The sequence below is a fragment of the Seriola dumerili genome, unplaced genomic scaffold (assembly GCF_002260705.1).
Source record: "Seriola dumerili isolate Sdu_G_001 unplaced genomic scaffold, Sdu_1.0 BDQW01000068.1, whole genome shotgun sequence".
NCBI lineage: Eukaryota > Metazoa > Chordata > Actinopteri > Carangiformes > Carangidae > Seriola > Seriola dumerili.
This window is the reverse complement of record NW_019174323.1, coordinates 10251206-10307284: the sequence shown is the minus strand read 5'-3', so window position 1 is coordinate 10307284 and position 56079 is coordinate 10251206. Positions and strand designations below refer to the sequence as shown.

Sequence of the window (56079 nt, the reverse complement as noted above, 5' to 3'; positions counted from 1 at the left end):
TATCCGACAGCACTTAAAGGCTGCATCGGCTTCTCTCAGTAGCCAACTGAGCTGTGGACAGGAGGACAATAACTGCGGCTCTGGGCTACTTTGTGGTACCGTGTGTGTGTGTGTGTGTGTGTGTGTCACTACATTGGAATGTCTGGCAACGATTTCTCACCATAGCCAGTCGTCAACTTTATGAAGCTTCCCTGTACATTATTTCCTCGAAGCCAAAGTGATTTATGTTTAACAGTAACGCACTGCAGACAACTCAGTATAAATGAGTGCAATGTTATACATACCTATTACGTTTGGTTTAACTCAAGAGTCCAATCACAGATCACAGAGATAATTGTATGACCGATACATGCCTTGGACCCATGATTTGCCAATCTTTGAGCCAGATGTGCCTCACCTCAGCCGAATGAGCTAGATTTCTGCTTGGGACACGTTCAGTCTGCAGAGTGAAAGTCTAGCTCATTCATTTGGTTGGCAAGGGGAAGTTTCGTGCGCAGCAAATGCACGCATGAAAGTAGAAGAGAAAGTAGGTTACAATTGTGCAGTTGTTCTACCCTCTGAACGCACCGCGCGCCCCGCCCCCGATACAGCGAACAGCACGTGCTTGAGAGAGATGCCCTTTTCCACTTCACAGCTTATAACAGCATTATTTCAACTTGGAAAGTGAGGGATTATTTTCCAATTCCCTCTCGCTCCACCGATGGGAAGTCTTATGCCATCCATCAGGAATGTGCAACTCTTCCATTCTTCCAGCTCTCCTCCACCCAGGAGCAAGCAAACCTTTGGGAATCCCCAGCTCGCTGATAAAAGACAGGGCGGGTGGCCCTTCCAGTTTATCTAACATTTTTATTTGCTTGCAAAATCAAACTCAAATATGGTTTAGAACTTTGTCACATTGTTACGATTGTGACATTTGATGTGATGATAGCGACCTGTTTCTAACATGTTGACACTTCTTGCTGAAATTAAACATCTGATGTAACTTTATACACTGCAAACTCACATTCAAACATGTACCACAAGTTTGAAATGCAGCCAATAAGGGCAAGAGAGCTCCATTAGTAAGCAATGTGTAACTGTGTCTCTGTAATAAAGAGGAAAAAGAGGAAGCAGATAAGGAGGAGAGAGACTTTGACTCTAGATTAAGAAGTTATCCTAACACACAGTTTTGAAGCTTGGTGGTAGTATATTTATTCTGTGTTCAGAAGCCTATGTGCACACAGAGAGAGACTATTCAAAAACACAGAATATAACTGTGAATATAAAGCTCCCACCTGACCAGCCCACCCAAGATGATAGCGTGCTATGTGCCCAGAATAAATGGAATAAAGCAGAAGGAAATGCAAATTAAATAATATTGCACATGGATTTGTTATTAATTTGCCGATAATATTAAAGGTGTTATCAGCAAACATTTGCTGCATTCCTCCCTGTGGGTTGAACCTCTGAAGCTACAGTTGCACTTCAAGTTACACTTCATTCAGTGACGGCAGATCATGTGGCTTTTACTTCCATGGAAAAATAAAGATTTACTCCTATGATAGAAAAATAAGTAACACTATCTTGTTTATTCATCTGATGACACTGAAACATTTAACTACATTTACTTGCGATACCACATCTAAAAACTGCCATGGCAAGGCAAGTTTATTTCTTTCAACGACAAGGCCATTCACTGTGTTTTACTGAGGAAATGTAAGGCTTTATGAAAAGAAACACAAGGCAATACATAACTACAGTACACCGCCGCAACTATTAAGAGTTTCAGGTGAAGTTACATTGTCCTAATTTTTGTGGATCCTGCCCTCTGCTGTCAGAAAAAGCTGATTACATGTGCAGGGAGAAATTACAATTATACTACTGTTACTTAATGACCACTGATGTTATAACTATAGTAATGATAATAGTACCTAATGATAATAGAAGTATCATTAAAAATGATAATGCCTATAATACATAGAATTAACAATGTAAATCACTCGAGTTTGTTATTTGTATATGATGACACTCGTCAATATGAGTATACTGTTGTATATTTGATTGCGCTTTAAAGAAATTGATGATTGCATTGCATGTTGCAACTGAAACAAAAGTATTGCTAAAACTGTAGGTGGCAGCTTCAAAAACTCTTTTTACACAAGACATCTTTAGCCCCAAGTTATTCTACCCTGCAACAAAGAGCTACTCTGTTCTAGTTCCGCTTTTTTACACTTCACTTAGCTCAGTGCTCCACTGAAAAATTACCCTGCAACCATGCCTTGATCCAGAGGAAGGTTTGTATTATGTATATATTCAGCCCTCTATGCAAGGTACAGGCCTTTATTTTGCAAGATATGGGTGACACAAGGCGAACACAGCCATTTGGCATGAATAGACAAGGCCTCACAACTGTGCGTTGTTTACAAATAAAAGGAAAATAAACAAAGGCATAGTAGAAAGTTGTGTAGTGCTCGCAGAGACAAATAACCTGCACGCGTATACACACACACACACACTTGCACAAACACACAAAGACTACAATCCACTCAGACAGGTATTATTCTTAGCCCTCCTGTCAACAGCTGCCTGACTCAGTGGTTTGTAAAAAAAGGTAGCCTAGTTTGTACCATTGTCATCTATTGAGTCATCAGCGGAGCTCGGGTAACGCCATAGGCTCTGGGACAATGATGTAAGAACAGACAACCCCTCTACACAGTTTGGGTCGGTTCCACAAGTTTCAGTCATGTTAGAAATATATAATGATGACCACAGACAACAAGAGTTATAAATTCATATAGAATTTATTCTTGAATAATAAGAAACTAAATATTAACCATCACTATGCAGAAATATATACATCTTATAGAATATGTCGATGTAATACATTACAGAAATCTTAAAAATACTATTAAAGCATAGTTTAAAAATCCTAAAAACATCTTTAGTAGGTTTGTAAGGCTTATAGGTCCTGAAACAAATGTTTACCTAACCATCTGCTGGCAATTCAACACATTGTGCTTACACTACCAGCATTCAAGTCAACTAAACCAAAATTCTGAGCACTAAAAGTCAATGTCAAAGCAAACCAAACAAGAACAACATAAAACTAGCCTCTGAACATCTGAAGTGATCTTAACATCCTACTGTACTACGAACAATGATAAATAAATGCCACAGTGTCTTTAAATAAATTCCTCCACACTAAAATACGACACTGGAATCACAAGTGGTAGGCTGATTTTTGTATATTTCACACTTTGACTGTTCATCACTTAAAAAATTAATTATATCCCAGGGCTTGTTTTACAATGACCCAAAGTGAACAATTTAACTACAGTTTATTCTGCTCTTTAAAACCAATGGGTAGGATTAGAATTTTATGAGCTGTTGCATTTTTTATTAATAACTGGTACTGGTAATATTGATGATAAAATATATCAGTGCTATCCTAATCAGTATAATTTGACTTCTTCTTGCATAATGTTTGTGCACAATTGAGCTAATTTCAAACCACAGCAAATTAAATGGAAATAAACATCAAATAAACTCTCAGGTCAATCTAAGAGAGTGCTTTCTCCAGCATAGAAAGGGCAGCATTGCTTTAATTGTGCTTTCACATGTGCCATGCCTTATAGGACTTCTGTAAATCTCTAGTCTCCTTAAAATATATAGTTGACTTCTTAAAGAAGAAAATTAAGGAAACAAACATACATAACTGTTAAAGAAAGTGTCACATTAGATAAAAAGAGAAGATATTCTTAGACTGTTGAGAGCACTAAATAGATGCTTTAGCTCTAAGATGACATTAAGTGCTAGCCACCATAAGACTGGCCTTTGGGGGATATAAGGGTCACATCTTATGTGCCTCATTTAAAAAATGCTGCTAGACTTTATCTTTGATTTTTGTCATACAAGCATTTAAAAATCATTACTGACTGAGATGATTTTTTTCTCTCAGAAGAACCCTACTTCAGGTCCATTTGCACAGTGACACAAGAGAACTGCTCAGTACAAGCTGCTGGTTACTGAGCAGCTCTACTGAGAAAAGCTGGAGGTTAAAGGTCCCTACTTAAGGCACAATATTGTTAAGAAATTATTAACTATGAACTGGATAATAATAGATATTTTCCATTTGCTTTTAATATATTAGTAAAGTAACAGAAGAAAAATCAAATCAGAAAATCAATATATCACAATGGAATAATGTTTGGGCAGGCTTTCCGTGTAATTCTAATTTGGCCATTATAAACAGGTGAAAAATCCCTGAGAGAATCCTACAGCATGATTGTGTATTCAAGTAAAAACTCTGAAAACCCATTTTGAGATTTTATTTTCAGCCTTTCTATTTTTCTATTTTTGACTCAAATATTTGTAATGTCTTTATGATAAAAGCTTTTTGTTTGCTAAAAAAATGGCTAATAAATGGCTGTATTTAAATGCTTATACCACTTATGTGCATTATTTTACCTTTCCTTATAGTAGTTGTAAGAGTGATCATAGTTACATTGTCAGCATCACAGATGCATTAAGTGTTTTCTTCACAAATACTCATTTCACAGTGCCTAGCACATGCCACAATAAAATAAAATACGTAGTATACTTTTTTTTAGTGTACTATTATTGTTGTTATGTGAAACAGTATGAATGGTCCCAATACAGTAAACCTATCTCTTTGGCTATTTCGTTCAGGTTGAAGCAAAAGGCAAATGGGACCCAAGGACATCTTTCATCAAACTTCTTCATTATGGTGAAATTCAGCTTTCACCCCATTTATGCTGTGCATATTTTATTAAGGAGAGAATAGGAATTCGCTCATGAATAAGCAGTTTGTTAGCTACACAGACTCCAGGGAGTGGGATACAGCTGTAAAGTGGATATAAAGGTTTTTCTTCTGCTTATTTCCCTCACAGATGTGCTCATTTACACAAAAATAAATGCATAATAGTTAATTACACAAGTTGACTCTCAGGCATCAACATGTATAGATGTACAGTATTCAAATTTGTATTAAAAACTCTCACAAGCTCATAACTGACCGCCACTTGATTATCCTTGTATGTTTTTGCTTTCAACTCTCTAAATAGCTTAAACCTCCTCCTTAGGTTTGCATGTAAATAACAAGTAAAACACTGAAGAAATCAAGAACATATGCTAGTGAAAAGAGTTTAAATAGTAATACTTAAGTATTCTATACTGCTTCTCCTGCTCAGCTCTTACGAGAGCTACTGTACCACTTCCTAACTGCTACTCCACTAGTGCTCAACACTACGCACAGCGCCCCTCCAAGGCTCCACAAGGTCGGTGCACGGTTAAAGAAAATAAACTGGAAGATGAACGCCAGCACCACATCCACAGTCCTCATCAGGGCCACAGGTCCGGCCTTCTCGATCTGCAGGGCTTTCGTCAGGAAGGACTGACCAGCAATACCCAGGACAGCGATCAACATCAGCAACCAGCGATCACGGCCACAGAACGGGATTTTCCATTCCCCAAGGACGGATACAGTGATGATGCACTCGATGAAACCGATTACAGCATAGTACCAAACAGAGAGGTAGTAATGTACGCTCTTCCCCATCTTGCGAAGGACAACAAACGTAAAAGCAGCAGCGATCGCTCCTGTGAATAAATCAAAAAATAAGAGACTGAATACACCAATCAGAAGAACAATGAAAGTTAAAAAGTATATTTAAAACTGCTGCTTCATAACCACACATTTATCACTAAATTCATTGTGAAATCATCCAAGTTAATTGACAAACGCTCTGCTGAAACTTACTGGAATGGGTTCCTTCTTGTGACCCTGATGAAAATGTTTTTTATTGGACTGTTGCTGACAGCCATAACCTAATAAAATCATCTGTGAGTCCATGTTTGATTGCCCCTGTATTTTCAGGCTCTTTACTAACATAATGTATTCTGCCACGCCATACCATGTGAACTTTTCCTGCATCCTTCTCTACAGTCAAACTGGCACCATTCGTAACCTCTGCCTCCTGTCAATGCCAAAGTATCACTTCATGGATGTCACTGTACTTAGGGGCCAGCCTTTGCGGGGAACAAAGTTCAATTTACTTGAACCTGATGGAAATCAGGCAAGCAAACGTTGCTATTGTTCAAGCAGTTGCTAAGGAGAGAAAATAATGGCTTTTATTTGCACAATGGTCACATTTGGTGTGACAGCAAGGTTATTCACAAATGTTATTAGGAAGGATTATGAGACTAACCACCACTGAGACCAATCCACAGAGATGTTGAATTGTGCTGAAGAGAGAATTTTGCCATACAGCAAAGCTCGTAATTTACCGATCGATCTTTGTTTGACAAAAAGTGAGTAAAAAGCTCTTGCCCACTTTGCCTGATGGGTGATCTATCAAGAAATGGCAGTGTTTTGCTAGTGGGAAGCCAGTGAGGGATCATGACTTTGTCGCTAAACCAGCAATTCCTGCAAGTTGGAAAATGCAAGCAGCTAAAACTAGGCTTCACAGCAGAGTGGTTACATTTTGTGATTGTGTAAGGTGCTTATAAATCTGAAAGGACCTCAAACCAATGCCCTTTTACATAAAGAGGAGCTTTTTAAGCACCATGACTGGAAGGAGACTCTCGGGAGTAAAACCACAACTAATTGAAAAGACTGTATCTCCCAGTTGAACTGTATATGCCTTGGGACATAGTTGTACTGAACTGAATTCCCCTAGTTGCCATGGTAATCCTGACCTGGTTAAGCAGTTAAAATAAATTACCAACTGACTGACTTATTATGGTCAAACAAACTCAAATGCTTTATAAATGCATATATAAACCGAGTCCATTCATTGTATTACCTGCAAATGCAGCAATAGTCCCCTTGATGTGGTTGGTGTAGTTGCCCTCAATGCCACGTAGATGACCGCCAAAGAGGAATGGTGGCCGGGCGATAAGTATGACTCCAGTGATGGTGAAGACAGTGAAGACACAGTCCCAGATTGTACATCTCTCCTTCAAGAAGATCCAAGCCAGGAGTGAGGTAAAGACTGGATTACTGAGGGGTCAATGGACAGTGAAAAAAAGGGTTAATAGACAAAGAAAGAAAAGTGATAGAGATGAGAGCATGTGAAAAAGTAAGTTAAATTAAGAGGGAAGTGTGGTGAGAAATGTTGATTATTGTCTCAACAGATTTTTGACATATGAGGTATACAGCTCTATGTGAATCCACTTTCCCATCTATTCAATGTATTAAAAAGAATGTGGGACAGATAAATAGTTAAGTAAGTAAGGAAAATGCTGGCAAGTGAGATACAGAGATGAGGGAGAGGAAAGAATAAGAATGAGAGGGAGATTAACGAAAACTGTACAATTCAACAAGGATAGAATGTAATTTTAGTGTTAGTATCATCTCTACTAATCCACTATCAATTATGTTCTAACCAGCTCTCACCTGAACATGATGACGGTGGCATCTGCTAATGGCATCTGCTGAACAGCATAGAAGAGCAGGATCATGGCATTGGAACCAATGAAACCCCGAAGTACCAGAAATATACGTTTATCTCTGGGTCCGAGGAAACCTGTCCTGGAGGAGCAGAGATATGAGGATGATGGATGAATGGATGACTGGATGGATGGATGACTAGACTGACTGATAGAGGAAGCAATTAAAAGTATTTCAGAAAAAAACAGGATGGACTGAGCAGCAAAGTGAGCTGAGTGATGGCAAATGGCTGGATGGTTCGGTAGATAGATGGATACATTTAGGTTGTGAGGAAATGACAGTGACGAATGGATGCATGGATGGGGCTGAAAGGAGAGGAGGAGGGGCAGTTTGGTTGGTGATGATTTAATGTTAAAATAAAAAAAATGCAGAGGAGGAATGGATGGATTGATGAACAGGTAGATGAATGAATAGGAGTACTGGTGGTAGTCTTTGGGAATTCAGTTTAATTTCAATTCTTAGGGTCAAAATGTGATTTTAAAGTATTATTTTCTAAAAATCTGTGATGTTCATTGTAGTCTTTAACAGTGTTGTCATGTGAAAATGGCATGAGATGTGTACAATATAACAACTTCAAGTGGGAAGACAATGAAGTAGCCTATTTTTCATCAACATTCTTAAACTTGTCTGAGCAGTGACAGTATGTTAAGTCAGGATTCTTGCCTACAAAGTGGACACAACACCAGGAATAAACTGCGGACAGGGAAAGATGCTATTTCACTGAGTTTATGCACTTAATCTTGTCACAACATATAAATTGCTGGTTTGGTTTGTTTGGGAGTGTTACTATAACCCTAATTATTTCATGTCATGTGTAAAACTTTAACCTGAAATTAATGTTTAAAAGTCTTAAATGTTTGAGTTTCTCCATTATGCTTACTTGTGGTAGATGAGTAATGGCATAACAAAGAGCATCTGGAAGAAGCAGCGTATGGCGCTGATTTCTATGGCGTGCACTCCCTGGATGGTTTTCACCAAGACGGCAATGATGGAGAAGAAAACTGTGGACAAGAAAGCATAGAACAAACCAAGACCAGGACATCCCTTTGGTTTTTCTGTAAAAAAGAGAGAAAAGGAAGAGCGAGTTAAAGAACAGGTAGTGATGGTGGCAGAGAAGATAAGTATGAAGGTGTAGCAAGAGATAAGAGGGCCTAAGAGGGGTACTACTGTTCCACACTTCATTTATAAAAATACTGCTTGTTTTGTTGTACTTATGTTGGTGCAGTAACTGCAGGATGGAGAGTATGTTACTGAACTCCATGTGGCCTGGGTAAAAATTCAGGTGCAAAAACCACAAACAAAAAGATCCGCAAAAGACAGCGGTGTAGTGTTTGCAAACCCTGCCTGTGGAACAATAAACTGATATGCTTGTGGAGATTAAATTTCAACCTGAGGTCACTCAGGCATCTTTCTTTGTGCTTGTCCACAATGTGTGGTCTATTTATCATTCCATTTATTATACAAAGCATTTGTCTTGTTAACCTTGCACCAAGCCAAACAGTTGAATGTACATCCTCTTTAACCTTAAGTTGTCATATTGGTGCACTGCTATCAGATTTGTCTGAATAGAGTGCCCAGTAGAAACATGCAGGAAGATCATTATAGTGTTACTTTACTGACTTAGTATTACAGTATTACACTTACTTTTGTTACTTGTTAATTACATTTTGATTGGAATCAGTGACTTGGATGAGATGATAAACATTAAGGCAAGAACAAAATCATATCATCACTTATAATATTTGCAGAATTTCATCATTTCAGCAAGTATGTAAATAATAATTATTAATTACTGTCAATCAAAATTTTAATATCAAAATTGAAATTGGATTAAAGAGAAAATCGGAGATAAGAAGTTGTTGGAGTGAGAATATCAGTGATTAACAAAGTGAACCCACACATTTATAAGTACTGCCTTGTTTTCCACATTGTTATTGGCATTTTACTCCGGGTACAAAATGTACATTATGCAAAACTGATAATCAGGGGCAATGAGAATGCATTTTTCACTTCCTTGTACGTTTCCAAATCAAAGCCACAGAGCCTTTCTTCCTCATACCCTGTTACACCAGTGGAAAAACCCCTTCTATACCTCTTTTGTTGATGGGCACTTACTTATTGAACCGGAGTGTTGGGCAAAAGATATTCAGATGTACACTGTAGCCATATAAAGAGGAAATGTTTAAAATTCAAAAGATCTTATTTATACAATCTGTGTGATATGCAAAGAGCCTGCAGGTATGGTTGCCCTGGTACTGTAAAAGTGCACAGTCATCCATCCTCTAAGGATGATGCAAAAGCTAAGCTGGCTTAGAGCAGACGGCAGGCTACAACAACCTAGTTGTTGAGAGGCACACTAACTTTGAACAATATGTGTCTTATTATGGTGATTATTAAGAATAAAATGTAAATAAGGAGATATAGTTAACGTTAGACTCTTGGTAAGACCAACCACTATCAATAAAAACATTACCAGTTAATAAATGACCATAAACAACATATTTCCATTTACTAGTATTTGTTTACACAGTCTAAAACATTTGGACTGTGTAACCCACTTTTATCGTGACGTAAATCTTATGAAATTACGTCATTTGTGTCAGCCTTAAAGAAAAAACAGAAAGGCGACCAAACTTCACGAAAATTGTTTAAATGACTTTAAATGTGCTTTCCTTCGACTTTAACGATGATTTTTGTGCTTTCCTTCGACTTGTAGGTTAATGATATACATGTGATATCAGCACTGTTATTACTAATACGTGACGTTACACGGTTGTATAACGTAAGGCTACGCAGGAAGTCTCTGGTTCTCTGGCTGCTTATCACTTTATTTCTGCATCTTCTGCCTGTCACAAAGTTCAATAACAGCCGACACTGATATGAGGGTGGGGGCATTTATCACTTCAGGGTTAAATCTCGTTTAACGCAGTGAGTGCGTGAACTCTTCTACCTTCACGTGCGCTTCCGTCTCGGGATGATGCGGGCTTGTTCCTGACGCAAAACGCAGGCGGACACAGCGTTTTCTTCTCGCTGCCTTCCTGTGAATCCTCGCTCCCTCGCGCTTCCCCCTTCTCCTCAGCATCTTCACCATAATGGCACAACACATGACAGTTTCTTTGCAAGTGAACCCGCTCTGCTGTCCGTTCATCGTCGCCACACTCGTCGTGGTCGTCGCCGTCGCTGTTCTTGTCATGGCTGTCAACTTTGTGAAACACCACAGTAATGTCGTCCTCTACGGATAAAGCCCGCTCGTGTGTACAGTGGTTACAGTCGCCCATGGTAAGATGTGGCGGCTGAGCAGCAGCATGCCTCGGACAGAGTACTGTCCTCCTTCGGTGCCCTGAGTAACTGAAAAGACAAGGTTAATGACTAACCTTGGTGCCAGGATAGAAACTCCCATGCGGTGGTTACTTTACCCACAGGGGGGCAGAACTGAACCCAATCCACCTCTGCTGGACAACTAAAACATTACCCAACATTTACGACTATTGCTGAGGGAGGCAGTGCATATTTTAACCAAACAGATCTCAGCTTACACATTTAGACAGACACAGGTCTTGAATTACATGTATGTAGGCTACATGATTATAAGGAGTATTAAAGCTCATCATTTTTTTTGACATAACACGTACGTCATAACCATGGCCTATACATCAAAAACATGACTTAATTCAAAATAACGAGGTCTTAGGATATTTGAAAAAATATCTGTGAGCTATGACAATGTAACAATTTCCTAAAGAATCATATATTAATTTTTAATTTTTTTGATTTTCAGCTGGAACTGGCTGGGGATCACTGTATTTGTTTTTGTTAATTCTGATGCACTTTTGACCACCTACCTTCACGCAACACTCAACACTTACTCAACACCTTTTAGTGCAGGATTGGATGTCACTGCATAAATTATTATAAAGTGTGAAAACACATTGTATCAGCTCAAGAGGAATAGGTTATAAATCTAAGAAAAAAAAACAACTGAATCCAAACTGGACTTGTAAGAGGATCTTCTACGTGATAATGAAGAGTGTCACTGATTTGAGTGAATGTAATGATTGCTGACTCCAGTTTATCTAAGGAATGGAAAACATAAGTTTACTGGCAAATCGGTAACAACAGTAAAGGAACCACATCTCTGATGTAGCATTTTAGTATTTTATTACTACTGTACATAAAATACAATGAGCAAGATGACAAAGGAATAACTAATATCCTCTACCCTTACCTAACTAGATTAGACTGACACAAGTAAGTCTATACTGTTTTGCAGATGTTGCATGTTACACAGTGTTTGAGGAGGTGATCCTTGTTTTTTTTTTCTCTTTTTTAAATATCTACACTAAATTCTATGTCTATGAAAAATAAAACATTGAGTGTGGTCCCGTCTACATACAAAAGCAATATCATATAAAGTACTTTACACAGTATTGTAAAAACGTAAACATTATATTTGGCAAGTTGTTGTCAGTGAAGTTGTTAAATTGTTATCAATATTCTGTTCCTTTTGTGTCAGAATAAGAGGACCGTGTGAAAGCACAGGTAGTAGGTGCTGCACAGTGGTTGGCTTTTAGTTGCAGAGTAAAGACAACAATGGTTTTGTCAATGAGGGAGAAAAGGGGCAAGAGTGCAGTGAAAGAGAGAGGGCTGGTTGACACAGTGGGATGCTTCTAGCGAGTCATTCATCAGGAATCAACACTATGAGTGTCTCTATCATGCATACAGTCTTGCTTTTCTGAGAGTAGACACAACTGAGATGTGATGTCGTTTTCCTAGTTTCTCACAATGTTTAGTGGATTCTTCAACTCATATATGAGGGTCAGTTCTTTAAGTGTAAAGTAATTACTGACGGAGCACAGGTTAACTAGCTGCCAAACTGTGCTAGAAGGATGAACATAATTCTCAGCAAGTAGTCCAACTTTTATCCGTATTTGGTAAACATTACTAACATTACTAACTACAGTGTTACTGTTGCGTTATCATCAAATTTAGATTAGATTACAATTTGAACATTCATGAGACTCTCCATCTTCTGCAAGGTATTTAATGACCCAGACTTTGTCACATGAGAGTCTAAACAGCTCTTGTGTGACAGAGTTCAATTAATTTTCCTGAAATGCCCTGTTTAATTAAAGAGGACTTAAAGAAAATTGTCTCTTGTGTCCATAGTTTTGGATACAACTGCACATGTGACCCTGGATGCATTTTGCCTCCTTTTCTCAAGAAATATTTCACTATGTAGCTATTGTTACATGGTCATCAGAACTACCAAATTCCTAAACCTTTACTATCAAATTCCTACAAGAAAGATAAACAATATATAGGGTTGAATAGAAAAAACATACTGTGTTTCAAGGTACTGTAGTGAGGCCTACATGGTTGAATAACAGACAAAAAGAATGAGTTGATAGTTTGTTTTTTCCTAAAAGATAGTCAGTTCGCACTCTGAGTAAAGTTTTTGACATGGAGAATAAGGCGTTCCTAAACAGTTTATCAAAATTAACTAGTTACAGCAGGTTGCCAAACATTAGGTATAAGGGACTGTGTAGAATATGTCAGAATAAACTCACTAATCATAACCAGTGTAAGAATTTCAATCACCTTATCTCAGCCCAGCCTAACCTTAATGTCCTGAATTGTATTTGAAACATCTTTTTAGCTAGTTTGAGCTTCTGCTTGAAACTTCCATTAGTTTGACTGTAGATGGGAATTGCTAGCGGATTCAAATTCAACTGGCAAGTAGTGTACGCCATTTGTCCTGATTTGACAATGGGTTTAGTTACTCAAATCAATCATGAGGTGCTCATATATCTGAGTTTTTCCCTTGAAGCTGGATGCAAGCAGGAACACCCGGTCGTCAATGGAAACCACAGAAAATGCTCGAGGCGCCTGGATATTCAGCTCCTGAGATGGGACAAACTGACCCCTCTTGGTGTCCCACTGGTAGACCTGCGTCAGTGAATAATCGCTGCCCAAGATGGCATACTGCCACTTGCCGACAGAGACAGGCTGGAACACCATAGAACCACGGGAGGGAAATGTCTGGACCTCCTTGAACATGGCACCGTCCCAGCGCATCACCTTGGAGTCCCCGATGAATCTTGTTAAGCATATAAACAGATCACCTTGGAAAAGGACAAAGATTCAAGGGACTGTTTAGTTTACACATTCAGCTACTAAATCAGAATCCGACATAGAAAAGCTCACAAAAACAATTCATCTAAGTCCAAAATAATTCTTAGCTTGTTGTCAGCAGCTAGTTATTAAAGTGTTACTAGTGGATGAGCTGTCCCTTTAGAAAGAACAAATACAGACAATAATACAATAATGATTAATGGGCAGGTTTTATTGCAGCTGACAGTGAAATGAATACCGATATGAGATGTGGAGCAATGAGCAACTAGTGTAATCAATGAAAATCAATGAAAATGTTGACCCTGTCCACTGTTAATCACACGCCCCAGACTATCTGCATTAAAAATAGAATGATGGCGTCTTCAGTACAGATACTGTTTATGTAGTATCCTGCTCTAAGGGCAAACTAAGTCACAGCAGCTGATACTGTGATATATTTAAAAAAAAAAGAAATATTGATATCGTGTTAATAATACACATATGATAATACAGTGATGGCAGATGTTCGGCCTTGTGGATCTTTTGTTTATCAGCTCATCTGGTCGCCTTTTCACCATCCATTAAGTAATTGTACCTTTTGTTCGCTTTTTTACAGTTATGGTTACACAACTATGGTCTCTCCACCTCCCTACACTCGTACTGAATCTAATTCATTTGCCAAAGAAGAGACAAAACATAAAAAAGTTAAAGTTGAATTTGGCTGATAGCAGTGTCTTTTTAGTCAGTGCAAAATACACCCTGTGTGTGTGTACATACACTGCTATTCAAGCTGCAGCTCTCACCTTGTACCCGAAAGTGTTTGACAGAGAAGACGTCCTCCATCTCTGGTATGTCAGTGCGGCGGTCAAACTGTTTCTGACCCCTGTTCCACTGGTACACAACAGGTCTCTGGGAGCTGCTGGACAAGATCAGGTGGGGTTTGTTGGAGATCTCCAGATATTCTACATCTGTGTCCCGGTACCACGGGTGGAGTGATTGGTGCGAGTAGAAGCCATTCCCATTCCATTTGTACACTGTTGTGGAGCCAGCCTGCGAGAAGAAAAAATGTCAAACATCAGCAAAGATCAACTTTATTCAAAACACAACTTATACTAAATGTCACAGACCTGTAACAAAGTGATTAATAGTGATCTACAAAAACAAATTAATCAGTAATTTTTAGAGTATGGGGCAAAAGATGAGTGTGTGTGTGTCTGAGTATCCTGAAACATATGTGAGAACATATGTGAACATTTGGCATTGCTGGAGTTATCAGCAGGAGCAGACACAAAACGACATGCTGCGCAGAACAGCAGGGGGAAGGAAAGGCTGACACGGTGGGAAGAAGACTTTAGAAGAGCAGAGTGGACACAGTAACACCTATTTACAATATATTGGAATCAAGTACAACTGCTTTGTTATTGTAATTGTTATTAAAAAAGTAAAACAGCCATCACTACTGAGCCGTACATTTAAGTGATCTGTCACCAAAAGATCTGTTTATGCTCTGCTCAATAAGTACTTCTGAGTATTGGAAAAGGAAAAAAAACAGCCGACCTTAGAGCTGTCAGCGATGACGAAGAAAGACTCCCCATCGATCATGAACGTCTCCACGTCGTTGGGTTTACGAATCTTCAGGATGTCAATGTCCTGGATCTTGATGAACTTGTTGGCAGAGGTGTCACGTTTGTAAATGTGTGAGCCCCCAAACAATTGGGCCACGATGACAAAGAGGTGGTTGTCGATCACCATGGGCTTGCACACCACAGTGGAGGTGCCTAAACAGGAAAAGAGAGGAGAGGATGATAACAAGGAAAAAAACATTATTAATACAAGACGGATAATCATTGATACTAAAGGAACAGATAGCATTTGTTTTATATCCCTAAAGAGTGCTTAACCATATTGAGACAATATAATCAATACACGGTTACTCATACCTCTACCTGTCATTTCTGCCCCAGTTAATAATTATGCCTCACTGCTCTTCTTTTTTTTTTTTTTTACTCACTTTCAATGGTGTCATAAGTTCTGAAGGTCATCTCAACGTGATCCCATTCGAGGAAGCTGCACGTCCCAGCAAAGGGTTGGGGGAACACAACATACTGATCTTCGCCAAAGGTGAAGGCCTCCACTGAAATGGACTCAAACTTCAGTGACTGATAGGAGGCAAACTCTGAAAAGTATGACATGACAATGAATTCTTTCTTTTCTCTCTTCAAATAATCCTTTCATCTTGATAAATTCTTCCATACACAGGTAGGACGAACACTGCTATGCATTTTGGCTTTATTCCCAGCACTGAAATTGTTTGTATGGACAGGAAGGAGACATGGGAGGAGAAAAGGGTGAGGCAGTCAATTGGGGACAGAGAGCTATTGTTGATGTATTTCCTCTATGACAAGGGGACAGACAGAGGAAGATGATACCTGCTGTGATGCAGTCAAAAGAGTGTGGCAGCAGGTCATTGATCTTCTTCCCCTGGTGAATGGGTGGGCCGCTGCAGTAGATCTGATCCAGGGTGGCGTTAGTGTTGTGCATCCACTCCACCAGCCACTTTAGCTTGCAGTCACATATCAGGCTGTTGCCTCGCAAATCCCTACATGCACGGACAAATAACATGGAAGATCAGTTGACAGATTTGTTAGTTACGACATAATATCATAAACAGGCACTTTTGAAGCATGTATTCTAAACAAGTTTTGGATTCTTAATCTGCTCTCCTCTACATGGCTGCACTTTAGCTTCCAGCCAAAGACAGCACAACAACAAGTGGTCCTCTTTGCCTGAGTGATCTCTGCTTGTCGCCCACTCTCAGTCGGAATTGTTGTTGACCTTGAATTTGTGTATTGAATCCACACAAACACACACACACACACACACACACACACACACACACACACACACACACACACACACACACACACACATCGCTGGCTGCATTATTCTAGCTGATTGTAACCAAAGCCAGCATCCAATTCTTTTCTCTGTAACTGACTTGTTTAGCATTTACCCTGACATTCTGGCATGCTAACCCAAGTTTTCCTTTACAATCTGTCCATTCCTTACTCTGTTTCTTCTCACTCTGATCCTCTATTTAGAGTAGGGATTCCTCTTCTTTCCATTCTAGCACCATGGCTTCATAATATTACTCTATTTAATTCCACAGTTTAAAGGAGCTATTTGTAAGTTTTGCTATCGCTACATAGCTAACGTTAGCATTAACAGCTGTTTACTTAGGCCTACCAGTCTTGCTGAGAGCTTCAGCCATCGTTGTGTTTAAAAGAGGTTATAATATGTTCCTCTGACCAGTGCTACTTCTTCAGGGCAGCCTGGATGCGACAGTGACTCGATATCAGAAAGTGACGAGATGGTGCGGCCGGGTTGAAGCTAGCATATTAGCATGCAGTAGAAGAAAATAAGTGCTAGAAATGGAAGCAAAACAAGAGGGTTGCTTTCCACCGCTGGAGACAGCTCCAAAGGAATGAAGTTTGATGTTGAACTCGCAATGTTTCTTCTAGACAGGTGAGTGAACAACTGTTTATGCTAACGTTGGCTGTGTAGCGATAGCAAAACTTACAAATAGCTCCTTTAAGTAAAGAGGGGAAAAGACAAAAGAAGATGTTGCTCAGCATCTTCATTTTTTTTCGTGGGCTTCAGCAAAGCTCACCCCTCCCAAAAAAATCTCTCTGGACACCAAAAAATATTACAGTACATTTCTTCTTGTTCCATTAGCTTACATCAACTAAATTGTAGCCTATAGCTAGTTCACATGTCAAACACATGGAGAGGATCACATAGAAAAAGATAATGATTACTTCTGGTCATATTAACAATATATACGGAAATGTGTATGCATTTAGGCTTGAATCACTGTGAATATATTGTGTCTGATACAGGCTGCACTCACACTTTAGTCAAAGCGTCCATGCCCTTGAAGACATCCTTGGGCAGCGTCTCAAGATTGTTGTATGCCAGACTCCTAATCAACGTGAATAAAATCATAACACACACACTGATTGAATTAGAAGTAGACTGTCTCTCCACAGAGAGTGCACGCTGAGACATTTATCTGTATTATAGAGAGTAGAATAAACAAATTATTCTACCAACATAATTACAAGCGACTAAGTGTAAGGTCAGAACTTGAATCCCCCGACAATATTTCTGTGACATAGAACAATCATGTAGCTATCAGGTGTTTGAAAGGCTAAGCAGTGAAATGGAAGGGGATAAAAGAATTAGTGATTCATTAATTAAGGGAGAGTAATTACATGGAGTACAGGGAGGGAAAATCATTTGTTTGGAAAAGGGTGACATGCTGTTCTTTATACAACACACCCATTATGTGAAGCTGTACAGGGTAATATTTCATTCTCTTAATAGTGGTCACACTTCACACTGAAAAACAGTATTACTGCTCTTTGTTTTTGACCAACTAAAATAAGGCCTTACAGACAGTTTTCATTTGTGAGCATAGAGACTGAACTACAAACCAGAAAGAGCTGTGAATGCAGTGAAATGTCAGCGTAATTCATGGACGTTGCATTATTTATTTGAGAGTCGGTTTACCACTGGGAGAGGCCATTTTACTTTGAATTTGTGCAAGAATGCGCTCTCCAAACAGATGTGGGGTTAGAGCAGAGTGGACAGGATTTGAGCAGGACCCCTGCCTGTGCCTTTTAATAATGTATTTACTGTATGTGATGCATTCAAAACATCCTCTAATAATGCATTTATTCATCATTTTACTGGTATGAAAGTGAATTTACTTTCTTTTAAACCAGGTGAAGGTATCCACAGCAACAGGAAGAGGGCACTTTATCCCTTCACGCAGTTGCATATGACATTGGGGGTCATATTAGAAACACTAGTAGTAACAGTATTTGTATCTGTCCACCTATTATTGTTTGATGACTGCTTGACTGGAAATGGTTTAAACCTAGAACAATGGAGCATAAGAAACTGTTTTCTGTCTGCCACAGATAGTATGATACATCTGAGATGAATCTGAACCACTGACACTGAAACATTGATATTTGCAGCTTTAATAATGAGAATAATGGCTTCTCCCACCCAAACCCTGTCTGAATAAATCCTGACTTCCTGTCATATTTGAGTGCTTTCCACTACAGGATTTCCTAAAAGATAAACAGGGAGAGTTGAAAGTAACCCACCTATCCATCCACACATTGTTTCATGCATGGTGAGGAACACAAGTATGCAAGCATTTGGCTGCACCACCCTGCATGAACTCAAAATGTCATAGACTCAGGGGCAGATTATGAGCCACTTGGTTTAAAGTTACTGTACAGTTATATTTAGTCCTGACCTACAGGTCGAACACGTTCTCAACTATCATTAGTTCTGGCATACTTTGCAGTTCAGGAAAGTGAGATTGTCTTTACAAAAATACAGTTTATCTAATGTTGTTTGGCTTTTTCCTGTATTAAGATTTTGTTAACATGATTTCTGTTAACAAGGACGCTATTAAGAAATCTTTCCTAAATAATATAACCACATATACATACTGCTTTAACTTGTTTTTGAGAAATGTATAAAACTAACTACACAAAAATAACTACACAAAAATAAATCTATATGAGTTAAAGTCACTGAATCCTTCTTTTTTTCTCTGCAATATGTGAACAACAATTCTGCTGGTTCACTAAGTCAATGCAACATCTAGAGTCACCATGATCTGCCTTTCCGCAACCTGATCCAGCTGACACCTTCAGCCGTTAACCTTGGACATCACCACTGGCAGCAGCACTTGTGCCTACTTTGCACTTCACACAGTAACACAGTGATACAGTGAGAGAAAAGGGCAAATAATGCACATTTTATGTTGGAATATCATAAATACCAGTATCCTATTAGCTTTTGAGAAATTATTTAAATGGAGAATGTAAAAGCAGTTGGTGTAAAGTGTGGATGATTTGGGGTTAAAGTCATAAAAACTGGGGTTGAACAAAGGATGGAAGAGTATCAGTGAGGCAATACTTACAGATGTATCAGTGCTTTCAGGCCCCGGAACGCAAATGGAGATATTGATGCAATTTTGTTATTTTCAATAAATCTGTGAATGAGAAGCATTTTGATAGATTAAGATAGATTACCCCAATGTAAATTATCTCACATCTGAAATCCTTTGACTTCCTGCACGTCTTCCCCCTTTGCTGTTGTGAGAGAATATTGTGTAGAAAACCTAGATCTGTCCTATTTGCATTTTAAACTGTATACTAGCTGTATACAAGTATTCAGTACATTCATACTGAAATAAATGTCAAAATGAATTATACCTTAAAGCCCCTGTGCACCTAAACAGTTGTTTTCAATTATTGTTCCAAATTATAGACGCCTGCTCTGATTGATGTCGGACTGAGTTAGGCTAGGAATTGCATGAGGCCAGCAAACTTCATGAGCTAATCAAAATCATGAAAACGTAAGTTATCCCACCCTCATCAGGCAACATACGTGGAAAAACCTTTGTGGGTGAAACATGGGTGTGTAGGCGCTTTAAAATGCCAGTGTTCATGCCAATATTACACAATTCTTGAGAACAATGCAACGCTCTGATCCAAGGTCATCATTTGATCAGTGTATGGTGTATTCTATGTTTGTATATTTTATGACACTCTACCACAGAAATTCACTTTACCTTATATATTAATAACTATTCATGTACCAAAAAACAGGACTATTGCAAGCTTTAAAGAGAAATACTTACAGATATTCAAGATGTGGTAAACCTAGGAATGCATCTTCATCAATGAGGTCAAAGGAGTTTGCTGTGAACAACCTGTGAAGAACAAATGAAAAACAAGGAAGTACAAGGAAGTAACTTAAAGCTAATGTACACTCCTTTGTTATAGTTTCCAACCATGCTCGGAAACTCACTTCATTCACATAATTTTGTCACTGTTAGTGTTTCAAAACTATATTTACTGTACACACAGATGGCGAACTAGGCTAAGCTTCAAAACATCAACAATGAGCTGATGGGACGTAGTAAAATTTGGGGTTGCTGTTTGTTACCACAACACGATCTGGGAGTGTGATCTCCAAACTGTTTGATGAAGTCAGTGAAAACGATGTTGTGGCAGACCAAGTGTAAAAGACAACAGACTAATTCAGTATTTCAGCCCACGCTATGTGGTTAAAAAAAAAAAAATGAAATGAAATGAATAAAACGGGGAAATGGCAGCTCACTCCTACATGTTTTTTTCATGAAAGGAATTAAAGAGAGAAATGGTTGCCTCCTCCCACGTTTCTGAGTCACCCTTTGAACCAGTAATGTAAGAGTAGTGTCCAACAGCGACATATTGTGCACATCACTTCATCTACACATTAAATCTGATTATGAGAACTTGAAGGATTTGGCAGTAGTATAAGTCCAGCGGAAAAGTTTCGCCTCTATTTGGTGAATCTATTATTTAAAAAAAAAAAAAATCTCATTGGTATTTCATAATATAACATTTCAATCACAAAATGCCCCTTTCAAGTCCAAGATGTATGCACAGAAAACAGGAGACAGTGACCCGTCTACAAAGAAGCCCCATTGATTTAGTAGTGCTTTAATGGAGGTTAAGACACTCCGGGTCACCTTGATAGTAAATAATAACAGACGGGGCAGTACCATTTACTCACTTTCCCCAGTTAAATTTACCCTCTTCCTGGTCACCAGTCTGTTTCTCTGGCATCAGTGCATTGGTACCTCCTCCTACACTTGAGAGTTCACGCACATACAGACTGATTTATGGAGCAAGTGATGCCAAGAAAAATGTTTTGCTGAGACAAGAAGACGCTCGGTGACAGCGTGCTATTATGTGCAGTGAACTGAAACAAGTGTGATTAGAGAATACGGTTAAGGCCGACCTTGCTGTTGATTTGTGGGTTTGCAATAACAAATTGCTCAATAGACTCCAGCCCTAACAAAAACATCTAATAGTGCATGTCATGTCAGGATAAACTATACTGTTATGTACGTGGCTTTGTTTTTGTACGCCTTTTTTCCTCAAGTGTTATATCTTACAGTAAGAACATGTTTGTCTCCACACACACACACACACACACACACACACACACACACACACACACAAACACAAACACAGCCCCTGCTGTTAGTTGCTGTAGCCATGTGGTCTATTGCATAATCCTGACACCATTACAGAGAATCCCTCTTTAAATCTGCATATCAGCCCCTATACAGGTCCTCTGGGGACACCCTGCCTAAATAGATGGATAGATAGATAGATAGATATATAGATAGATAGATAGATAGATATACTCACAGCAGTTGCAGGGCAGGAGTGTGAACAAAGCTTCCCCCAGTGATTTCATGAAATCCAGACTTGACAAAAGATCTGCATGGATGGAGAACATGTATTAAAGGTGAATTTATCAGAAAGTGCAGTAAAGATGAGACCTGGATACACTGAAAGGCAGAGACAAAGGTGCCATAAGCTTTCCTGACTATCAATCATATGGTAGCCAACAATGAAATCAAGAGTCTTTCATTATGCAGCTGCAGGACCACTTACAGTGAAACGACGTCGGAGGGGAAAGTGTGAGGCACGGATCGGACATTCTCACACAGGGCATTATCTTTGGTGCAAATACATCCAGCGGGACATCTGGGCTGCCTCACTCTCCGTCCGTCTGCTGAAAGCAAGCTGACAGCGGCGACCCAAACCAAGAGCGTCCATCCTTTCCATCCTCTCCATCCTCTCACTGCTCTGCCCGGGTATCCCATTCCTTCTGTCCCGGCCGAGAACTATCACTCCTGGAGCATGCAACTTCTATAGGCAAAATCCACGAGGAGTAACCACAGGATTTAACAAGCAATCTTGCAATGGTTACTGATATACTTATATCAGTCTTGTTTGTTTTAATGACAGAAGCCCGTGTTGTGGCTCTCTGATGCAGCCTTGTGTCTATGCTTCTTGCGTCTCAATAGGAAGGCACCAGTCCAGCGGATTCGTTCTGCAAGGCACAGGATTACAAATGCAGGATAGAGAGAAAACTGTCTCAGATTTTTATCATGAAGATGAATTATCTCAAGCTCCCAAAATAAAAAACACGCTGCTACAAAAATCGGTCTATTTCTAATTAGTCTGCTGCTTACAAAGAAGTTGTCTTGCAGACTCAGTGCTGCAGCCATGAAAGGGGGGGGGGGGGGGGTAAAAGCGTAAATTCCCGTGAGAGAGAAAGAGAAGGGGAGAAAGAGAGCGAAGGAGGAGAGAGAGAAAGGGGGGGAGAGGCCCCAAGGTGCGCTTTTTTATCAGCAGTGCCAGCTATTATTTATGCGCGCTTCAGAGCCGTGCATGGCTAATGGCAAGCCGCTATTCATGAGCTCTGTGCAAATGCACCTGCCTCACTTCATTCAGATGCTGCCTCTTTTCTTCCCTGCTTTGGCATAATAATGACATTAACCGAAGAAAAGAGGATGAGTTTACTCCATATGGTTAAAAATAAACATAAAAAATTAATTCAGTGATTCTGTGGCCTGAGAAATAGGGCGAGAGCCATTCATGGTCTCCTCTATAGCATTTGTCTCTAACTGCCTCTCTTTCTTCAGTCCCACATTGACTGCTCTGTTGAGTTCAGTGGGTTGTGGAAAAGTCATGAAACACTGGACTTCTGTTCCCCAGACTGTGGCGAACTTTCACCCCTCGTCACCTTCTCATAACCCGAGCACTCAATTGTAGGTAAATATTCAAATAGCATAAAGCCCTCTTTATTTTCCATCTACCAGTTGAAACGCCTACATGCATCCTCATGTTGTCCCTGAGCGGAAATGAACGATATGATCCCAATTAATCATCATCAAGTGTAATTGGGGCATTTGTTCCAACATGAAAGTCAGTATCTGATGCTGTACTCCTCTTTTTCGCTGTAAGAGCCACATTTTGTGATACAAACGTCACCTTCCTTCGATAAATATTGAATAAATATTGACGGATGAATTAGGCTGTCCAGGCACAGTTTAGGTGGCCAAACCAAAGAGCTGGCTACCAGAGGCGAAGTAACATCTTGATTCTTTATCACAAAGTGACTCCTGCATTAATATCCACGTTAAAGGATACGGATCTTCATCTTTTCTCAGCAGACTATCTCAGAATAATTCATGAAGCTAGACTAGACGTCATCATGCCGCGATGTGCTATGCTGCGTCATCATATGGCGACGTGCTTTTCATTTTGTAAACATTTGACTGAGGGAGAAGAAACTTATGGATAATCTTGTGAAGGTGTGTTGCTATTAAAGTGTAAAATCTGCCTTTTTCATGTAAACAAGTCTGGAAGAATATTTAGCGTTTCGTGTATTTGTTATTAGCCAGTTAGCATTAAAAACATTAGCCAAAACATTAGTTAGCCACAGGGGTTACCTCTCTTAGCCTAGCTGTTACTCTTGCTTTTACAGTTAAGCGTTTAGCTAAAAGCAGCATCGCTGTGTCGAACTTTGGCTGTATGTTTAATGGCTAATGCTAAAGTATGTATATTGGCTCTCACGAAGAAGCCTGTTACAGAGGCAGGACCATGTAAAGCACCAAGAACAAAACACAAAATAGCATCTTGAAGATGTTCAGCTTCCGAACAACAACTTAAACTGGTCATTCGACAGCGGTACATAGTGTCATATGCACTGTATTGTCAGCTATAACCGATCGTGTGTAGTGGATAAAAATCTAAGAGGCTACCTATACCCATGTGTAAAAGTGTCACAGGCTTCTGAGCATGTTTCTCAGTGACTGGGTACATACATACAGCATACGTTATGCCTTTTGAAATATGTTTCATTCTGCAAGTTGGTCTGTTTGTATGTAAATAAATAAACGCATTGCATTCGATCAGATGTGATTCCACCAACACAAATGAGTTCCTGTGTTTCCTCAGGTGCATGGAAGCGGTGGCTATGACTCTGACTTCAGTGATGATGATGGACAAGGAGAGTCCTCACACAGAGGCATTAAAAGGTAAAACTAAAGACAACAGCATCACAAAGGCTCACTGATATATTTATGTGTGTATTCAAATATTTATCATCTAAACTAATGGGGTTTTGTGTCTGTGTTGACCAATGCTAAAATGCTAAACAGCAAAGGAAGTCACACAAAGGCTGATATTGTGGATAAATATAAGTGCTTCCTCTACCATCTTTACTTTTGTCTCCAAGAGCTTCCATTCAGACTGATGTGGGTCGACAACCTCATCAACTAACACATGCTTTCTGTATTTATTTGTACCTTTGTCAGGAAAAGTGAAGAGGAAATCTTACAGAAGCCGTTCCAGAAAGGCCGGCACTCCCAAGTGGCTCACCGGAGTTTACACTCTAATGAACTGGACAGGTAGTGTACAATCAATCATATCTAATTATGCAAGTCATTATGTTTTATGTTTAATTACTTCTCACGTCCATCATGCAGTTTAATTCCTTTTCCCAAAATGAGCGTTATTCCTTTTCGATCCCATGTTCACATTGTGATTAATGTCAGTTATGATAATATATAAACATTTCCTATATTTAAATGAAATCCTTCAATCAAATTGAAATTTTCATGTGCAATTTGTGATGTATAAAAATGAAGAAAAATCCGATTATAATTTTTTCATGTTTGAAAACTTATCATTGCTGCCAACTAAAATCCCTATGAACCATTAATATATGCTTCAAGTAAAATTGGACCATAATTCCTTTGTCTTATAATAATTTCTTGTCAGTCTATTGTTGATCCATGTCTCAAAGTGTGTAGTGTATACTCAAAACAAAAATAAAAGGCTCAATTTTACTTAATTATTTAATTATTTTAAGTTAATTCAGTGACAAATCACTTAAAACACATTTTGTCATTACATTGAGGCCAAACTCATAATACTGTTATTTATAAAGTAGAACTATATAAATTATATTCAAAGTTTCTAAAAATCAAAAAAGTAGGACGTGAACATCACCTAATCTTTGATTATCTTTTGGGTCACTGATTCTGTTTCCTGTTTTTCAGAGAAGAAGCCAGGAACAGAAGAGCCCACCTGATATCATTGAATGCTGTATCCTGTTTTATTTTTAATTTAATTGTGAAATGACAATGAATGTAAAAACCATGTAATAATTCCATGTTAGTCTAAATATTAGTTGCCTTCATTTGAAGGCAATAAAACTAAGGGATGTGGAACATTTTTTCAGTGTGCAAAGTTAACATTCAGAGAGAGGCTGACCTTAAGCAGATGTTTCCAGTTTGAGCGACATAAGAAATTTGTCGGTGACTACATACTTTATTATGGAGGACAGATGGCTGACTTCAAACGCTCTGTGTAAGTACTGTGTGTCACAATCAAGCTTGACGATCAGTCATCTGCTGTCACTTCAACTAATGAGAATATGTGTAATCATAACAGATCATTGGATACTCATTTGTTTTCGTATATACTTAACCACAATTTATACTAGTAGTAATGTTATTGTAATAACTCTCCTTATCTGTGCACTTGCAATTAAAAGCTTATAAGATTATTTTTGTTTCCCTCAGAGCTAAAGACAAAACAGATCTGGATGTGCTGCGTGAGAATCATCGCTTCCTCTGGAGGGACGAGGACGAGGAAGACATGACATGGTGCTCATCACTCGTCAACGTTTCATGCAGGCTGCTTTAATATTTAGTTTCCTCTTGATTATTGTTCTGTTCTGTTTTGAAAATCTCTGCCTCTAAAGGAATTATAAATATGTCAAAACTCTGAATCTAGTAGCTTGTGTCTGGTGGCAAAAGTCAGTTATTTTCAGATGAGTTTGTGTTTTTCTATCTTACATCTGGACTTTTTCTGCTCCAGGGAAAAAGAACTTGCCAAGAAGTATTACGACAAGCTGTTTAAAGAGTACTGCATAACTGACCTCAGCAGATACAAGGAAAATAAGGTAGGATAAACAGATTCATTGTTTTATTGATTGATTTATTAGCCAGTTTAAACAGAAACGGAGTAGCAGAAGGTGTAGCTCACATCAAACAATGTGACACCACATGACGGTCAGTGACTATTTTGAATATAGCAACTTTGAACATGTGAAGTTATCACATCAGAAGCCAGTTTCAGACAAGAAAGTATTGGGTGTTGTAGCTTTTATATGTCGTTGCTGTGTCATTATGAGGCTGAGCGAGTGTTGTAGCAATATTTAGTTACACTAATAACAGTATGACATATTTCAAATAATTACAGTATCTATCTATTTAATTTCCTCTTGATAAAGTATACAGCGTTGAGTAATGGGAAAAGAAAACACTGCATGTTCTTGTATCAGTTAAGGACTATTATTATGAATCCCCTTGTAAAAACAAAACTGTTGCTGCGGCAGAGAAAAAAAAGATGAAGTGAAGCACAAGTTGTCATAAGGCGAAAATTACCACACCTACAAAATGAAGTGAAAGAAAATAATACAGTGACTATAGACACCTCAGCCATCCTAGCCACCACTGCTAGGACTTGGCAGGATGATCCATTTTTTGCACTGTGCTCCAAAATCACACTAATTGGCCCAGTGGTGGCACCATGAGTTAAGGTTAAAACTCAGACACTAATATCCACCACCACTGGTCTATTTAAGATACAAGTCGGGGGTATGATGCGTTTTGGCACTGTGCTCTGTCTCCAGTGACCACAGGGCCATCTCAAATAACTTTATGTCAAATCCAAGGGCAGTATGCTTATGGCTCCATAGCTGCACTATTTGGTCTGATGGTGTTATACTTTCAAACTCATGCGATATATCTCAGGCTGTGATACTGACGTACATATGACAGTTGTCATAGGTACATGATACATAACACCCAGACTGACCCTTAATTATTAGAGGCACTATAGTTGAAATGAAAAGAGTAAACAGCCACCAGACAAACAGGCACCATAAGTCCAGTTGACTCAAAAATTTAAAATGAATCCAGTGTTGCTCATTAATTATTCTGATTTGCCTAATGATTGCAAATGCAGTGGTGAGTTGCATCAGTCCCACAAGTGTAGTCGCATTTTGATCAGTAGTGTCGGGCAAATGAGGTGTGACAGCACATACAGATGAATCCACAGACAGAAAATGTGCTAGACAGACGCCGGCTAACATATTAATGACGAGCTTAAACGACGACTGCACCATCTGTGATGCTTCCTGTTCACTGATGCTTCATTCCAGCCACTGAAGATACTGTAAACATGCAAATGATATTACATATAGTAAGGCGTAAATATGTATGCAAAGTGGGAATACACAATATTCTCACGAAGGTTTGTGTTTCAGCTGTTCACACCTTCTGAAGAGCTTTTACAATTGCCAAATTGAATTTTGTTTGTATAATTTTATTTTTGGTGGAGTGGTCAGGCTGTTGCAACAGGACTCACACCCTGAAACATTGAATTCTTCCACTGAAACAAATACAATTGAAAGCTAATGACAATTCAAAGACAAGGTTTAGAATGAGCTGTGGTAGGATTTCTTAAATTAAGCATTATATGCTTTATTTTAGGGAAAAGAAATGTAATTTGTGCTGTGTGTCTGGCTGTTTCATTGCAAATGATTTTGCTGATTTACATCTTGTTAAATATGTGCCCAACAGTTTGGATTTCGTTGGCGGACTGAGAATGAAGTTGTCTCTGGCAAAGGTATGGCATGGTCAAAAGTTAATTTAAATTTTGAGTTTATACATTTCTACATGTTTTTATATTTTTGCATGTGCTGCTTTCTCAAAACACTGTGCAGGATAATACTGATGTTCTGTGACCTTAATGAGAGAAAGTGAAACCATTTTTCTTAATTAACGAATCACCTTCACTTCGTTATTAACAGGTGTTTAGATTGTAATGTGTTCACACTAGAAAAGTGAGAAAATGAAGCATACTCAGACCAGACAGAATGCATACTAAATTTGGCTGTGCTGTTGATGTGTACTATTCTCTTACAATGCAATGCACAGAGAAAATGAGGCAGATGTTCACAGCTGGAAAAAAACAAAGCAACAAATTGTAGATGGTGGTAAAAGATCTTGGAAAACAAAAATAAGTAATCAGCTTTAGGAAAGACATTTTTCTTACTGTTTGTGATGTTTGATGGACATCTGATGTTACAATCTATTTGGGACAGATAAGATTTCTCATCATGCCCACAAAACAGTTCACAACTTTTTCCACTAGATGGCGACAGCGATAAAGACAAATAGCAGCAGGTAACATACTGTAGATACTTCTGTCCTCATGTAAGACTGTTTTACAGATATGCATGTTTCACTTTGCTTTGACTTTCCGGAATATCAGAAAACCTTTCAAATATTTGATTCAGGTGAATTTTCTTTTTTTTCTTTTTCTTATTTACTTATTTTGGTTCCCTGTTTATGTCTTACACCCAAAGAAAAACCTCATTCTACCTCCACACTTGTGATGCATACTAAACTTAGGTGTGCTGTTGATACATTCTACTTCTTAATACAATTTGTCCACACTTCGATGACAACTGTGTATTAATGGTTCATGATGAGTGCAACACCTCCTCCCTGTCTGCTGCTCCTTTGTGTGACAGTGACATATATTTATAGGAAAGGCTATACCAGCAACACACAGAGGGTAAACTTACCTTGATGGCTCATTGATATGCCTAGAGCCACATACACACACACTCACTCACACACTTTACATTTGAATAATTTGTTCATGTTTACATCAATACAGCCTCACAAACTGACCCAGTGTGTCCTAGAAAGCTGACTAAGCCAATATATTGTTCCAGATTAAGACGGTGTAATCCTGGTCTCTGACAGTTCACCACCCTGTCGCAATACTCTACAGGAAGTGGGATTAGAGCAGGCACTTCACTTGAGCTGTCACTTCTGTGATTTGTGTACATTGATGATTTGCAGAGAAATACCTCTTAAACCACTATTTAGAGCAGGAGACACTAAACACTCAAGTGAAATCAATACTAATCTAATGCTGTAAGGTGGAGCCTATGTCCTCAGTCAGAGGTCGTTTAAAGTGTTTGTGGTTAAAATCAAAGGTGGAATACGTCTTTATGACTTAAGTTTGATTTGATTTGAAGGCTGATGAAGAGTATCACTTGATTGCATCTGCACAAACTGTAGATGAATCATCGCCTAGATATCTTGTTTTATTGTTCAGGTAGTTACACCTACACTACGTGTTGTTATTCCAGGCTCAGGTGTAGTGCCAGTCAGATGGCCAAGCTTGACCTCTGCTCGCAGATAGAGTAGATAAGACCAAACTTTTCCCAATTAAACAGATCCTACAGCTCCTTTTAAAGGAGCACGGCACTTCCACTCTGCCATAGGCACCTTTTTGGAAATCATCCTCTTAGCGTCCCCTTGCTCTCTGTGCACTTCAGGTCATGTTGGTATTAGGTAATGCTGACTACTCTTCATTCAATCACTTGGATTACTAAGAGCACTGACCTTTCTTTTCATGGCCCCAGTGTGATATGGGATGTAGGAGCGTGCAGTGCCAAAAGGTTGGAATATTTTTCCTTTGAAAATATTAAGGGGGAAGAGAAAGGGAAAGATTCTATTCTTGAATCAAGCACACAAGAGCAGGATCACATGTTATCCTTTCCTGGGAGTCCAAGGGTTTCTTACATCTTACAGAATTTTTCATGCTCATCCTCATCCCTTTTGTCTAGTCTCTGAAAGATTCGCATGAATAATTCCAGTCATGTGTGAGGGAAGGAGAAAGCCTGAAAGACCTCCTGTAAACAGACCTTAAACGTGCCTGTTGGAGTTTTTTTGTAAACAAACAAAATTTATGTTTAAATTCAATGTTTCTCATGTGTAACAAACATGTGAAATATATTTGATTCCTCATAAAACATTTACAAAGATGATTTTTTTTTGGATATTGTCGATCCTTCATCATTGTTGTATCCATTTGGTAAGGTCAGTGTTCTACCTTACCTTCATCTGTGCCTTCCAGTGCTTCTTTGCATGTTACTGCCATCAGCTGTCGAGCAGTGGAACAGTGTGAAACAGTTGGCACGAATATCAATGCTCTAGTCCGTGTGCATATGTGTCCTTGTGTGTGCATGTACGATAGTAACAAATCAGGGACTCGCGTGTAAAAACATTGCTGCGTGCACTGCTCACATTACACATCGGCAACATAAAGCTATGATTTTGCCATATATCATCTTTGCTTCTCATACAATGTCAGTATGTGAGGCAGGCGGTTTGTAATAAGAGAAATCCATCATTGAATGAGTATATTGAATTGGTAAAATTAGTTTTTAGTCTTTTACGCTGGAGCAGATGTACGTATGTGATGAAAGGCATGCGGCCACTTCATTCCAAGTCATGTTTTTTTTTGCTGTGGTTTTCCCGTCTGGTATAAATTGAGCTTTAGTCTTGCTGTCAGGAGGAGGTCAAAGACCAAAGGTAGTTGAGGCCAGTCTTATTTTTGGTGGGCCCCCTGTCAAAGTAAATGGAGTATCAAAGGTCTTAGCTTATGTAACTTTCCTGTCTTTAAAAAACGCTCACCACACGCTCGCTTACAGTGGAGGAATCAGGTTTGACCCACCTCTGTGTAACTTACACTGTTAGCTGGGGTGTGAGGCCACTCTAAGCCGTCACTGAGACATAATAGTTCTCGCATTCTGACCTTAGAGTTTTATATTTTTTGTGTTGTTATTTGTTTTTTGGATTTCAGTTTGTGACAGAATTTTTATTCTTATTCCAACTTGCCTGAGTTTCTAACCCTCTGATTCCACCTCTACTCCATCCTCAGACTTATTTTTCAGCTTATTATACAGCATGTGGTCCACTAACATGATTGAATTGGAATATTGTCACATCCTGGCAGTTTCCCTTAATTTTACGTTTTTAAATAAAATGAAAGTGGCAGGCCAATTTAAAGGTGAGAACATTTCATTTGCTTTAAATAGTTGCTTTAGTGTAGCCTCAGTTCCAACAAAGGCAGAGTTTGTACTGAATATCCAGCTGGGCTCTGTTTTTCCAGACAAAATCCTTCAGCTCCAAAGAAGTGTGAATGTATTTTAAGTGTTAGAAGTGATAGCTCATTAGTTCACAGCCTGCAAAGCTTTCAGAGTTGCCCAGTGTAACAATGGAAGTGCAAACGTCTCTTTTCTTATTGTTTTAATGTGTTTATCTGTGTGTGTGTCGCAGGGTATTGCACATTAATACTAAGAAATATGAAATATGAATATTTCTCAGTGGTATGTTAAGGGATAGACAGATGCAAAGCAGGTCTTTGGACACATTCTGTAAAAAATATCATCTCAGTGGGATATAATGCTCCTTAGGCTACTTGCTGTGAGGTAAATAAAAGTTCCAAAATAAAACGAGTGTTGAACTTCAGGTCAGCAAACTGGACTGCTTGTCAATGTGAAAGACAGGCATAAAAAGGCTAACTCTGATCCAGAGTCAGAGGTGGGACTGTGTGGACAGAGAAGCAGCCTTTTGGTTGCCAGTTACATTCCCAATATTTGAAAAATCTGCCTGGGGCAGTGAATGTTTATCATTTCCCACAGGCGGAGAATTTATTAAAGTTGGTCGACCCCTACAATGGGCGGGGAGAAGGGGGTGGTGAGTATCAAGAATTGGCTGCAAAGCAGCACTGAATTCTCCAGCTCAATAACTATTGCACATGAATGCAGCCTTCAGACAGACTTTTCAATCAGTCGGCACTTTAAGGATAAAAAAATATCGTTTTGGGTGGGAGCGGATCTATTTGTTTGGGCCTCCTAGGATAAATGTATAAGGCGAGCAATGATCACTCTTCATTCACATGAATTAGTCTCCATTTAACTTTAAGCAGAGCCTGAACATCCCACACACACGTTACTCACTAGCCTGCAGTTTTAGTTGATGAGTATAGAGAGCACCTTTTGTGATAGGAATGTGTAAAGTTTTACAGTGACAGCTGTTCTCCAAAGCCATGCCATTGAAGGAATAGTTCAACAAAAACCTTAGAGGAGCAGGTAGGCAGATTTTGTTACCTTCAGACAGAGACAGGCTAACTGGCTTCCCTCCTGTTGCGTCATATTGTTCTTAACACACAGACATGAAAGTGGCATTGATCCTCTCATCCAACTCTCTGCCAGAAAGCAAATAAGCATATTTCCCTAAACTTTCAAACATTCCTTTAAATAGGTTTGCCTTTTCAACTGGTCTCATGTATCAGAAATATTTCCACAAACTGGAAATGTTAGGCCTAATAGCAAAAGCTTAGGCAGAATACTCCATGAACTTTAATTACCCTGTCAAATTATAATATTTTCTCAAAGTCAGGCCTAGTTTCGTAATAATGTCTTCTTTGTGAACACTTATTCAAGAGTGAATAAAAAGTGAAAGAGCACAGGCTCAGGTCACTGCCCCAACTTCATCCATTGAATGTTAATCATGCAGCCATCTGTCCTGTGGTGTATCCATCTTGATCTCAGGCTGCTGACTGGTGGCATTAGTAACCATTGACGTAGGAGGACAGGAGTTCCCTCTCTTAATGGGTTTACTCAGCTGACCTGGTGCCAACCCTTTACATGGCACACGTGAGGCTCACCTGATGTGTGAGGATACCCAGTGCTTGTCAACAAAACACAGTGGCGGCCCTTTTGTTTTTGTTTTTTATTGCAAAGACATTCAACAGAGACCCATAGAAAAGCTTTTGTGTAAAACTTATTTTGTAAAGCAGGGACGTTGTTGTGTGTGTGGCCCTATTTTAAAAATCCACCTTCTGAACGCAGCGACTAAAGTTGTGCTTATTACCCTTTGTGTGGGAAATTGTGGAGCCTGGGGGCAGAAAATCAGAAATAAGCGAAGAATTGTTTCCTGACCTTGATTGTATTTAGTTTTTGACATTTATTTCATCAAAGAAGTTGCCTAGAAACAGATTTCCATTGACTCCGCTCTGTCACTGTTGTGGTTATGAGTAGCTGGAGGGTCAGACACATTCACACTCTCTGTGTTGTAACCTTCAAATATATCACATTCTTTTATATTTGACACTGACTGTTTCTCTGCAGCAGCAAAGGGATTCAGTACCTTTTTCAAGGGGGCTCAGTTTTGTGTAGGCAAAACACAGGTTTAGCTGCTTTCTTTACAGATAAAAGCTGTTGTGTGTAGACAGAGCGTTATGTGATTGATTTTTTTTTTTTTTTTCGTGCGTGATGTAGACAATTAAGATACCACGGGTGAATTCCAGTGCGATTGGCATTGACGTCACTGATGATAGTGATGTCTCTAAGCATCAGTCACTGCTCATGGCGTCATGTTGGCACAGAGTTGAGAAGATGGACCTGCCCCAAGTCACTCCCATATAGTGTCAGAAAAGACCAGACGTCAAGGATTTAAAGGGATATACTACAATTTTCAGTTTCCCTTTACTGATGATGTTTTAAGTTTTAAGTCTTTTTAAATGTAGTTAGGTGAACATATACAAAAAAAAAAAAAAAAAAACTTCATTTGAAGTTAGCAATTTAAGTAATCAAATTGTTGCTGTTTTTCTATGATAAGGAACTGGTTGATTCATTAATGAATATAATATTTAGCAACACTAGTACTGTAGCCCCAGGTATGGCAATGACAGTCAGTCAATCAGTCTACTACTTTGGTCCCAATTGGAATATCTCAACAGCTATTGGATGGGATGCCATTCATGGTCTTTTCAATTTGGTGAAAATATTTGGAGACGTGAACTTGTGGTGCCATTAAGCTGAAAAAAATTCTGTTTGCGTTGTTTTACTGTAGTATCATTCAGGAAAGCAGCCGTAGACTTGGAATCCGACAAACACAACAATGTTTGTCTTACATGAACAGGTAGGGTATTTAGAAATAGAAGTTAAATCAAAATATTACCTGTGTGATGTCTTATTGTCCAGGAAAATAAATACAAATACGGCTCAGTATTCTACTTTAGAGCTACACTGATTGTTCTTTAATTTCAACCATAAAGTCATATCATTTCTGGTTTCTTTTACTTATTTGTATATAATAACAAGCTCACCCAAATAAACCCAAATAAAGATCCAGGACCGGAGCCAGAGGTCCACAAGTGTGTTTTTTAGCTGACGTCATGGGACTTAAATCTAATACAGCACGTGAAGAGAAAGTCTGCCTTATGGCCCTAGTGGCTCGAAGCCATGACGACCAACGTCACCTCACCTGAATTTGAGTCTTGATCTTAGGCAGGTGAGGGCAGGCATCCCTTTCCTCTAGCCCCTTTGCCAAGAATGGACTGCTCTGACGCACTTGCTCCCCCTGCTACAATCTGGAGGAACCCCACAGGCCAGATCAGTGCCACCTTAAGCTCCTCTGGGGATAATAGGCAGGCTGTGCAGCAGCTGGAGGGAGGCCTGAGGAGATGAGGCGAGGTGAAGAAAGGGAGATGAGACGGAGCAGTGGGATAAGGAGGAAGGGGTGTAGTGCAAGAGGGGTGTAGAGCAAAGAGCAAAAGGGGGGAGGGTGGTGAAGGAGAGCAGCAGGGTTTGGAGGCTGCCTGACAGAGTCTGAAGTGTTTGGAGATTTATAGTCTGAATTCCTCAATCGTGTAATAAAACATCTTTCTTTTTCAGTTACATCCTCTCATATCAACTCCGCCATGTTTTTTTTTAATTCTTTGCACACAAGAGTATTTGTAAATTCACTGTCAGGGCTCAGTGGCTTGCGTAATTTTCTACTTCTTACTTAATGTATTATCAACATGGAGTACATCTTTGTATGTGAAAAGTACATGTTCTCACTGGTCTTCCAGGTCAGTTCCAGTGTGGAAACAAACGCTGTGAGAAGCAGGAAGGCCTAAAAAGCTGGGAGGTGAATTTTGCCTACGTGGAACACAGTGAAAAGAGGAATGCATTGGTCAAACTCAGTAAGCAAAATGACAAATTATCTTCCCATTTTCTCTGGTTATGCTCTGTGTTTGTGTGTATGCATGTCAGCGATGTGTGTGGCTGTGGCCTGGTGGGGTTTCCCGTCTAAGACCCAGCTCATAATAATCCTCCTTCAGGTATCATACTGCAGAAAATCCTGTTAGAATAATTACTGTAATTGGAGGACCCACCAGTCATAGTCAGCTCAGTCAAGCAGGAAATGGCAGGCTCTTTTAACAAGTTAGTGCAACAGGTCACATCCCGACATGTTGTTTCTCCTCATTAATACAAAAAAAAAATGTTTCTCAACTTGCAGTAATCCTTAATCCAATGTTTTGACAGTAATGAAATATGATCTGGCAACCCTGCAGCATGGAGTTGGTAAGGTTCAGTGGATGGATAAGGATGATGTTGCAATGATATAATGAAGATAAATAAATGAATAACACATAAGTATTTAAATTTTAATCCATCTACAAGAGTGAAACAGGAGTTCCACAGGAGTTCCACAGGAGTTCCACAGGAGTTCCACAGGGTTCTTTCCCTGGCCCCCTATCTCTTTACATATTATTTTATTTGTGAATGGAGCAGGTTTCCAGATGTGTGCTGATCATACTGTTATATATGTTTCAGGTTGAACCATTTTTGTCAGTTTACATTCAGTTGTTGCTGCAGTTAGATTCTATAGCAGCATGAATTGAAACTAAAACTATGGTGTAACGCTTAACAGGAAGATAAAGACAATGTGCTTTTCATTCTGTGGTCTGTATATACAGTATATCTATGTACAATATCTGTCCATATAGAAATACTTAAAAGAAACACAAATACTGAGTAAACTAATGCTTGGACCTAATTCTGCTTTTGCAGGCTTTGTAAAAGCTTTATGAGGAAAGAAATGTATTCAACACATTTGTTAGGCCCCAAGGACACACACAATCTGTTTTGGTGAGAAACAATGAATGTAATCGTGACTAGGTATGTTTACAAGAAAACTTCCAAGGGGTACGTTTTGCAAAGGTCATTAACTGTAAATAAACGAGAAATGTTCGTTCCAGTGTATTTCATTCCCTAAATGCTGCACAGAAGTGGTTGAATTACAGCGACTTACACTGACTGCAGCTGTAGCTTAAGCTTCATGTCCCTTTTCACCAACATTACAATTAAGCTGTTATAGAAAGTGCAAGATTTAACCCTAATAATGTCTGTAATAATAATAATGATGATAATGATGATAACAATGAAACTGTTTGTAATGGTAATGATGATTCCATGTTGTCTCTGTTCTAGGACTCTGCCCTGAATGTTCTTTCAAACTCAACTACCATCACAAGTAAGCTGACCTACCTCTTACTCTTGATGCATTTCTGCATTAAAAATGTAGGTCGTCTTTCCCACGATGAGTGATTTCAAAGATTGTAGAAAAGTGTGCACTCGGAGGCATCATGTTTTCAGGTTGTCCGTCCTTCCGTCCGATTCTTGTTAACGCAATATTTCAGGAACACCTTGATGAAATTTCTTAAAATTTGGCTCAAACTTGGACTCAAGGTTGACCTGATTAGATTTTGGTGGTCAAAGGTCAAAGTCACTGTGACCTCACAAACACCACAAAATGTTTTGCTTAATTCAACTCAATTCATACGCTTATTATGTCAAAATGATTGGGTGATTGGGTTCCACATTGTATTTCAAGAAGTGGCCGCTTTACATTCTGAATACATTTTGGTCAACTTGTGGTTCTCCTTGTAGGAGGAAAGAGGTAAAAGCAAAGGCAAAGACTAAAAGTTTATCGGAGGAGAGTGAGGAACCACCACACAAGAAGAAGAGGAAGAGATCGTCTTCACATTCCAAGAAGCACAAACACAAGAGACGCAGAGGTAAGATTCCTCTCAAACTGTCCCATTAATTACGGCAGTAATCTCATCAGATGGTAACAGCCTGTGGGAGCAGCCTTGTTTATGTTTTGTGCTTGGAAATGATATCGTTCCCATTTCTCTCTTGTGTTCGACATTATTATTTTGTCCCATTCTATTAAAACATATCTTATTTTACAACTCTCTCTGTTTCTCTACAGATCGCTCCACCTCCTCCAGCAGCTCAGAGGAGTTGCTGAACTCGGACAAAGGTAATGTTCATAACTCTCTCTCTCACACACACACGTGCACATGTGCACACAGACACACACACACACACACACACACACACACACACACACACACACACACACACACACACACACACACACACACAGAGGGACCTCCCCCATTTCAAAATACACATACATTGCACAGTTTATGATCTACTCTCCTGGGCCTCTAGGCCATGACACTCCTCCGAAATGTCTGGAGTGAAAACAGCCTTGACAGTCCTTTCTGGAAACACATCCATTAGCTCTGTATTTAGCTCTGTCTGCTTTTTCTCAGCTCTGTCTCTCACCATTCCTCTTGACTTTTTTTCTTTTTTCCTTGTCACTTTGCCCTTCACTGTGAGCAAAACGAAATGATGTATGTCTTTGCCCTCTTGTGTCCCTGTTCTGTTTATTCCAGGATCTGGATGGATGGATGGATGGATGGGTGGGTGGGTGGATGGTTGTGTGCGGGAGTGGATGGATGGGTGGGAGAAGATGTGCACAGACACAGAGGTTATGTCACTGAGTTCAACATGCATTGGAATACAGACACAAAAACACATATTTGAAGCAGTTGAAGTAATTTGTGAGCGATGCGTTCAGGGAGAGTTAGGGACTTTATGGTAATGGAGGTACTTCATCTCCTGGAAACTGAGGGCTACTTTATATTAGAGCCACATCTAGGGCTGCTGGCAAAGCTAACCTATAATTTTCATTTTGCACAATGTTATCTGGTTTGGAAGTGACTGGATTAAACTGTTAAAAATATGCTAATGGCCTCCTCTTGACGCTCAACCTCTGGCCCGCACTGCATTGTGTATGTACCCTGTTGCCTTCATTTCCCAATCCATTTCTCCATCCAGAACAGTGCACTCAAGAAACTACACATAGAAGCTTTATCAAAAGACCTAGAATTCCCCTGCTGAAATACCACTAGCCCCCAGATTTTCTTTTTGACAGTTTGAAGAATTTTGATTTAAAAAGCTATGTAGGAATGGGGACCTTTTGAGGACAATATAAACTTAAATAATAAATGCTTTTAAAGAAGAGCCACAAGGTAAGACTGGCTCCTGGATGTCTGTGGCCCCAGGTAAAGGTGCCTACTTTACTCGGTTTTGTCGCTGTTCTGGAAACATTAAATTTGTCCACTTCAAACTACCCACTGAAACTTCTTTTTGAATTTGTTCGTGCAAAGAAATGCAGAATCATGCTGCTAGATTTATAGTCTGAACGTTCACTGATTGGTCAAGCACAACTTCAACAAAACAACTTCCTGCTGTGTGACGTTTCTACCCTGACATCAGTAACTGTTGAACTACTGTTATTGTTAGTTATTCCCTCCTGGAAGTGTGACTGACAGCTCTCTGAAACTCTCCTGCTAGACTCTGAAGCTGAGGATGGGCCAGAGGGCCAATCAGAAGCCGACCATTGGCGAGGACCCGCCCCAGCGGTGGAGGAAAAGTCAAGGTGAGATTAAACGCTAATGTTCATATTAAATCACACCCAGTAAGCTGCAGTAAAACCATTCCAGGCAGTCTTTACCAATTAGCCTACATAGGGTACTGATCCGTACATAGCACAGTATGTAGACCACTTAGATACCCCACACAAAGCTGTCATGAACAGTCAGGGAAGTCACTAAACCTTTAACCTGATAATGTCACACTCACACACTCCTGACATTTAGATTTCTGCTCTCAGATATTACTGCAAAGGTCAAAAGTAAGAGTCGGTGTGTGTTCAAGCACATCTACTAAATGAGCAACACTCTTGACCTCAAGACAAAACACAGTCAATAATATGATGGTAGTGATTCTGATCAATTGCACTGGACACAAATTACTTTAGAATGAGTCAAGTTATATAATTTATATAATGATAATTGTGTTTGTATTGAATTTCATGCTTTGTTTGTTCTACGCACAAAACATGATCATCATAGACAATTTAAATGCTCCACATTCAGAGATACTCCTGTGTTAACACTTGCCGTCGATGGCAGGTAAATTAGGTGCTTGTTTGTTTGTATTCCGTATCGATAAAAGCAGAGTGCTAACACAGTGAGAGTTGGGCCACCCAAAGAATGCACCTAACAGTCTGTGTCAACACTGTGCATGGCAGGAACTAACATTTCTGTGATTTTGTTTATCTGTTTAGGGAGGAGGAGTTTGATGAGTACTTTGAAGATATGTTTCTTTGACTCTGCCGGTATCAGTGGAAACCCTGCTGTGACTGCGCTTCCTTTTGCGCACCACTGACATTAAGCCTGTAGTTTTGTCTGACTGTATGTTTCATTACTGTTACAGAAATAAACACAATGTTTAGCCTGTACCTGTCAATGTCTTTGATTTACTCGTCTGTCCCCACCACAATCTCTGTGGAAAATGAATGAAAATAGTTGTAATCATCCCAGCAGCATAGCTGTAGGGATGGCAGTGTTTGTCTGAAATTAGGTACAGACATTGAACTTCCTCCAGGATGAATTATAATTACTTTAGCGTTGTCGTAACTTTTCATCCAGTGGGTTAAAATTTCTATTTGTCCAACACTTTGGTTAATGACGAATATTTGATTTCATTATTTGAATTAATTTGCAAATAGTAGATGCTAACATGCTGATGGTGCAATGGTTAACATGTACCTGCTAAACATCAGCATGTTAGTATTGTCATTGTGAGCATGTTAGCATGCTTATGTTAGCATTTAGCTCAAAAAACAAGTGTGGTCTCACACAGCCATTAGCGTTGCTGTAGACCCTTGTTTTAGTAAGTTACAATTATCTAAATGTATATTTATGTTATATGTTGTTATATGTTGAATCTGTATCCACATCTAGTGGATACATTTTCCACAGTAGTACGGTTTCTTGCATGTGTAAAATTTCAATGAAATAGTAGTCAGTAGCAGTCTGCTCTGACTGACATACAACAAGGATTAGCTCGAGATGTCCCTCTGGCCAAGGGCAGATTGAGGCGCTACCTTAACTTCAATTTGCAGAGCAGGAAACTGGGAGATTATAGACCTTGGCTTAAATAAAGACAATTACTGTACTTCTTACTGCTCTGTCTGTCTCGCTTGAACTTTCTTCACTGCTTTCTCAGGAGAAGTCATTTACTCTGTGATTGATGGCAATGTAAACTAGCAGGTGGTTAAGTGCAATAAAAATATGGTCCATTGAGCAGTAACAGTTTGTTGTTTTCCAGTGAAGGTGGAATATGATTTTACCAATATCCTGGGAGGAATTTTTAAATCTCAAATAACAACAACTTTTTAAAATTTAAGAGGGATAGAAAACTCACAGAAAAATGAGTAGATTTGTGTTTGATATGGCTTTTCAACAAAATAAGTAGAAAATTAAATCTTTCTCTGTCCTTGACAAATCCAGAATCTATAAATATGTACAAATGCAAATAGATTTCTCTGCTGGACACGACATAGCTCCTACTTTACTGAAAAGCCCGTAGGAGCTATGGAATATGTATGGAAGCAATTTTCAAATTCCCACATCACACTTAAATGTAAGTTGCCTGTTTGACTACGATTGGCTTTCAAACTGTACCCTCAGCAGATCAATGTGAAAACAGATTTTGAAACTCTGCACATACTGTACATCATTCTGCAGAAAGAAGGTCAAACATTCAAGTGAACTAGCAATAAGCAAACACATTTTTGTGTGTGGAGCGGGTCTTTAAATTTAACATGGAAATTTTAAAGCAGGGCCCTTTGAAGAGAAGTGGGCGGCTCTGCACCCACTGACTCCTGAAGAGTCTGGGGAATGAAAGGTCATGTTGACGAGCTCAAGTGTCCCACAAAATGATAGATTACAGGGCTTCTTCTTTCTTTCCTCATGCCAAATATTCCATCTTCTCAGGGGAGGTCTCAGTAGCATCCTGCACTCAAACCACACACATACAGGGGTGCACTGCTGCTCTTAAATTTCATACATGTTCTATGGTTTATTGTATTCAAAATTGCTGTATTCTTGTTAAAATTAATACATAACAAAACACAACCTTAAGTTTTGTGCATGCCGAAACTGCAGCCGGCAGGACACAGGATGTTGAACATAGCCAGACAACACTGTATCGGGCAGAGATCAGAACCAATCCACTGATCCTCTTTCCTCCGAGGCTCATCCAGCTTTGGAGCCTCTAAGATCCCTGCACGATATGTGACTAAGAACAAGCGCTGTTGCAGCTAAGCCCAAGGTTGCTTAAGTTCCTTTTCTGTCTCTGTCTAACCTTCAAGTGCACGAGTGCGAATGAGAGATAAAGTGTCCCCCCCATTGTGCATGGCATGTGCTATACACCTTCCATATTGAGAAAAAGCAATTCTCTCTGTTCTTACACTTCCATTATATCCTTTATTTGCTTACACATATTACATCACACATACATACAGTAGAGGTCATTTCATACATCAAATGATAAGATTTCTAGTGTCTGAGAGACAGTTGATGGGATACGTAGAAAGTATACAGTGCATCATTTGGTACAAAGGATCACAGAGGATCCTTGAAGGAACCGGCTTTAGCTCAAGTGACAGCTCCTCACTTCACCTCAAGCAGCAGAAAAGGAGTTTCCAGGTAGTCCCAAAGCCATTCTGATAGGATTAAGTGCCTTTGATTGATGCCTCATTGATTAGAGGAGATGACATTGTGTAACAGGCATTTGAGAGACACAGCTTGTCGTTGCTAAAAGTGTTTCAGAAAGTGCACGGGAGGTGGGGGGTTGGGGGGTGGGTGTACTGTCAATCTACATGCATGACTAGCTCAAGTTCAATTCAAGTATACATGTTTGAAGAGGTTCTGTGGGGAGAGTCACCCTGAGATGCCGTGACTCATCTCACTGTTGCATCAGTGCTGAAAGAAGAAGCACGGGACTTTGGCCTGAACAATCATACAGTCAATGATGCTGCAGCATCATTTTTTAAATACATTTATAAACATGAGTCATCTGCACATTCATATGATAAGGCTTGGTAGCCTGCTTTACCTCCTCTGTAAGAAGGGTATTTAAAGTCTAAAGCTGTGTGGATCTCAAATGCTGGCTGGCAATCAAATCAAATTCTATCAAATCTTCTTACAGGAGAGGTAGATCTACTGTTCCCTGTTTAACTGCGACTCCTGTCTCCTCTGAAGAAGCAAGGGTTGCTTTTACATCCTTAAAATAAGTTTTATGCTTCAGTTATTATTAAGTTTACACAATGTACATTTTACAATTGCTATGTTATAAACTATATACATGTGAAATCATGCACGTTTAAAAGAAATCTTTTGTGACTTGATATTGAATTGTAAGTTTGTTCTAAACATTGGTGTAAATATTATGTAAATTACCATTTTCAGTTATTTTTCCAGGTTGTTGGATACAAGTTAAACAGCTCACAGGTTGTTCATCAATGCTGACGATAAAGTTGCACAAATTCAAAACATATTCTTGATGCCTGAATGCGGTTTTAGTGTGCATTTGTTCACAGATTCAGAACACCATCTCTCAAAGCTGGCCTCGTCTCTAACTCACCATCCATGAGGACAGTTGAAGTACAAAATTCTCAGACAAAGAATCAAAAAAAATATATATATAGATAGATTGCATATTAAAACATACCCTTACATAACTCACCTGCGCCTTTGAGGTAAGAAAACATCAGCCCTTGTTGATGGAGTGTTAACAGATCCTTTAGATTGCAGTTTCCCTCTTTTTGTGTTCATGAAATCAATCATCTCATTCAATGTTATCCAAGCTACTTAAACTGTTAACCAAAAGCATAGTCCTAACCCACTTCCTCTGACCCCTGTAAGTATAAAGTTCTGTGCTTATTGTCCCTGCCTGCCCTCCCGCCTTCTGTGCATGGCCTGCCACTGCCAGAACAGCAGCAGCTAAGTGCATTGTGCGAACTACAGTACTCATATACTGTGTGGTGAGTGACTGCCAATAGGAATCCTGTGTGAAAATTATTGCTTTGGCATGGATACACACCCACATGCAGTACATGTAGTAGTCTATTCAAGCGATTCATACTTAAAAGGTTGTGCTTTAGCTCGACTTGGAATGTATGACTACAGCTAATGAGCTTCTCCAACCATGGTTTCAAACCATGCATGTCAGGAGGGTTTTGATTATTGCTATATTAAGGGGAACTACATGTTGTCCGTGTGTATATTGCTTTTCAATTGTTCATGGTTGTGTGTTGTACGAAGCAGAGGAAGGAGGAAGTTTCAAGTACATCGCACCTTCAGAGTCAAACAGCTTCTCTTGCAGTCAGAGTCCCATCATTACTTCTTGGTGATGTTTCTGACTCTCCGTGGAGAATGGTTAAACTTGCCTAATCTGGACTGGACTGTAGACCAGACCTGACTACACTAGACTGAAGTAGGCTAGACTGGACCAGGCCAGCTCAAACAAGGCTGGACTGGACTGCACAAGAGCGGACAGCACCTAACCAGTGAGAACTACGCTGATGTAGATCAGACCAGACCGAGCTAGCCTAGCAGAGTTCCAACTAGATGACTTGTCCAGAATTATAGGCTAGCATAGCCTAGACTAGTCCTAGTTAGACCGCAATCAGTCCAGATCCAAGCACTGGAGGAATTTAGCAGATGGTGCAGGTCTTTGACTTCCCTCCATCGCCTCCACCACCAGCTAGATAAACACACAGAAATAACAAAGATATATAAATACAGGATCACTCTCAACACTGATCTTTTATCAGACCATGAACTGGATCATAGTGTAGGTTTTCTTTACCTTTCTTGGCTTCCTCTTCTTCCAGTTTCTTCTTCTCATCCTCGATGGCCTTCATCTTTGCGTTGTACACCTCGGCCAGCTCGGCCCAGTGTGACCTGTTGTTGTTCAGACCATCGAACATGGGCGTGATCTCCTTGTGGAACCTGGAGAACTCCTGACAAATGGAGGGAAACACACTACATGTTAAGTATTTGTTATTCACAGAGGGAGAAGTCCACAGGGGATGCCTGACACATGTTCATTGTTATGCATGTTGCCTATGTGCGTGTTCTTCTCCACATACCATCCTGACAGCTAGCTAACATTCCTGCTGAGCTGGGTTCAACGGGTTCATCTCTATACATCCTGTTATCCAGCCTAAGATGGTTAAACCTACAACAACACCCCTGTAAAGCTTATAAAGAGACTGTATGAGACTTTGTGACACAGTCGCATCAAATCCTAAACTTATACAGCCAGCTTTAAAGATCAGTGTTCACAGCACAGTCAGAGCTCAGCATGACATTAAATATTGTCTTGAAAACATAAGTCACACTTTAAACTAAACTGAAGCCTTGGAGTAAGGTTAATAAATGGGTTTAGTTGCTTTTAAGGTTTACATTTGTAAAGTTCTTTCTTCTTGCAAGTAACAAAATTGACTAAACTGAAATGAGTCAAAACAATTCATGGGCAGAATCTGTTTTTTTATGGTGCTTTTCTTCCCTTTGCAGAAAATCAAAATCAAATCGAGGCTGGATTAAATGCCGACATCCCTGTTAGATTGTGTGTGTGCTTGGATTCCAGCAGTTACAGATGAACTGTTGCAACACAGACACAGGGGAAGACACAATCCGTGTCTGTGTCACTCCTTCTTCAATGTGTATAATGAACATACCTGTCTTTAGTTGTAGGAACTGAATGGTGTAAAAACTATCATTACCTTGTATACGAATGAGCACACAAAGTCAATGAAGCCGCACTGCATCTTGGGTAGCTGTTCGGCACAGTTTCTGTCCATCATGGGCTGGAGAGAGACAGAGGAGAGATTTTCAGGTGTAAAAAAAGGGAGGTAAATTTTTTTTAAATCACAGCCTATAAAAAAAAAAAAAAAAAAAAGAAAGTAGTGTGTAAGTGATGTGAAAGAAAAGGGCTAAAACTCTTACAATTGGTTGTTGGTCCAAAACAGTTCTCTCCAAATCTCCCTGTTCCCAGAATTCAGCAGCGACCATCAGAGCCACCTGGAGACAAACAGACAGAAGAATAAAGAATGAAAAAGGGAAATAAAGGACAAATAGAGGAGGAAAGGATTGTGAGTGAGAAGGGGGAAAAAAACACATCAATTCAGCCTCAGGATATTCTTCTCTGTAAAGCTTCTTTTCTGTAAAGCTTTTAGCATTTGATCTCAAAGTAACAACCAAAGCTATAATACAAGTGGCCTATTAAACCCAGCTTGTTTTTGTTGCCATGGCTTTGTAATAAAACGATTGTAGCTCTATATATTGTCTGGAAGTAATAACCTGATAAAAGACTGAAGGGAGGCAGGATGGAATAAATGTGAAGTAAAAAAACTGAACTGGTTGCTGTTAGCAGAACAAACTACATTAAAAAGCTATTATGTGTATTGTTTGCTCCTGTGCTTTCTGTGACCGCTTTGCTTCTTGCAAGCTTCTCTTTATATTTCTAAAATCAGCCAATGTGAAGCCTGGTCACCCACCTTGCTCTGTACCTCCCAGGGTTTGGTGATAGCCGATAAGTCACAGCCTGTCATCATCATGGCCCTGGAGGTGCGAGACATACAGACAGTCATGGAAGAGAAGATGACACCCTGCCAGTGATGCTGATGCTTTGCAAGGGTCTGCTGTCTGACAAATACATTTCAAAGTAAACTGGACAACAGTGGTGTTATCTTCTTGCCCGAGTCAGATACATACATGATGATTTCCTTCCTGGTGGGGTTGTTGGAAATATAGGCAATGGCCTCCTTTTCATCTGCCATCGGCTCTGTGGCATTCACAATGTTTTGGAACATGGTTCTCTTTCTGCGTGAGGACAAACAAGATGAAATAAAGGACAGTCAATCAGACCAAAGAAAATAACAAATACACAAATTGATTCCAATAAAAAACCTCCTGAGTCAGCCAAAAAGGAGGACAAAGGGAGACAGTCAAACATCGACCAGGTGTAGCTAAACTTTTGAGCAACATCAGCTATAGTCAGCCAGTCTTCCACTAGCATTATCTCACGTCCAGCACTAGCTGGGGCTGAATGTTTCCGAAAACCTACTTGAAATAAAGGGCCAGATCAGTGGCGATGATACAGACGTCAAACATGTGCTGCACATTCTCAAACTGGCGCTTCTGGAGGTTGCAGAAGATGTTCAGGTTCTGCAAGAGACAACGAAGAGTGGTCAAAATGTCTGTCGGGTTTTCCCTAAGTGAGTCTGTTATTTAACTCTTTGACCGATGCCGTGTCGTACCTCCTCTCCCATGAGTATCTTGCTGAACTCCAAGTGGTGCCTCTCCATAATGGAAGAGCCGTGAAGTTTGGCCAGAGGAGCTGCACTCCTACAAACAAAACAAGACAAAGATAGGAAAATAAATTGACACGCATTGCACGCACATATCTGCACTTTCGAAACACAAGCAGAACAAATGAATTTTGACTTGCTTTGTCTGGTAGAGGTTGTTGGTTCCTCTGTGGTCGATATCATGGCAGAAAGCAGCAGCCACCATGGCAAAGGCATCTAGATCAGAGTAGTACTTCCTCAGCCTTCCTGTCTGGAAGAGGAATGCAGGTATTTGTGTGTGTGAGTGTGGTATAGATTGTAGCCACCTATAAAATGATCTGTCCTGTCCATGGTGACAATTACATTCTCATCTGTAGCCTGTTTCTAGACCTTTTAAACCCTGAATCAGCTTAATATTGGACATTATCAGTACTCATTTTAAGCACAATAATGTGATCATTAGACATGATTCCACCTGTATTAGTGAAATACTCAATTAGCTTTATGAAGAAATAAAACATGTTACGGGCCTATGTAAGTGGTTTAATTTAGCATAGCGGCCTGTTTAACTGTCACCAGATGTTATATACTGTCCCATAAGCTGCAGAGTCAAAGTTATTGGGATCACTGGATGTCTATATGAAACAGATAGAAGATACTCCTGTTCATTCGTAAGCTAGTTAGGCAGATGCTGCACAGACGTTTACCTGGAGCAGGCAGAACATGGTGTGGCCAACGTTGAAGCCGTGCCTCCAGTTGTGGTAGGTGATGGCACGGTAACCCTTCCTCACTGTGTACATCCACCTGGTCAGTGTCTGAGAGGGAGAGGGTGGGTATTATTCAGAGAACGAGGTCAGGGAAAAGACAAAGTGAGAAGGATGATAAATGTAATTTTTCCAGAGGGCATTCAGATGAGCTGTAACCCAGTGTGTTGTACTCATGTAGCCCTTGTGCTTAAGGAAATCCACTCTGCCTTCCCAGCTACACCGCTGGGTATCGCTCAGATTTGTAGCTACAGCATATGCTTCGAGAGGTTAATTAAGGATCACACCTACTTGTCTTTTCCCTGCAAAACAGAGCCATGGCAGTTTGCCCGTCAGCCCAAAAGATTCACAGATGTTACTTAACACTCTGCTTCTCTGAGGCTCATTGTCTCTCTTCCTAACGTATTTTAAAATAGACACATTTCATAATTTTTTTTTTTTTTTAAAAGTAAATGAGTTCCAAATGATTTCCCCGTGGATTTGACTGTATGTTTGAACTCACTGCAAGGTTCATTTAATGGCAAATGACAGCAAAAAAAAAAAAAAGCCCCTCAAAGCCATAAAAAAAAAAAAAGAATCACACACAATCACACAATTATATCTCAGCTAAACAATGGCAGCATTTCAGAAAAAAACATCTGGTGATCCCCTCAGAAAAGCCACCATCAAGAGCTTCCTTTTAGGGTAGACTCATCGATATAAGCGCCTGACTCACCTCGGGAGGAACTTTAAACTTTTCAACAACTCCGAGCTCAAAGAACATGCGAATGCCGGCCTTGATGAGGTCAGCCTCTGTAACGGGGAAGTCACTGAAGGAGAACAGGTACAGGCTCTCTCCATTGACGTTGTCAGCTGGCGGGCAGGTTGCTCTCTGCACAAACACCACACAGACGGCAAGCATGACTCCTTCAGCACTCAAAAAAGCCAAGATGACTACATGATTACACTGTGTGTGTTTTACGAATTGACACGCTTCAGATAGTTAACAGTAAAGAAAATGATTATTTCACATTACATATTACATTTTACAGTGGAAATTGAACTCCTAAATGAGGCTGATAGTTAATAATAATATGCACATTCATCATTTTATGCATGCATTTATTCATTTTGCGTGTGCCTGTGCATGCCTGTGATGACTGTATTAATACTACAGTATGTATTGTTTTCACAGAGTTTCAGTATTTTTTCTGGAGGATCAAAGAAAACATACCAATAGTTTGTACATCTCTTTCGCGTCGCAGTCTTCAGGCTCCGCACCAAACTTTTCATTGGTGTTCTGGTTATAAAAGAGAGAACAATCAATTTGAAATTAAATTTACATTCTACCCACAAACACGCTGCCATCATCTATAACAATTTAGAGCTTGAATTCTTACATCTGCTACAAAAAGAAGTAAATGCATTCAAATGTCATGTTTTCAGACACTGCAGACAAGTACTCCAAGCTGTAACCTTGTAAACCGCCGTGTCATCATCTCAAATGTTAGCTGCCAAGTGGATAAACGATCCATCAGAGCTTCTATTAGTCCTCTAATAGCTGCCACTGGAGGACTGCTACTCAAAAAGCTATTCATGCTGGATTAACCTTTGACTACTTTTAATTCTTGCTTGAGAGGCTTCTTGAGCAAATGTTGAGAGATCAAAGGTAGGCCTCTGGAGAGAAAGTGTGGGGGGAAACTCAGGTTGACACTGACCAGAATGGACTGCAGCTCATCTTTGGTGCATTTGGTCTGGTACAGGAGCATCTCCTGGGCGATTTCTTTCCTCCACTCCATACGGTTCAGCCTGTCGTAGGTGTCGCAGTTCAGCACTGACCAGCCCAGGAACTGTGTCAGGGCCTGGAACAAACAATGAGAGTGAGAAAGAAAGAGAGGAATGAAACATATCCAAACAAAAAAGAAGAGAACTGGTCCCTTCTATTCTACCACCCTGATGTATTTATAATTATTGTTATTACTTCTTTAATTAAGCTGATAAATGCACTGATAGTTCTACATACTTTTCTTCACTTGACCACAGCAACCTCCATTTGTCAAAGCAATATGAAGTTACTGCTGTTTTGGCAGCGTTTCTTCATTAACATGCAAATTTATGCTGCAACACGCTACCAAAAAAAGAACGAATCTCTCCCTCTGTAGGGGGAGACCTGTGGTGTAAAGTGTTGACGAGAGTGCGTCTACACACACATACACACAGACAGACAGACAGACAACATGATACCCAAAATGAGACATTCTGTATGATGGCGAGAGAGAGAGAGAGAGAGAGAGAGAGAGAGAGAGAAATGCATGGTGCTGACCTCAGTGATCTGTTCATCGTGTTCATCAAATGGTTTGCCATCTTTCCTGTTGAAGAAAGTGGCGATGCCCACGATTTCTTCCTTCTTGTTGACAATGGGCAGCGACAGGACGTTCTTGATGACAAAGCCCGTTTCGTCCACAGCCTCTTTCTGAAAGACATTGAAATAAATCTTTTTGAATCAGGGCTCCAATTCTTCCTGAATACGAGCATCAAGACAGTGCGATATGAAAGCAGCATATTGCGCAGGGCAACGTCTGAATGTGTACATTATCAGTAAAAGTGTAACACAGCAGATGGTGACGTTCATTCTATCGTGTGCATATGTGGAATACGGGTGGCCATGTACAAGTGCATGGGTGTCCTGTATGTTGCTTTAAAGCAAATGGACGGTTAAAGTGTAATCACCTGGAAAGTGAAGAAGTCATCTGCAGCCACGTTCATCATGTTGCAAATCTGCACTCACATGGAAAACATTTGTTGTTTTGTTATTAGTATTTGTTACATATCTGCTTATAAAATCAATCATTGTCATAATTGTTATGTGAATAATATCTTAGCTTGTTATAGCTTACTTTACATTTCTAATTTACAGAATGGAATTACAGTATGTTCATTATAGTTTTTTTTTTTATCTAAATGGAGTAGGCATCCTGTTATGTATTCAGTGCCTTAAACTGACCCTTAACTGAACCCAAGCCACAAATACGCTCCACCAACCCAACCACTGACCTACATAACTCGGCTTATTTTGTGGAGCAAAATTGTTAAATGTGGAGTGACATACTCTTTTGCCCATTGTATGTTCAGCTCCATCTCTGCCTCTCCACTCTTACTTCATTTTTATGTTACTGTCACTGTATGTCTCTCTATGTCTTTACAGTCATTCTTTTATTATTCTAGTGATTTGGGTAATGAATTGCCCTGCAGCAGCCTGGAGAGACTTACAAAGCCATTCTCTGCGACATAGGTTGGTAGCCCGCTGACTAAAGCCCAGTGATCTGCAGGTGGACCACTGAAAGATAGAAACACAGAGTTGTGTGAGCTGGATTGAGCAAATGAATCCCTGAGAAGCATGTTAAACAGTGCTGACGCTCCACCTTCAGCTCAAATTTACTCAGCTATTGCATCACGTTAGTTCCCAAATAACACTCCTCAGAAACCCTCAGAACTGTCTGTGGTTCAAATACCAGACAGATGCAGAATTAATGGGTGGGCAAGCACGATTGTCTCATGTGTTTTAAAATGCATTGGATGCCTCCATTTAATAAACTATAACAGGTGGACTCTGTAATGTACTAAATTAGTTTGGGTGCATTTATAGCATGTAATTAATGCTGCTTACGGTATGACTTTGATTTCTTCTTTAGCTTCCAGGAGGTAGTCAATGATCTTGTAAAAGATGACTTCCTGTATGAAAAGGAGAAGCCTGTTAGAAATGACTGATCGTCTTCAAACTATGTTAGACAATGAAAAAGTTAAAAGAGAGTAGAATTTAAAATTCCACACGTGACAAAAACTGATGTAATGAGGAGGAAAATGAGTTTGTTACCCTGCCATCTGGCGTCTTTGGTCCTTTATAGGGTTCCACATCACCCAGTTTAACTGGCCATTCATCATAGAATTCCTACAGGAAGAAAAACACAGACAGTATTGGTTTTAAGTTATTTACGCCTGTAGCCATTAACGCTATCAACTCAATCCAGTCCGCAAAACTGAATCTATTCTGCATTACCAACCTTCTCTTTGGTCATGTCCAACAGGCCCACTGAGTATCGTTCGCATTGTAGATATGTCCTTACGGTGTAGAGCGCCTTGTGGAACTGTCTTTCAATGTCTGTCAACTCCTCAAACACTTTACTGGCTGACCAGAGCAGCACCTGTGAGCAAAGAATGGAGGTAATTCAATGTTCATTTTTATAGTATGAGCATTCTATGATTTAAAAATACCAACAGACAGATAACAGTGGGGGTGACAGGAGAGTCCCACTGGATAACATCACAGTACGGCACACCCACTCTCTCACCCCCACTTCCCTTTTATTTATCGAATAGCAACGGTTCAGTTTACCTGACTTCTCCTGGACTCCACATTGAACATGTAGGCTGTGAAATGCTGCAAGGTGATGACTTGAGCAAAGTTCATGTACTTGTGGAAGAGCTAAGAACAAAATCAGATTTGAGGTTTCATCAATACACGGCAGCAGATTTAAGACAATGGCACATGTAAAAATGTTTAAAAGCAGTACAGATTTGACTAAGAAAAGGTGTGATTTGTCATATTAAGAGAACAGAACATAGGATGCTGCTCACATATGATGACATTTAGATTTGACAGATCAGAAAACATTGGCTTAAACTAAACTCTTTCTTGTGAATCACACATCATGAGGTCATTTAAGTCCACGTTTAGCTAATCTTTATACAGATTGCCCATTATTTGGACATGGGTTTACATAGATCTATGTTACATTAGTCACACATGCAAGTGTTCGCAGGCTGATAAAATGACCAAGCCCTTTGATGATTGATCACGTAAATATGAGTGTGTTTTTTAAAGTTTACACATCTGAGAGAAAATGGGCAACAAGAAAGAGAATTACCTAACACAAAGAATACTGAGATATCAGACACTATAACACATCTTAGTAGTTAAAACCTTTACCCTGTGCATCATTTCTGCCAATCATCTCCTTAAATCTCTTTTTCAGTTCTTGTTCTAATGACTGAGAATCACGTTACGCATCATTCTTTATGGAACCATGCTTCAGTGAGAATGTATGGCCTTTGAATAACAAGAGACAGTAGTGAATGTTATAGATAACATATTCCTGGTTAATTCATTTTGCCTTTTTTTTTAGCTGAATGCTCAAAAGCAACCGAATCACGTCAGTCGGGTCTGATTGATTCTCACTGATCATAATGGTTGTGTTTTGCACCCTACTGGTGAGATGTAATTACAGCAATAATCTTTATTTAGCTGCAAATTTCAAGTGGCAGAGCACAGGCTTTTTAAAGTAGCAGACAAGTAACAGTACCGTAACAGATAATTCATGCAAAATAGGGTGTATTGTGACTGATATTTCTTATTCCAAAGAGGACACAATAAATACAGTTCAAGTACCTCTATCTGATACTGTAATAGGCAAATTTAAGTTCAATTTATTAAACAGTCAGAGTTTCCAAAACCTGTTCAAGCTCACTGAGTCACTACTGATAAGAGTGAATATTAATGTTTAACTGTGTGTTCTTACAGCCTCATCCTCTGGGGTGAACGTATCGGCTCCTATTTTGTTTAGCGCCATGATGACTCCAATGCATTCTTTTTCAGCCACCAGAGGGAAAGTGAGCATGCATTTGGTCTTGTATCCAGTCTGTTTGTCCACAAAGTCACAAAACTTTTGATTCTGGATCAAGAGACAAAGAAAACTTCAAATCAGTTGTGCTTAAATATAACATCATTAACATACAGCAACACAATTAAAACTGTTCGTTTCATTCTATGCAGTTTCCTGTTTTTTTCATGTGCTCATGAACTGCCTGTCAGATTGAAAGATTTATCATCATAATGTATCTCACACTCACAGATACAGGGCGCCACACTGTTTGATCTTTATTTAAAAAACATAAACTACAATTGGTTGTTTGTTCAGTGATAAATATTCAATTATACTCTATCATTAGCAGCATAAGACAAAAAAGCTACATACACATTTGTCAATGGACTAGATGGGTCAGTATTCTTCAGATGACTATTATAATAATCTAGTAGGGAATGTAGGTTTCATAGTTTTCATTAAATTTGTTGCATGCTAAAATTATGTAATGTAAAATAAAACCCTTTCCTTAATATGTTGTATCACTGATTTTCAGTTTGTATATCACTCTATTCAATATCATTAGATGGATTATGTGGGATTATTTGAATCCCTGCAGGTAGCCTACATCTTCAAAGCAGTAACAGCAAGAATTTCAAGTGTTAGCCTAAATATATAAATACAGGCAGAGCAGAATAAAAAAAACAAAAACAAACTGTATGACACTTCTATCAGCTCCGCACTGAATAGACAAACGTGTGGTGGTAATTTATTAATCAGTCTGTAAATTTGTGCATCTCATACTACGCACATTTAGAAAGAAAATATAGGCTGCTATGAGAGGGACACTAATTTGTGTGGCCTACAGTCCAGCCAATGACCCTCAGCTGACAAAGTCAAGTTTATAAAACAATAAATTTAAGTGATTTCGTCTTTTTAAAGGTCCACCAAACCTACACTGCTCATCTTCACTAATAACTTTACAGTGCACAGGCCGCATCGCCATATCATTTTTGACAAAATCTGAATCCCGCGGCTACTTCACTGCTCCTCACCTTTGTGACGTCAGGAATGTTTTGGGGCTTTTTGGATTGTGCCGTGAAACCGACAATACCCATATCGAGAGGGAACACAATTTCACCCTGCGGATGGACCAAGTTTGCCTCATATTTGGATGTTGGAGTCACGTCAAAGAGGCAAGTGTACAGCTCAGGTATTCCGTTTCTGGACCGGCATGAGTAGAAACTGATCCTGTCGGCCTGTATTATCAGGGCCACTCTCTGCAACACTTTATGAAGGGAGGGCTCCATGTCTCCCTGTTTCTGCATCTCCTGGACCAGCTCGAAGATGATGGCGGCTTCTTGCACGGAGTTAACATCCTTGAAAGATGCGGTGTCTTTGACGTCGACAGGTGCAGAAAAGGCGGCGGTCAGAGCCTCCGCGCGCAGCTTCTTATCGAAGTATTCTTTGGCGAACTGAGGGTTGTTCTCCAGGTATTTCTCCACGCTATCCTTGTCTGCCATGTTGAAATTGTGTGTATTCTTGTGTTCCTTTCACAGAAGCATCACCTGTGGTGAAATGTCGAGACGAAGAGGAAACAAGTGTTTTTGTGCGGCCTACAGGGTAGGGTTGCTCAGTAGCATCCGTCTGCGCGGACGTGCATCCTCCACCACGGTCCCCGAGGGAGTCACTAATGCATCCTGTGTCCGCCGACAGACAGAACAGTAAAGAGTGCGGCTTAGAGGCTGAAAGGATCAGAGTGGCCGCTAATTAATTTGACGTCATGACATTAAAAGCCCTGCTCTAAGCGTCCTTAACCCGCAAATCCCAACGCTGATCATTTTATACCTGAGGAGGACACAGGCGCGAGGGAGACTGTGGTCAGGTCAAACGCCAGGTTGGATGTATGGGCTACATCAGGAAAGGACAGTGGTAATGAGATCAGAACTATCTTGTCTTTGAATTTTATTTTAACTCGGCTGGAAAAACCTCCAAGGAAAGACGAAACAAAACTGAAGAATCAATGTGGCCACATGGGTTAAGGCAGTTTTTTTTTTAACCAAGTCCTTCACATGACATACACACCATGAAAGTTTATTAAATTAATTTAAGTTAAAACACTAGTCTGTGTGTAGTGCCCCATGTAGCTGCCCCAGTTGCCAGTGAATGCAGTTGCTCCAAACTCAAGTCTTTCCTAAGCCAGTTACTGGACTCACATCATTAGCCTACTGTTCCAATCCAACATTTAATGTGTCATCCTTGTTTACAACACTTATTAAACAATCTGAGCAATCTGGACACATGGCAGGAGCCATACTTGATTCTAACAACCTCTTGGTGAGCCAAACCTGCATCAGGTATTAGCACTGTTCTATCCTTGTTGCTTTTAGTACAGTGGAAGTAGTACCTAAATAGTGTCTGCCACTAATGGTAGCCTATCTAAAACTCTGTGTGAGGAGCCTACCTGTGTTCGCTAATGAAATTGCCATCATCATGGAGGTATCAGTCCTGGAACTGGGAATCAGCCAATTAGCGGGACTGGGATGTCTGAGAACAAGGCCCTAAACAAAGATGGCTGGCTATTATTAACTAAGCACACCGCCTGGTTAGCTGCTGGCAGGCTGGCAAGACAAAGGGCTCCCCACTATTTTTTGCTGTGGGGATTAAGGCAAGCTTATCAAGGGGGAAACTACAAAAGGTGTGGGTGTGTGGATGTGAGACATTGTGGATATAAATAAGAGCAGCTGATTTCACAGTTGTAGAAACCAGTTGGTTTTTTAGATATTATGACACCAAAGAGGAAAGACGGCATGCAAACAGCAGATAGGCATGGCAGCTAAATGTAGTGATAGAAATAGTTCTGATAACCAATACCGGTATTATGTGTTTTAAACTGAATGGTATTGGTTACCATGTGAT

General features: G+C 39.7%; 4 protein-coding genes across 4 annotated transcripts; 1 reads left to right on the top strand and 3 right to left on the bottom strand.

Moving 5' to 3' along the window:
* Positions 1-2761: 2761 nt before the first annotated feature.
* On the bottom strand, positions 2762-10881 carry slc35g1 (solute carrier family 35 member G1). The gene is made up of 5 exons (XM_022742453.1): positions 10401-10881; positions 8331-8505; positions 7397-7531; positions 6804-7000; positions 2762-5598 (listed from the first exon to the last, which is right to left on the bottom strand). The coding sequence occupies exons 1-5, from the start codon at positions 10726-10728 to the stop codon at positions 5186-5188; spliced, it is 1248 nt and encodes a 415-aa protein (XP_022598174.1). The 5' UTR covers positions 10729-10881; the 3' UTR covers positions 2762-5185.
* A 643-nt stretch (positions 10882-11524) lies between these two features.
* On the bottom strand, positions 11525-22620 carry LOC111219719 (leucine-rich glioma-inactivated protein 1-like). The gene is made up of 10 exons (XM_022742452.1): positions 22105-22620; positions 21856-21927; positions 20292-20363; positions 19569-19640; positions 17472-17543; positions 15991-16160; positions 15573-15737; positions 15119-15339; positions 14365-14611; positions 11525-13572 (listed from the first exon to the last, which is right to left on the bottom strand). Exons 1-10 carry the CDS (start codon positions 22314-22316, stop codon positions 13223-13225), a joined length of 1653 nt encoding a protein of 550 aa, XP_022598173.1. The 5' UTR covers positions 22317-22620; the 3' UTR covers positions 11525-13222.
* Positions 22621-23740: 1120 nt separating this feature from the next.
* LOC111220281 (protein FRA10AC1) lies at positions 23741-39864 on the top strand. Its single transcript, XM_022743314.1, has 14 exons — positions 23741-23813; positions 24460-24539; positions 24819-24911; positions 25566-25611; positions 25799-25875; positions 26091-26174; positions 26389-26473; positions 28158-28203; positions 35302-35415; positions 36707-36749; positions 37166-37293; positions 37491-37541; positions 38927-39011; positions 39702-39864. The coding sequence occupies exons 1-14, from the start codon at positions 23796-23798 to the stop codon at positions 39742-39744; spliced, it is 993 nt and encodes a 330-aa protein (XP_022599035.1). The 5' UTR covers positions 23741-23795; the 3' UTR covers positions 39745-39864.
* A 2035-nt stretch (positions 39865-41899) lies between these two features.
* Positions 41900-54827, bottom strand: pde6c (phosphodiesterase 6C). The gene is made up of 22 exons (XM_022742659.1): positions 54216-54827; positions 53098-53250; positions 51915-52004; positions 51583-51723; positions 51396-51470; positions 51189-51253; positions 50792-50858; positions 50252-50299; positions 49845-49994; positions 49240-49383; positions 48756-48821; positions 48258-48413; positions 47486-47593; positions 46940-47049; positions 46749-46836; positions 46556-46656; positions 46204-46311; positions 45987-46050; positions 45436-45510; positions 45213-45296; positions 44294-44447; positions 41900-44188 (listed from the first exon to the last, which is right to left on the bottom strand). Exons 1-22 carry the CDS (start codon positions 54681-54683, stop codon positions 44139-44141), a joined length of 2565 nt encoding a protein of 854 aa, XP_022598380.1. The 5' UTR covers positions 54684-54827; the 3' UTR covers positions 41900-44138.
* Between the last annotated feature and the right edge of the window lie 1252 nt (positions 54828-56079).

What these genes read in the sequence shown, in the direction of transcription:
- slc35g1 (XM_022742453.1), bottom strand. Translation starts at nt 10,728, where the DNA reads ATGGGCGACTGTAACCACTGTACACACGAGCGGGCTTTATCCGTAGAG. An exon ending in CCATTACTCATCTACCACAA is followed by an intron (nt 7,532 to 8,330) that starts GTAAGCATAATG and finishes CTGCTCCTCCAG; the next exon opens with GACAGGTTTCCTCGGACCCA. An exon ending in GCCACCGTCATCATGTTCAG is followed by an intron (nt 7,001 to 7,396) that starts GTGAGAGCTGGT and finishes TTGACCCCTCAG; the next exon opens with TAATCCAGTCTTTACCTCAC.
- LOC111219719 (XM_022742452.1), bottom strand. Translation starts at nt 22,316, where the DNA reads ATGGGATACCCGGGCAGAGCAGTGAGAGGATGGAGAGGATGGAAAGGA. An exon ending in CCCTCCGACGTCGTTTCACT is followed by an intron (nt 21,928 to 22,104) that starts GTAAGTGGTCCT and finishes CCATCCATGCAG; the next exon opens with ATCTTTTGTCAAGTCTGGAT. An exon ending in ACTCCTGCCCTGCAACTGCT is followed by an intron (nt 20,364 to 21,855) that starts GTGAGTATATCT and finishes TGTTCTTCACAG; the next exon opens with GTTGTTCACAGCAAACTCCT.
- LOC111220281 (XM_022743314.1), top strand. An exon ending in AAACTCAACTACCATCACAA is followed by an intron (nt 36,750 to 37,165) that starts GTAAGCTGACCT and finishes TTCTCCTTGTAG; the next exon opens with GAGGAAAGAGGTAAAAGCAA. An exon ending in CAAACACAAGAGACGCAGAG is followed by an intron (nt 37,294 to 37,490) that starts GTAAGATTCCTC and finishes GTTTCTCTACAG; the next exon opens with ATCGCTCCACCTCCTCCAGC.
- pde6c (XM_022742659.1), bottom strand. Translation starts at nt 54,683, where the DNA reads ATGGCAGACAAGGATAGCGTGGAGAAATACCTGGAGAACAACCCTCAG. An exon ending in ATGAGCTGCAGTCCATTCTG is followed by an intron (nt 48,822 to 49,239) that starts GTCAGTGTCAAC and finishes TTTTATAACCAG; the next exon opens with AACACCAATGAAAAGTTTGG. An exon ending in CCATGTTCTGCCTGCTCCAG is followed by an intron (nt 47,050 to 47,485) that starts GTAAACGTCTGT and finishes TTCCTCTTCCAG; the next exon opens with ACAGGAAGGCTGAGGAAGTA.